We start from the raw sequence: 70,377 nt of genomic DNA, 5'->3' as shown, positions 1-70,377 counted from the left end.
GGTTACATTTGTTATACATTATCAGAATTAGGAATATATACATTAAATTGAAAGGATGGATTGATTGCATGTTTGAAAAATGTGACCAGGCTGATCATTCTCACCTGTCATTTGAGTCACAGTCTCTCACAGTCACATGAGGGTTCGGACTGAGAATTTGAGAATTTTGTGAACATTCAGGTAGAACATCACACTTTTTGATTGCCTGCGAGTTTGGCCTTTCTTCCTCCTGCTCCTGCAGAAACCATAGAAAGGAGAAAGAAAGGCCAAGCTTTCTCAAGAAGTGTGATCTTCTGAGGTGGGAATGTTCACAGCTTTCAAAATGAGTCTGAACAATTTCTGTGACTATGACATGCTTCCCTTCCTGGCTCCTGTAGCGGTTGTAGCCTTATAACAAACCACATAGACTGCTTGTGCCAGTGACCAGCTGTCCATGTCCCACTTCTCCGTCCTTCCTACAAGGTTCTGTAGCCTATATTCCGGGCTAATTAGATAGCATTTAGATTAGATTAGATTAGATTGGATTAGATTAGATTAGCATTTTTTCCCCATATCACAATATTATCCAAATTCTATAATTTCTGATATTGATTGATTGATTGAAAATTGTATTCACAGTTTGTAGAATGGGTACAGTTCAAAAGAAAGTGCAGGTCAATACAAAAACTGAGGATATAACCAGGAAAAGCACTGAGACTTGTTTACATCAGGGTCCTCCATTTTCGTCATCAAAACGTGTCTCATATCCCATTCTGTCTGGTGCATTGCCCGTATGACTTAAAACTGATCCAAAGCGTGGATTAAACATTGAAAACCTAACTTGGGCAACTCGCGAATCGCAGGGAAAGTGTTCTACAATTAAATAACTCGGGCAAGTTTAGAATTGCAGCCGCCCGTAAGTGCTCTTTGAGAGCGGTTTTGAAGGAGTCTAGGGATTCACATTTCTTAATGGCTGTTGGTAGGGCGTTCCACATTTTAGTTAACCTGACGCTGCCAGATCCAAGAAGCTTGCTACACAAATTTGTTTCACAGCTTATTGGGATCTGGGATCGCGGAAGCAAATTCGATGACGGGGCTGTTCCTTTTTTTCAAGATACTTGGTAGATGATTGGATTAGACCGTCTGTCTATCACCGTGTGGGCGTGCAAACACAACCAATCATATTGACGTGTCTATATAGCTTCACATCCGGTTTCGCACATATCCCGCCCTTAGCTCACGCTGATTGGTCCGGTACGGAACGGATTTTTGTCAGCTCAACTCCCTGAGAGATCCCAGATGAAGGCTGTGTTGGGGAACATGGTTACCCAATACCGCCCTCATCTGGCAGCGTCAGGTTACATTTTAGTGGCATAGGAGTGAAATTAATTTAACCCCTTGTTTGAGCCAAATCTGGGTTGCACGTGGTTTGTTGAACTGACTACCTCTGGTGTTGTGATTGTGGACTTGGTTGACATTGAGGAAGTATTTTGAGAGGTACATGGGTACCTTAGTAGTGCAGTGAATCTTGTAGACCAGGCCTATTGCAAGGTGCTTTACCCTAAGCCATTCCAGCCTATCAAAATGGGCAGGGGTGAGGTGTGTTCTGGGAGTAAGGCCAGTAGTAGCCTGTTTGTTTTGGGAAGTCTGGACTCTGGGGCTTTGTTTTAAGGGCCTTTGAGGTGCTGTGGTACCATGAGATGCAAGAATAGCCGAAGAAACCTTCTATGAGGGCGTCTGTTATGGTCTTCAAGGTGTTTTTGTTGACCAGTGAGGAGATCCTGTAGTGTACATGAATGAATCTTGTTCTGTGGTTGACTCTTTTGATTACATTGGTGGCCATTTTATCACAGGAAAGATTTGCCGTCGGCCTTGTGGAGATTACTATTTGATCCAAAGAGAATGGATTCAGTTGTTCCCAGGTGTAATGATAGTTTGTTATCAGTGAGCCAGGATACCGATATTAACATTATGCCTAATTTTACAGTGATGCCCCCCTGGATGCATTCATAAAAGCTTTTCATAAGGGAGTGGGCAAGACAATTTAATCAGAATTGTTATTGGAAGGCTGTCATAAAAAAGAAAAGCTTTTCCTAATACAAAAAAACTTCGCGCAAAATTTAAATAAATGAAATATCGGCCGATAATATCGGACATCCCTACTTAGACTATAATATATCTACAGTTAGTAGACTTCACATTGAGTACACACTATCCGACGATGAACCTCATGCCAAGTCTCACAATAGAATGCACATTGAATTGACACAATTTATCATGTCAAAATACATACATTTTGAAAACTAGACCATTAAGATATGTCTAGACATTCACATCACAAAGTGAAAGATTGTGTCACCAATCTGCTGCACTATTTTTATCCCAAATGTGTTGCACCATGCGCGCGCGCACACACACACACACACACACACACACACACACACACACACACACACACACACACACACACACACACACACACACACACACACACACTATAGACACACTTTCCTGTGGGGAAGGTGAAGGGCAGAGAAAGGGTTTGTGCATGCGGCAGCCAAGTGGCTTCAGTGTGCTATCGACTGATTCACCGTAGCAACCTGCAGAATTCCTCCGCCTCCCCACGAGCCTGGCAGACTGTCTATTCATCCCCCCTCCTCCCTTTCTCCCTCCATCTCTCTCTCTCATTTCTCTCTCTGCTAGTACCCTCCTTCCCATCCCCCAATCCCACAGCTCCGGGTAAGCAGTGACGTTCTCTGCTCACTGCTCCGAGAACAGAGAGAGAGAGAGAGAGAGAGAGAGAGAGACAGAGAAAAGAAAGAAGGAGGGAAGGAGGGAGGTATTGGGAGAGAAAGAGAGCAGTTGAAAGAAAGGCAGTGAGAGAAGAGAAGGTGTATAATGGAGAGGGAAAGAAATTGAGAGTGAGATCTGTGGAAAGTGATAAAGAGAGAGAGCATGAAACAGAATGAAAAATGCATATAAAGATCCTCCCTCTTTGGTCTGTCTGTCTGTCTGTCTGTCTGTCTGTCTGTCTGTCTGTCTGTCTGTCTGTCTGTCTGTCTGTCTGTCTGTCTGTCTGTCTGTCTGTCTGTCTGTCTGTCTGTCTGTCTGTCTGTCTGTCTGTCTGTCTGTCTGTCTGTCTGTCTGTCTGTCTGTCTGTCTGTCTGTCTGTCTGTCTGTCTGTCTGTCTGTCTGTCTGTCTGTCTGTCTGTCTGTCTGTCTGTCTGTCTGTCTGTCTGTCTGTCTGTCTGTCTGTCTGTCTGTCTGTCTGTCTGTCTGTCTGTCTGTCTGTCTGTCTGTCTGTCTGTCTGTCTGTCTGTCTGTCTGTCTGTCTGTCTGTCTGTCTGTCTGTCTGTCTGTCTGTCTGTCTGTCTGTCTGTCTGTCTGTCTGTCTGTCTGTCTGTCTGTCTCTCTGTCTGTCTCTCTGTCTCTCTGTGACAATGACAGTGGAAGAGCCATTTCAGAGCAATGAGCCAGAAAATGTAGCTCCAGCTCTGCCATTCATTCTGTTAAGTACGACACTCGGTCACCATCACTCCACTATCGCATTCATCTCCAGGCAAATAGGATTGACTTAATATGATGTAGTAGGGGAGAAGACTCACAAAAACAGCCTTGTTTGAGTGGTATTAGAAGCCACATTGTGGGAATGGCTCGAATAAACCTTGGAGCAGAGTGCATATTGTTCATCTGATGATACAAAGCTATGTGTATTAAAATTTAAATCTGTATACATATGAATCTTGTGTGTGTGTGTGTGTGTGTGTGTGTGTGTGTGTGTGTGTGTGTGTGTGTGTGTGTGTGTGTGTGTGTGTGTGTGTGTGTGTGTGTGTGTGTGTGTGTGTGTGTGTGTGTGTGTGTGTGTGTGTGTGTGTGTGTGTGTGTGTGTGTGTGTGTGTGTGTGTGTGCGTGCGTGCGTGCGTGCGTGCGTGCGTGTGCGTGTGCGCGCACGCATGCATATAATATTTATGGAGAGAGAGATGGATTTAAAAAGTTAATGAAATATACAGCAATATATTGCATATCTTCACAATTACAAAAGGCAACACTTCAAGTGGAATATTAGTGAAATTAACATATAAAGAAAGTAAAACCTAAAATGTGTGTCACATCTCCTTGCTGTGCAAGTAGGGCATGTTGTAATTGCTAGAATTAGACTTTAAATCTCAGCTAGTAAAGCCTACTATTTCTTCCCCTTGCTGCCCCTTCTTCAAGTGATCAAAAAATATCATTTAATTTCCCCAATCAGCCCCAGGTCATGCGCTGAGGCTGAAATGGAGTAGCTGCACGTCGTTAAGCTGCCAGCTAATCAGCGCTGCCTAATAATCCCACTTCCATCATTTCCTAGTACCCAAACAGGCCCCCTTTTCCTCTAACACTGCTGCAGCCAGAGAGCTAGCTGGATGGCACAGCCCTAGTATTAATCACCCCCTGCAGTGCACTGTCAGCAGAGCTGCAGGCCGCGCCACCACCACACACGCTCATGTACACAAACACAAAAAAATAAGTGTGAAAAAATAATCCTCCCGCCGCCATTCTCCCCCTCTCTCCCCTCTTCCCTTCCATACATCCTTAACCACCATCTCTCTCTTTCTCTCTCTCTCTCTCTCTCTCTCTCTGATCTGCGGTGCCTAAGGCCTCCCTACCCCTGCCAGGCTTGCTGTCACTTTAGATGGACTCAGCAGGCTGTGTCCCAGCCCAGGGGGGTGGGGGTGTTCTTCCTTCCACTCAGCCTTATCTGCAGAGCAGAGAGCCCATCACTACTGGCCTCCAGCTCTGTCCCACCACCAGGACGTTATAGGCTCATCTCATCTCATACAGTATGCCCAGCGTGACGCCGTGACGGTCCCCCAGCTCTCCAGCGAGCACAGAGGCGTACGCACAATAGTTGGTTTCTGTCCGTTTCAAATGTCTCCGAGAGCTTGGTTTGTCCACTGGTCATGCTCGGGTGGAGAGCAGAGTAAAACACCAGGATCATGATTCAATATTGGTACCTTTTGAATGGATTTGAAACATAAATGTCAGATATTATATCAATCAATCAATCAATCAATCAATCAATCAATCAATCAATCAATCAATCAACTTTATTTGTCTAGACTCAGGATCCATTCAAAACAAACAACATAGAACACTATACATATAAAAAGAACACCCCTATACCATAAAAACATCTGTATTTACAATAGACAATTATACCAGTGTTTCCAAAAAGCAGACCGATATCTTGTAGCACCAAGGCTGGGGTTGCAGCATAAATATAAATACATAGAAGCGCAGAAAGCCAGCATGTAATATGATAGATTGTCTATACACACAACAAATAAAATTGTGTTTTTATATATCTGTTGTGCAAACTAACCCTGTTGCTCTATTCTAAAGCTGTTGTTTATCTGATGTACCCGTGACTCTGCCTGATGTCTGTATCTCTGCCTGTGTAGTGTGTACTGTACGTACTGTACTGTACTGACCTGTTCACCTAACTCCCAAACGATGCCGTCTGTCTCCAGGCTGTTCCACTCGGCCGGGATGGTTGTTCAGCCGGTCTCTCTGGGCCTCCTCCAGCCCCCCGACCAACAACACACATGTCGTCTGCATCGTTCCCTGCCAGAGACATGATCAGGCTGGTTAACATTTGGGTCGTTGGCATCGGAGGTGCCACCATCATAGACAAAGGACCAGGCAGTCGACCACCACACACACACATGCACACACACACACACACACACACACACACACACACAGACACAGACACACACCACCACCACACACACGCATTGCTACATTTGTGTGATTTGGCAGATCATGCCGTTTTTTTCATGGTCCAGGTCCACAAAAACGAATTACTTAGACAACGTTCACCATAAAGCAGCTGAAAGTTATATTTTTGGTTGAAAACTTAAAGCTCATATATTCTGATAGTAATCATTGCGTGGGGAGACCGGGAGAACAATTTCATCCAATCAAGGGAGAGAACCCATTTATCTGCTTCAATTTTATATTTAACTCCAGTTCCAATTTTGTCTGCTTATTTTATTTTTTATTTGTTATCACTTCCAATTCCTCTTGTTTATCTTGTATCCTGTTCTCTGTCCTGATTTGATCAAATCACCAGTATCCCGACTTGAAAATGTATTTTCCTAAAGAGCTGGAGGGACAGGGAGAGCCCTGTTACTGCACACTCAATAGCATGATTACTATAGGGACGGGCACAGGGTGGAGACTCGCTCAGGATGAGCTACTTCCGGTCGCCATTTTCCAGCCTCACTGTTTAAAGCTGTTATAATCGGCAATGCATCGCTGCTAAAACCAGTTCAACTCTCTGTTGTATGATGCTCTCTCTCTCTCAATACAAATGAAATGATGGTCACTCGACCATGAACGCAGCACCGTCGACCCATAGCTAAATTAGAGCGACAGACAACTAAGTCAATGGAGAGATAGAAGAGAGACAGATAGTGTAGACACCAGCATCACCGACAAGCAAACTTAAGAACTACTGCGTGCGTGCGTGCAACATTTTCTGTGTAACATCCGCTGAGTCATACTGTAGTACATGGCCATTGGTCAGCCACTCGTCAGTGCTACAGTACCTGCCACTGACGTATGTATAATACACACACACAAACGTCACCAGTGATTACACGACAAGTGCCTGCATAGGAGGTTGAGTCACAGTGACGCAGTGGAACGTCTTTGTATCTCTCTCTCTGTCTCATTTCTCTATCTCTGTCTGTCTCTCTCTTTTCTGTCATGGCTGTTTCTCCATGAAATGAAATACACCAGAGTAGTGGTGTGATTGTGATTCTCCCTCTCTATTAGCCTGTCTGGCTTCCCCCTTTCCCTGCTTCTATCTCTTCCGCAGAAGGATGAGCCTTGAGGGGGCAAAACACTTGTCGTGATCAAGAAGCGCTTTTGGCGTACTAAGGAGGAGTCACCTCCCACTGATGCTTATATTGCCTATGACTCATATTTGTCTTATTAACATTTGTGTTTATATTGTAGACGGAAAAATATGAAAAATCGATACCATTGCGTCTGCAAAGGTTTACTTAACAGCGATTCTCAATGTGGTCCTTGAGGGTCCTTGAGGGTTTTCCAAAGGCTAAATGATTGATAGCTATAGGAACCAAAAGGAACCTTACTGGTCTGTAACTCTGATAGTATATTATGAATTGAACCAAATGGACTAACTGGTCCATTTATGATGATTTACAGTGTCGATTGTAGTGCCAGAGATAAAAAAGTAATAAAGAACATTTTAAACTCCTCAAATGGGGGTCTGTGAACAAATGTGTATCAAACTGGAGGGCCATTCAAACTAAAATGGAATTATTTATTTAGATTATTATTCTATACAATTGCGATTTCATTGTGCGGATTTCATTGTGTGCCTTATTCATCCTTGTAATAGATAGGTAATAGATATAATGTAGAGATAGAAGAAGTTTGACATTATAAATTCCTTATAAATACATTTTTTCAACCCATGCACCGCTCTGAGATTGTGTTTTTCTATAATAACGCCAGTGAAGTGAAAATCCTTGAGAGAGAGAGTGGGATATTAGAATCTCATTTTCATTTGGCGCTCCACTGGTGTCTCAATCATCTCTGCTCGTAACAATTTTTCACACATCTGGGAAGGCTAGATTGGCACAAAAAACAAACCATTTGTTGGATTTGTTAACTTGTATTGCTCTCTATTGTACACTTTACGACAGTTCTATATAGTATCCTTTACGGCAACTCACATGAGCTGATATACGCATGTGCAGTGGGTGCAGGTAATCAGACGTGAATTGTGGAGGAAACAGTTTTTACATGCCCAGCCGGTGTACAGTGAATAAAGTGATCTACAACTGAATAAACATCGTGTTTATTAAGACCTCACCCTGAAACCTGTTGATTATAATCAACAGGTTTCAGGGTGAGGAAAATGGCATATTACACTTAACCACTTAAAAGCAATGCTTGTGAGCTTTGGCTGCTATTTGTGAAAATCCGTGAAAATCAAGAAAATAATCTACCGTACTACTACTGCTCACTGTAGATCAGCTACGTGTATTTTCACCAAAGAGATTTGTTGTAGAGGGGAAAAGGAGGGGACCAAGTATAGACCAGGGATCTAGACCAGGGGTTCTTAACAGATGACAGTGAAGTGACAGTGAAGGATTTATGACCTTTTTAATACCTAAACAAAAAGAAGAAAAAATACCATTGCTAGATCAAAAGTAATTAACAAACTATACTATGGAAACTGGTCAATCAATGGCAAAAATGTCAAATGATATAAAAAATAGGCAACAATTGTGAAAATAGCTGATCTACAAGCTCACAATGCCTTGCAGAGCGAGGCGTTGTGAGCATGTAGATCAGCTATTTTCACAATTAAGTTGAAACTAAAGTGAATGCCTCAACTCCTTGTCAGGGTGGGGGTAGTTCAAATATGATTGTTTTGGGGGTCAGAACTTGAAAAGGTTGAGAACCTCTATGATCTAGACTAGGGACCCCGAGGTCACATGACTACCGTGTATCAAGTATCTCTGCCCTGGCCACTTGTTACCAAAAATAATCATATAAGTCATATAGGGACAGACTCACTGCCCAGAGCTTTGTGTTTAATTGGCATTAAAGGCTGACTTCAGTGGCGACTCATTGGTCAGATCTTTATAATAGCTGAAACAGGTGGCATGATTCCCAGTTGAATATGGAATGAGCAATACAATTGTGTGTAACTAATTATACTGTACTTTGGCTGCTCAGCGGCATGCATGTCTAAGATGTGTTCTATCTATTATGTTCTGTTACTCAGGGCACTTATATTACTATATGTCAGCTCATTTCCTTTCCATTGGCATTTATGTATACCAAAATCCTGTGTTGTATAGATTTTTTTTATTTGACTCACTCTCAGAGTTAAAGTAACTTTTATTACTATATGGCCAAAAGGGGGGTGGGTGTGTGTGTGTGTGTGTGTGTGTGTGTGTGTGTGTGTGTGTGTGTGTGTGTGTGTGTGTGTGTGTGTGTGTGTGCGTTCTTTCGAGACAGTCTGTTTTAATCTACATGTGCTTAATGTGAGCTGCCATTTACACATTTTCACCATCATAACTTAAAGTGTGCATTCCACATCCCTTGCGCTCTCGCTCTCTCTCTCTCTCTATCTCTCTCTACCTCTCTCTCTCTCCTCTCTTTCCATTGTCAAGTGTTTCATCTGTTGTAATTTGATCTGTGGTAGTTCACTCTGACGCAGGCAAAGCGTCATTTGTTCCTAGGCTGAAATGTCATCTTAATCAGATGTCCTTACCTGCATAAAGATTAACGTTGTCCGTGCACTCGTGCACATCCTTTTATCAGTTTGAGATTGCTCTCATGTCTTACTCTCACCTGCTCTCCCTATAGTCTCACATGTGTGAAGACTCACACATGCATGCAAAACCTTGGGTGTTTGTGTGTTAAGAGTGTAGACACAATGCATGTGTGTCCTTGGCCATGAGGCTGTAGTCTATACTGTACATGTACAGTAAGGATTCCCATTTCATTCCTAAATCAAGGCTGCACAGCATAACTATTTGTGTTAATTTAACTCTCAGATGTAAAAATGGACATCCGTGTGCATTTTTACTCACGCAAATCCAGATTGAATGATGTGTGTGCAACATTACATATAGGGATGCATATATAGGCTAATTGCTCAGAGACTGCAGCTCACTAATAATGAATGACTAAACATGAAGTCAATAGATTTTAATGTGACATTAATTGATTGATGTGGTAACCATTGTTGAAAAGAGGAAGTCAAAACTCCACCACCATCAATGTCAAGTTCAAAAGACAAAATGGCCATGTATACTCCCATATCCACATTGACAGGGGATTGTGCCCTCATTAATGAATTCGCAGAACCTTCATTTATTTTCTTCCTATATGCTTAATGATTAATTTATCGTTAGTTGTAATTCTCTTTTGTTATGTGAAGCAGTTTGAATTGCCTTGTTGAAATGTGATATAGGCTAAACGTGCCTCATTTTGTCTTGAACATTAGACCTTGCGACAAACCATCTAATCTGTATCATCTTCACAAAGGCTATGCCACATCAACTGCTGAGAAATGTTCTCTATAGCCTACATGTAGTACTGTAGGATATATCCATGTGTCATCATTCGATAAGCAATGATGGCGATAGGCCTAAATTGTATAATGTGCGCACTGCGCAGCAACATAACGTTTGATTAGCCCAATATATAAAATAAAGAATTCAACGCATGGTTCTTGAAAATGTGCATTAACAATATGAGTGCAGTTTCGGTTAAGGCTCTAGGCTATCTTTGTAGGATTTAGTCGCTCATTTTGATGACGTGTAATTAATATATATTATTTAATGGTTCCCTGCATAGTCCATCAAATTGTCATTTAATTGACAGCGCGGCTTGGGAAATAGTTGAAGAATGCAGCCTATAAGTTCTTCTAAAACACGAGTCGGTCGGATATCTTTTTGGACACTAGCCGGCTACATTCGACTGTCGGGTTATTTTCTTTCGCATACATTGTTGGGTTATGGGTAGACTCGGTTCAAATGGAAGTTTATATAGTAACATATTAATACGCGCGCACGTGTAGCATCACATTCCCTCAACCCGTGAAACACGTGCCGTGCTCACTGCTCAGGCAGGCTGGAGACAGACAGCTCAGCCCCAGACTGTCGGCTGAATGGTGCTCGTATATCTGCGAATGACCACACAATCCATTGTTTCACACTGAATCAATGGCTTATATCTTAGGTATAGGCTATAGGCTACAATATATAAAAACCCCATTGTGAAACCGTCTGAGGTTTCACTGGGCTGGGGTGAAATTCCCCCGTTGACAACATGATTGGCAGGTGCCGTTTGCGGAATACCACACAGATCAACGGCAAAAAACCAAAGCCAAACGAATTCTGATGAACTCTGCTAGTCAATCCATGTTCAAATCATGTTTAGTCACAATTAAATTAAGAATGACGCAGTTGTTGAGCTGTGGTTTCACATGCAGCAGCATTGCACAGACATACGAGAATAGCAGCAGTCGCAGCCGTTCCTTCATGCAGTTGGTGGTCTATATAGCCTAATCTTCTCGGTGGAAGGCTGCTGGTCTACTCTTAATGAAAATTAATGTGTGTTTTGACAGCCAGCACAAGTATGGAAGTGATTTCGAACGCAAATACACGCGTGTGAATCCACAGAAATGGTGACACCGGTTCATTTGATATTTCAGCACCGTTTTGTGCTCAATACCTTATAAGGACATGCAGGCGTGCCTGTCTGCCATAGGCTGAACACTGCCGCCACTCTTTAACCCGTCCACTGCCGTATTTTATTTAGTGGCTGATACGAACAAAAAAAGCCTATATATGCTACAACATGCGCATATAGGCTGCTTTCTTTCATATGAATAAAATAGTCTATATAGTCGTGCAGATATAGTATGGCATCTGTGAAAATAGTAGCCTATCTATTCGAATTTCGTAGGTAGAGACTATAGAGACTCTAGAGAGGAATATAAAACCAGATGAACGAACAGCATTACCCTGGTAAAGTGGGGGTATCTGTTGATATTGAGTCCACAGACAGACAGATAGAGAGGGCTCCCATGCATCCATGCATGCGCGCGGACCTGGTTTATAATTTGCCAGAGGAGGCAGTTGTAGGCTGCGCGCCTCTTTGCCAAGTGATAACGCAAGCGGCTGGTGCCTGTCAAGGTTCAGCGGTCAGAATTCAGAAAATAACCACACTAGACTGAAGGAAAAGCCAACGGGGTTGAAGACCCAACCGAGGATGTTGACCTACATAGGCTACAGCACGACCACGGGCCATTTTAGTGCTGGAAATCCAGCAGAAAATAAGCGTGCATGCTGACTTGCTGAGTCCCAACGATGTGCCATAAATATGTAGCCTAGTACTTGTATGACCTTGACTCGGAAGGGAAAGCCATTGGTAGTAAACACGTAGACTTGCACGCGACTTGTGTTTATAGGCCTGCATGAATTCGAAAAATTATCATCTGAAATAAAACTCACAGATATAGCCTATAGTTTATAGGCCATTTTGTGGCCCACTTTAATAGCAGGCTTACCGTAGCCTATATTAAAAATGATTCTTCCTCTTTTATTGTGGATAGGCCATTGACATATTTGAACAATTGGACACAATTCGTGGTGAATGTTTAGGAAATATGATATAATAATAATATAATATTTATTTGGAAATCTATTATAATCCTTTCTAACTATAGTGGATAGAAGATGAAAGGCTATTATGGAGGTCTAAAATAGCCTATGCTAGCACAAATTAGGGTGCCACCATTGATTTTGACGAATTGATTCCCTGGAATTGATGTACAGCAGAGGAAAAAAGACAGTCCAGTCTTTCATAGCACCCTCTTGCAGTTGAGTTAGTCTCGATCTACACATTATGCTTCTTTTCCGAAAATAACAGATCAACAAGCTCAGAGCGCGTCGGGCTCCCAATGCGTTCTGAGCTTGTAGGTCTGCTGTTTTCGCCGGGCGACACCGTCGTACGACGAATGCTGAGCGAGTCCCCGCCTCCAGGCCGACGTCACATCAATGGCTATTTGCATGAAGTGTTCTGTGTGTGGTGCTGCAGCCTCAACTCGGGACGGAGCTCTCAAAAGCCGTGGTCTCGGTGTCACTGACTGTCTCCTGCCAAACGATCCCGAAACGGGAGTGAGCGGACATATAGGGGCCGGGGGACTCTTCTAGCGGTTAGCTATCGATGATCACAATACTAGAAACGAGCTCGGGCACAGCCGGGGAGATATTAAGAAGATAAAAACGCCGCGTGAACGACTGCGAAAAACAAGGCATTATTATTACCCCACCACCAGCGACCGAAAAATGGAGCTGCCCGCCGCGGGAGAACATGTCTTTGCGGTGGAAAGCATCGAGAAGAAACGGAGCCGGAAGGTTTGTGTGCTTTCCCTTTTTTACAGTCTATGCTTTGAACGCCTCAAACTAAACACCGGGCCATTCGTTAGCTGTACACTCAGAAGAGGCTCGTCACAAAGACCGTGTCTCCTTTGCCATCATAAACATGAGTTTTCTCGATTGAATTTACTGCGTATCAAACTCAAAGTATGTTTATATTTTGCAGGGGAGGACTGAATACCTGGTCAAGTGGCGAGGATGGTCTCCTAAGTAAGTCGCCCTCGTGTGTGTGTGTGTGTGTGTGTGTGTGTGTGTGTGTGTGTGTGTGTGTGTGTGTGTGTTTTGCGCGCTTAGCTGCGCGACCACTACCTCGATCATGATCGATTTGGCTTTAGAATGTTTAGAATCCCAAACGTTTCAAGGGCGAACTGAATATTAACCGTCCGTTTGAGACATGTCCGTGTGTTGATAGAATGCAGTGTCGAAAGGGGGCAGTCACTTGTTCTACAGCCCCACTCCACCTTCTAAACTCTACATTTCGTAAAAGTTACTTGTGAATTTCCCTTACAGTATGAATGATCCTTTGCTTTTCGCTGTTGACAATAATTGTAATACTTGTGAGCTATTTGGTAATAATCGTTAATCTCTCTCGACCTGTCTTCTCTGACTCTGAGCAGATACAACACATGGGAGCCAGAGGACAACATTCTGGATCCAAGACTCCTTGATGCTTTCAAAGACAGGTGAGTTCAAAGGTTGACACATTATGATGATCCAGATGCAAGAAAGAAAGGTTGATCCCAAATTGCCATATTATGATCATCAATTAGTTAGTTGAATTGATAGCATATAACAGTTATTCTGTACACACATTGAAGTGAAGTTACCTACCTGAGATAAAATGAACAACAATAATCAAAGAACACACCTGTGTGAGCTTGCACTTGATTGTGAAGGCCATCACCAATGTTGTTGTTAAAAAAAGTATTGACACCACTTTAAAAAAAAAAAAGAATAGTGCATCTTATCTTTGTTATCTTTTCTTTAGGACATGGCTGAAATATTTTCTTCATGAACATGTACTTTGCTCCTTTCCTTGACCAGGAAACCAAACTGTAATTGCCGTTTCAAATCAGAAGTATATATGCTGTCTCAAAAGAACATGATACCATACCAAAATAACTTCCTCTGGAAATCTAATTGTAGCAGCAGAAGCACAAAGCCTTTTTAATGTGGGCTACCTTGGTTGTGTTAGCTGCAAGGCTGTTGCTAGATGTTTCATTGAGAGATAGGCCAGACACCTTTTTATACGAAGGACACGGTAAATGAAACCAGCACTGGTTATTCTCTCACCCTCCTTATGGGTCTCCTCACAACAACCTTCTAGTGGTAGGTCACACGTTAAAGCAAAACGTTGACCACACTCTGCATCTGTTTTTGCAATTACCTCTCTCTAAAGGGGAGATATTTTATTGAAACTAATTGCACGTCTCTCTGGGGAGCCAAATCGTCTGAATGCCAGGCTATGAAAATACACTGAGTCGTCATTGTAATTAGATGTGAGGGAGGAGGGAGGGGGAGGGGACTGACATCACTCCTGTCTGTGGTATTGAGTTACTGCCTGTGAGAAACACTTGCCATGAAGCCAAGGAAAGGCCTTGGCTTGTATCTTCTACCACGTATAGATACATACGCTAACATGAAATTAGTTAATCAAGTAAAACTGACATGAGTTGCAAGTGTACTTGGACTGCTTTTTTCCATCTCTACACCTCTCTTTGCCAAAAACAGTGCATCTTCAAGCTCCAAACGTGTCGTAAGCTTGTAGATCTGCTGTGATTGGCATGGCCAAGAATAGGCATGCAGATGTTCAACTAAGTATTAAGTAAACAGTATAATTAATGGTACATTTTGTAGCAGCAAATTTGACTTAAACCCTTTGCTTTTTGGGGAGCATATAGGTAATTCATGAACTTTCTCCAGTTGGTTCGGTGTTTGGTGACCTTCTCTGAGTAGTAGCAAAGGTGGAAAATAATTAGGTCTCAAGCTGGCATTTGACATATATTTGCCCAGTGTGAGATTAAAAATGAGTCATTTTAGTCCAGCCTGTGACATCTGATTTAGAAATAACTTTAACTTGAACTCAACCCATTACATTGTGTTTCCATGTAGCAGCAGGAGGATTTCAGTCATTAAATTGTTTGTTTTTGGTTCTGCAGGGAAAGACAAGAGCAGTTGGTCGGATATCGAAAAAGAGGTCCTAAACCCAAGCACCTACTGGTTCAGGTAAGGAAATCCTCTAGATATCACCATGTGACTATTCTTGAAAACCAAACTGTATGACACTAAATATATACTACAACGTGCTTGTTTCTTCAGCATTTCTATTTTTATGCATTCTCTCATATTCCCAGGGTGTAATAGGAAATGAATGTTTATATTTTAGTTTCTAAATGCCTATCTTTTGCTATCTAGTAATTGGGTCATCTCTTTGTGGGATGATGTTATTGTACATATTTAATGCAGTTGGCAAAAAGGTTGAATTTCAAACAAGCAGCATTGCTATTGCCCCAATCTGAGAACCCATTAGCACCCTCTTTTCCTTTTAATTTGGTGTCTACTACTACTCTTTTGATGTAAAGCACTTTGTGACTTTGTCTAGAAATGTGCTATATAAATAAATTAATTATCATTACTACTATTGGAGAGGCTTTGTTTCTTTAGTATGTTTGTTTTTTACTTGTAGGATGCTTACCATGTAAAATATGACAATATAGAAACTACCAAATCTAGTGATGCTAAACTGTATTTATTTCTAAAGGTAGAAATCCTCTGAGCTACCAGTTGTGGCTGAATGACCGTGAATAATAGTACATGTAGCGCATCAATCACAAATCCAAAAGGCCAGGGGAACCCCTCAGAGGACTGTTTGTTCCTCTCAGGAGGGTGTTGGTGGTAACACATGGGATAAAGTCGGTGATGGGACACAAAGCAGCCAGTGGCATTCCTCTGTGCTGAGGTCACAGCCACAGGGCCCACTTTGAAATGTCACACTTATGGCTGTGCCAGTGGCTGAAAGGGACACACTAACTGTAGCATGGATGAATTCCCCTGGAATACACTGCTGTAAAAGCCCCTTTCTATACCAACCAAAGTGTATTGAATATACTTTGCATGGGCCCCCACTGAGCTATACTTTCGTTCCAACATTGGCAGATCGATAAATAACTGAAGGCTTATTTTGGTTGCTAAATTATCTTGTATGACCATTTTACGCGCATATTAAATAGAGATAATCTGGGATTATGCCATTATGGGTCCTGCAATTGTTTAATTGTTCGAATCAATTAAATTATATTGTGTATATTCCAAATACAGCTTATGACCATTTATTAATGTCTAATCAATATTGGACATTTTGTGTCCAAAGGTCCCGTCCTTCGCGAGGCGATCCAGCATTCTGTCTGACCTTCACGGAGTGTCTATGGGAGAAGAAGACTGCCAGAAGGCCAGCCCAAACCAGACGGCAGATTCCCTGACTCAACAGTACCAGATGAACAGCAAGAAGCACCACCAGTACCAGCCTCTGTGCAAGGAGCGCGAGGCCGAGCAGCAGACCCATGGCAAGAAGAAGTTCTACTACCAGCTCAACAGCAAGAAACATCACCACTACCAGCCGGACCTAAAGATGTACGAGCCTCCGTTCCCCAAGCCCAGAGAGGTGGCTAACCAGGGCTGGAACCTTCCTCCAGCCCTGCAGCAAAAATGGGTCAGAGACAAAGATTCAGGTTGTCTGACCAAGGTCAAGGATATTACAATGGAGCTGAAGAAGCTACCAGCGGACCTCAATTGCCACATTGAACCTGAGCAATCAAAGGACGCTGCTAAACCGGAGGCTCTGCCACTGCCCAACGGTGTCGGTGGCAACAAGCTTAAAATAGTTAAGAACAAAAACAAGAACGGAAGGATTGTAATTGTCATGAGCAAGTACATGGAGAATGGAATGCAGGCGGCTAGGATTAAGAATGGAGATTCTGAAACTGCTGACAAGCCGCCGCTGGAAAACGACGGCGGTATGGACAATCACCTTGAAAAGATGAAGCTTGTCAAGAAACTGGGCCTTGTCAATGGGATGATTAAAAACCAGAGTGATGAACCAAATATTCCTCATTCTGGATATAATGGAAATTGTCCAGAGAAGGCACAATCTCCTAAATTGGATCCAACTGTGACAGAACAGGATAAACGTTCAGAGGTCGGGGGGCAAAAGCAGCTCCCAGTGAATCTGCATTTAGATCAAAAAACAAAGCCTAATCTGGTCTCTGTGACTTTGGATACAGACGTTTCTTCCCTGCTGGCGCCCAAAGGAACGCAGACGGTGCGTCCAGCACTCAAACGGCACCTCTCTGAAGCAGACAATGAGGACCATGCTGATGCTAAAAGGTTTCTGAGCTCCAGGAGCATCAGTGCACCTAACGCAGTGTCTTCACCCCCCCCAAGCATCAGCATGGATCTAAATGGACACCAGAGCCAGCATGGACCACAGGACTATATGTATGCTGACCAAGTGGAGCCCATGGACTTGAGTATCGTCAAGTCCAAACCTGAGACTGTAGCACCCACTGTGACACGGACTGAAACGCAAAGGCAAGATGAAACGCAAAAACGGCCTGAAACGCAAGCAAAAGCTAAGACACGAATGCAAGTGCAGAATGAAATGCATGCCATTGATCATAATGAAAAGGTAGGGGAAGTGGTGTCTTCTGACACAAAACAGGCAAAGGAGGAGACATTTCCTGTTTTCAAGCCTTTTCTTGGGAATATAATCATCACAGACATTACCACAAATTGCCTCACGGTTACATTTAAGGAATATGTAACGGTATAGTGAAGATGATCCCAACACAGTAACGTCTGTGTGAAGTTGAAGAAAATGTATACGAATTATATTGATATTTTCTGCTGCTTGAATGTACAAAGGAGCCCTTGTGGTTTTCCAGAATTAATTAATTTTGAAAACCTTATTCCGCGTAATGCTATTATTTCTTATAAGCTTTGGCTGTTATTATTCTTGAGATTTAATCGTATGCAGTATCTAATTTCAGCTATTTCAAATTGAGTTTAAAAAACAAATTAGAAAATGTTAATTGACCATAGTGTCAGGGCTCATCGAAGAAGCACTTAATGTTGTGTGTAAATAATCTCTCACATTTTCTATGGATTTAGATCTGTTTTGATTTATACTTAACTGTCAACACTTGTGTGTGTGTGTGTGTGTGTGTGTGTGTGTGTGTATTGAAGTTATGTAAGGAAGAGAAATATACTGAAAAATGGTAAATTACACTGTGTGTGTGTGTGTGTGTGTGTGTGTGGGGAGAGAGAGAACAGATGCCCAAATTTGATTGATCCAAGTTAGTATGTATTTGTATAATCTATAGGACAGGTCTCGTCATTAGGCTTGCTTACACAAGCAAATAAGTAAATGAAAAGCCTGATTATATTTTGTCGTACAACTGTCATATAGGAAAGATCTGAAATTCATTGTATGATGGAGTATAAATTAGGGGGTAAGCCGCTAGGCCTGTCATTTTGATTTTACAAATGAATGATTATCAGTGATGGATTCAAGACCTGATATGGAGCACAAGACAAATGCAACTGTTGCCTCTGTTTTGTTGTGGGCAACAGGATTGGTATTTCAGAGTATCAGAAATACTTTAGTATAAGCTTACTGTCCATCTCTTCCATCCTGAAAACGTATAATTGTAATTTAAATGTGTATGTATTAATTTCTGCTTATCTCTGTTTATTATTGAACAGTGAGTGTAAATGTATATTCTCTCAATTAGACCCTCCGAGATGGGGAGATTACATGCCATTCGATTACATGAGAAGTGTATGACTACATGTTTTGTTGTGTTTTTTTCATAAAGAATTATGCTAAGGTGTCAAATGGAACTGTAACATCCTTTGTGCTAACAATAACATGCAAGACAACTGTATTGGTATTGCAAGCACACATTGGGCCTACCAAAGCCCTTAATGTCACACAGCTTCTTCTTAATGTGCCGTTATTATGAAGACCTATCATGGTCTGGAGATGGATTTTATTTTCTCTTTAAGAAGGTGATCTATGAGGCAATTTGATTGTTTTGTGTTCAGACATTGAAAAGCTTCTGGAGATAAGTTTTACAATAAAAAATGTTTACAATAAGTGGTTTAATGCACAGCTATACCTTTGTTGTATTACAATACTTGATCATATACCTGTCTCATACAAAATTCGCAATTGTCATGGGATTTTAATGGGCTATAAAACGGCTTCTCATGCAGAAGAGGTTTCTACGGCATGCTGAAAGATGTGCTGGTTGCCAAAACCACATGCCCTATTATGGTACAGGAAAGCGAATTTGGAAGTAAAGCACAAATAAATTAGAAGACAATTTTGAAAATGGAACACTACAATTGGAAATGATAAGGTATAGGCCAGGCCTACTCCTGATAGGATGCAATTTGCAACGCGCACTGAAAATGTATACTTCGTTCACTGTTCACTGCTGAACTATGGGCAAATGGACCGATATATATCACGTCACGAGACCTGCTTGAAGCCGACCGTGCAGGGCAATATTCGTATTAAGTATAAGAGGAACAACATGAAGTCATGTGCACCTTAAATGCATTTCACAAACTCGGGTCAGTATGCTGTTAAACGCATTGTGAGAAGCATTCGAATCTGTCAGCTGTGGATGAATACTGAAATACAACATTACCGAAATGCCGACATATATAGCTTTATTCTGTAATGAGAAACATAACTGCATAGTAGGCTACATATAGTAGGCTGCATATAGTCTAGTTCTGTAGCTTTTGAATATATTTATCTTAGGCGAATGAAGTGACAGTGCCTGTTTAGCCTATACAGTATAGCAGGTTATGTGATGTCTACAAGGCGTTTGCAACCTGAGCATTGAAAAGATGGAGGAGTGTCATTCTTTAATTATTTGTTGTGACGATTGTCTGTGACTTATATGTACAGTTACTGATTTAATGATGATTTAATGATCCCATTTCCCAATGGGAACTTAAAGGCAACCAAGCCATTTCTAATAGGCTATTGACAATGCAAATTTTCTTAGCTATATTTATTATATTCCCCCTTGTCAATAACCACTAACATTCCAAGAGATCTTGACACTTTTTTCTGTAAAAAGACATGATCTATAGGTCGCATTATTTAACAAGTATAGCCTAGCCTAAAACTCCGTGCGCGTATGGTGCATTAGTCTGACAAAAAGCAAAAATATAGAATGCAAAGATTGCGCATGCATGCATTTAAAACTCTTATTATAGCGGCTTTAGCCTATATTTCCCTATAATGTTATATAGGCTATAGTAGCCAAATCGCTGCTGTGGCTCGAGCTCTCACCATTTTCTCTGCTGCATGCAGCGAATCAAAGTGCTTTCGGTATGCGTTAATGTGAGATCGACTGAGAAAATGGCTGTCCTCTCGATCCAGTTTCTTTTCAATCGCGCGATTCGCGCCTCTTTGAAACGCCTTCAAGCTGCATGCACTCAGTGCACGGACACATTACAGTGGCGCTAATGTTTCAGGAAATTACAATAACTTATGAGGCGAAATGATTACCAATTCGTTATTATTGTTATTTTATTTGCGCGTTGGGTCGCTCATCGGCAACAAACTTGACAGAAATGTCCATAGACTTAACTTTCGTTCTGAAAATATAGGTTTATCTCGCCATTATGATTTGAATTATTGATCATATACGAATAATATTTACTAAACGCTGTATAGGCCTATTACAGGTAGGCCTATACATGGGCAGAAAAGCAATTATTAAATAGCATTTTCATGCATTGAAACATGGCATAGGCCAAACTGTAAATTTAATAATGCTTGTTTCACTCTATTGGTTGAATTTGTTGCTTGTGGCTATAACACAGAAAATATGATTCTTAATAATAATAATAATAATAATGTGTTGTTGGTTTCATCAAGTATAAAGACCACAGCACCGACACCGCCACATGTCAGTATAACACACATTAAGACAAGTTGACGCTGGTGTTGGAATGTATGTGTATTAAGACTATAGCTATATGTAATCTCTAAACTGGACCCTCGTCTGGTTCTGACAGACTGGTAGTGTGTGCAGGCTGGGTGGTGTCATGTGATAATTCAGTTGAAATATTCCTTTGGTACGGCGACTGCCGCGGCGGGCCCAGGAGAACAATAACGCGACACGAGACAGTATCACGCTAAAGGTTCATAAAGTTTATTACACAAACAGGAACATATATGGTACTGGATCATAATGACGTGATAACAAGATATGATATGAGAGTATAATGAGACATATAGAAACGTGACATGATAATGACTAATACAGCTAGGCTGACCTTATACTATAGCGCTGAGATGTCTCTCGTAGCCTATATCTATTAAAGTATAGTATACACAATGTGTACATATCAAGTACACTATCTCAAGTTCAAGTACACAGACTTAGATGTAGGCTACTGTACATGGACAGCTTATAACAGCTATACCCACAAATTACTCTGACATATAATATATGTCATGATACTGCAGTCAGACTCCGGTTGTTTTCCAACAGGAATAGCCAGGTCAACTAAAGTGGCCTATAAATAACTATATACGTTTTGAAATAATGTAAACACATGATGGTCTTAACCAAATAGACCTATTATAGCATAACATCTCGGCTCGTTATAGGCCTAACATTTCGTCCTTCTCGTTATATGCTCGGTTTAAATAAATAAAATACATCAGCCTACTTCAGATGGATGCGTTATAAGTGCATTCATCGGACGATTGACGACATAAAACGTATACGTTTTATGTCGTCTATCCAATTAACGGTCATGTCAAAAGGCATGTATGTCAAATTGATTCCCCTGCCAAAATGGATATGGGAGGAGGACCAAGTTCTCAAAGTGGAGTCCGGAGACCCCCAGGGGTCCTTGGGGCAGTTGGGGGGGGGGGGGGGGGGGGGGTTCGGGGGTCTCCAAAATGTGTTATGATCTTGTAGATATCAAGAGCCTTTAGATCTTTTTAGACAATTCGTAACAATGTTGAATACTTTTGAAATGGGGGTTCCTTGGCACAAAATATTTTCAGATGGGGGTCCGTGCAGGTCAAATGCACATGATGTTTTATGTCCTTGCCATAAAAACTCCCCCTCCTAATGTTAAAAGGAGCCTTTCTTCCCTGATGTCCCTGCAGTTGGAATCACCGTTTGGTTTCCCCTGGCGGTTGCCCAGATACAAGTGAACCAATAATCTTGTATCAGGTCCACCGCGCTCCCACACACTGGAGCTGCGCTGCTGCACTGCAGGCGCGTCGAGACCAATCGCGTCCACGCTGACTGCGAAGCCCTCATCATCATCAGTGTGGTAGTGCATGGTGCAGACAGTACATTTTATTAACATTAGCCTATAGTCACTATATATAGGCTAGTGTTTGTTTATGGAAAAAATATATACTGTGGAGAAAAGACCGAAAATGCTACAGTTCTTTCTTCTGACATCATGGCAGCGCTGAAGCAACACCAACTGAGAAAACATCCGACCTGTATTCAATAAGACCTCTGCTTCTTTATCTGTCCAGCATTGATTGACTGATTGAACATTTTATTAGACATAGAAATGTAAACAGCACGAGGTGACTTAAGGGAAGTAGGGCTGCTGGGGGGGGGGGGGGGGGGGGGGGGGGCTGGAGTAGACTATACCCCCTGCTAAACGTTCAGCACCTCCTACTATAAACATCTTCCCGCGGCCACTGTGGTCCATGGTTCCGCTTGAAATTAATTACCATTACTTTTCAATGTATTGTTGTCTGTTGTAACGTATTATTAACTTAACTTAACACTTCTTAAATTGAAACAAAGGTTTTTGATGAATTGGATTAGCAAGAAGATGTATAGGCATGTTATGCCAGCCTGCATACATCGTGACTTTCGTGAGTAAATAAAACTGTTTTTCCCCCGTTCATTAGTTCCTCTCTTAAAAACTAGGCGATATTTGATTGTGACGCATTAATTAAATCTATTGTTGGTCCAATAGGCTATAGGCTATGTCTTAATAAACATATCAATTCAGAATAGCCTATAAGGGAGCGAGTCTGCTGGGAAACGTTTAAATTAATAGCTTTTAAAATATTTCTATTCTTTCAATGCAATCAATGTAAACGGATTTTTTTCCTCACAAAACCTGCGAGCGCACTATAGCCGATACGCCACTAAAATAAAGAAACTACCGTTATAGGTTAGCTATGAATCTGTTATAATAATAATTATAAATATTAAGTCAGAGGAATAATGACGGCTTCAATTAAAACAGATAGATCGGGAAATAAGTGATTGCCTGTTACATTAATTGTAAATATGTTGTTTACCCCCAAAACCACAAAGGCTAATTTGACCTTTGGGATACCCATGCAAATAAATCGGTGTGTCCAAAAACGTATAGCCTAGTTATTGCACTTTGGCTTTGTAGGCACGAATTGTCTTTTTAAAATGCTTGTAATTAATAATTCATCATTTACGGTGTGTTCCTGTATAGGCTGCAGGCCAGGCTGCTATATCACATGTTCTGTCTTCCCACGTGTCTGCCAAATGAACGGTGGAAATAGGTGGAAATAGGCCTATTCAATTTAAGAACTTTATCGTAGCTTGCATTACTTGTCTAATTATGCAGTGAGACGCTGCAGTTCGCCCCGCATTGTTCTAGTAATAGTATTAATATATAGGATTTTAAATTTGGCTATATACAATATTGACCCATATCATTTTAAGATCTTCCTCTTATTTTGTTCTAAATTGTATGCTTTTTCTGTGATTTGAATAATCTAATTATAATTGCTTTTATCACTGGTGATTAAGCCATGAGCATGAGCCTTTATGATTTGTAAACAAAAGTGATTCATGTCATGTTAGGTCGGGATTGATAAATGGTAACAGGTATACGGTCGCTCCACTTCCATCTCGCCCCCGCTTTTTAAAAATGTATTTTGTAGGCATGCACATTCCGAGCAGGGATGATTTATTTATTGGTTATTATATATATTCCTCGTTGGTACATTTTGCTATAGCCTAGGCGGACGTGCAAACTTCAAGGTTAAGCCGCTTTGGCTTTGCGACTATTTGGCCGAAAATGTTATTAATTTGATGATCTGTCAATGCTGATCGTCCTGATACAACAAGTTAATAGGCTACATGAATGAATGAATAGAATTATAGTCTTCCATAACATACTAATAATAATAATAATAACTGGGCTAACCGCTAAAGCAAAGAGACCACACATGCAGGCAGACTAACGCCCTTAATCTGCTCATGGCCCGTACCGTATCATATATAGGGGACAGCTAATGCATGCAGCATTAGGCTTGTACACTCCACCTTTGCATCCTGCCTGAACTGCGGGTTTTCCACAAACACATCTTGTAGTCTATATTAAAAAACTGTACGGATGAGCCTAGTGCCTAGGCCTAAAAACTCAAATATATGCCTATAACTTTCTCAAAGGTCATAAGCTATTTGTGCTATTTGTGCCGACTTTTATGAACGCACCACGGAACGCTATTTCAGTATAATTTATGTATCCCGCTAATAGACTATAGCTATTCTAATAATAGCCTTCAGTTTTGCCCTGCATGGCCCCTGACTGAACCTTGATGAGCCTAAACCATGCATTTAGCCAAATAGTTGCGCGGGCATTTGAAATAAATACATTGCGGCGGCGGGTGTTTAAAACCATCCCGTCTAGATTTAGGTTAGCCTAGAAGTCATTGACATTTGTGATTCAAATCTCGATGTCAAGGTTAATCTATTCTATACCACATGCACGCACTCGGTTATATATAGGCCTATACGGGGGTATAAGAGTGGTTTAAATGCGAGTCACTAACAAATGGCCTATACTGGTGCTTTGGGCCTTGTGTACGAATTGATTTATGTGAACTGAAATGTATGCTCGCTGTCGTTTTATGGGGGTTTCTGAAATATAGTGAGTGCATGTGACAATAAAACCCGACATCCACATGCATGATGCAGCCTAATGTGTAAACCTCTCTGCCAACCCTCTCGATTTAGCCGATTAAAAAAAAACAAAAAAAAAAACAGACAGGCCTCGTGTTTTCAAAAGTCACTCTTGACGGAAAATGTCACATGTGCTCTTTTTGACGATGACTTGTTTTGGAAAATCTCTGAATATTGCGCGAAAGAAGCCACCATTTTCCTCCAGTCCAGGCAGTGGCTCCTCCTCCTCACTTAGCAACTCCGAGCATGTAGCGACGCCTGAACCAATGAGCGCTCCGCAAATGGTTCCACCGACGGTGGTTCCCTAGCAACGCTGTAAAAAATGTGATGACGTCGTCTCAGTTCAAGAGTATTATGGTCTGCCGGGAATTCAGTCAGCGAGCGAGAGTAAGAAGAGGGCTGGAGAGAAAAATCTCTTTCCAGCAGCCAGCTAGCGTTCAGCAGGCTAACGGTAGACAGACAGACAGGACGGAGTAAACATGGAGCTGTCCGCCGTCGGGGAGCGGGTGTTCGCCGCAGAATCCATCATCAAACGGCGGATCAGGAGGGTGAGTGCGAGGCCGATCGCACCGTTTTGCTGTATTTAATGCACCACCAGCAACCACACTTTGCCTGCTAACCAAGTGTTGTTTCTATTTCCGATGGCATGCAGGGTCGATTGGAATATCTGGTGAAATGGAAGGGCTGGTCTCCCAAGTAAGTCCGCTTACATATTCTGTATCATTTACATAACCCGGACTTCGCATTTTATGCGTCTGGAGTGTCTGTCTCTTCAGCTGTGTATTTCGTTAGCTCGCTAAAGGCTAGCAAGGTTTCTGGATTAGTGGCAAAGTCATCGCAGCACGCTGGAAATGGTTAGCTTGCAAGCTAGCGCTATAGGGCCATTGAGGTAGTGTGTGGCCGAGTGTGCGCTCTTGTTTTTCCAGTGCATCGGCCAGTGAACCGTGAAACTCTTCACGTTTCTCTTCCACAGATACAGCACCTGGGAACCCGAGGAGAATATCCTGGACTCGCGTCTATTCGTCGCTTTCGAGGAGAGGTAAAGATGACTGGCCTTCAGTTCAGGCGGACGACACTTTTTTTTTTAAATGTGTGTCTCGTTTTGACACTGACTTAACCATGGGTGTGTTTTGATCATTTCGTAGGGAGCGCGAAAGGGAACTGTACGGGCCCAAAAAGAGGGGACCGAAACCGAAGACGTTCTTGCTCAAGGTACGTTTTAGGCGACATAAGGCACGACTTGCTGTAGAAATATAAATAAATCCAATTTTCACCCAATAATTTCAATCACTCATTCGGGTTACACATGCATTCGGGTTACTTATGGTTTTGTTCCCTTAATGCACCTGCAATGCTGCAAATTGACAACGCTTCATGCTCCATTAAATGTTCCATGCATGAACGTGCTTCATCATGCTAATCAGTCTTACCTATTCTATTCAACCTTTTGTATTTCGGTCTTTATCTGTCAAATCTGACCGATGGCTGTTGGCACTCAGCAAAAGCTTAGTAGGAATATCGTCTTATTCTTAAATAGCCTATATCATGTCTGTAGTCCTCCACGAAGAGATGCTCTGTTAATGTCCTGTTTGTTTTGTAGTCGGGTATTTTTTATTTATTGAATTATGCACTAAAATGATGCACTAAAATAGATCTGATTGTTGCAATACCAGACGTGAACTAAACGGAATAAATATTTAGATTCTTAATGGGTCCTTGAGAAGGAGTAGTGATGGTTGTTTATAAAACGTGGAATTTCATTATAAGCATCCAGGTTCTTGATATTTATCTTGAAACTGGTTATGACTTTCAGGATATGAAAGCAGTTAATTACCAATTATTAAGTGAACCAACAAAGTATTAAAATGACAAATGGTATTTGTATTGTCTAATATTTAATTTGTTTTCCCCAGGCACAGGCTAAAGCTAAAGCCAAGTCTTATGAGTTCAGGAGTGAGGCAGTCCGAGGGATGCGCAACGCATACTCAAGTCCAGAGCCAGTTGTCACCCCCAGGGCCAGAGAGGGCCTCAGGGCTGTTGTGCCGACCATTTTCCCACCCAGCACAGTCAACCGTGGCGAAAGTGTACGCGTTCGCCCTCCAGATCAACAAGCGAGCCCGGACGGATTCATTCACATGCCCAAAAAGAGAGGGCCAAAGCCTAAGCTCCGTTTCAAGGACACCGCCGCCAGACCTCCATCAGTCTCTGACACGCCCAAGAGGAGAGTGGAGGAGCTGGTGAGCTACAGCCCCCACAAAGTGACCAAGCTTCACGGGGACGAAGAGAGGGGCTCCGCAATGAGGCTGCTTAAACTAGGTCACAGGCACCAGGAGAACCGCGGTTACAGACATAAACCTCACCACCATGCCCACAGCAGGGCCATCTCCGTCGGAAGCTCACAGCACCAGCAGCATTATGCAGACCGCAGTCTGCAGCAACACAGAACAGGCTCAGAGACACGCAGGGCTAAAGACGGCTCCAATTACCTAGTGCCTGCACATTTCAAACACCTGTCCAAAATGAACCAAGGTCAGTCCAATGACTTTTGTCAAACAGAAAAGCCTTGCTTCTTGGACAGACCCTCCCCTACCCGACTCATCAGTGACATGGACGAAGTGACGTGGAGGCCATCCCGTAGCAACATGGAGAAGGTCCTGGTCACAGATGTGACGACCAATTTCTTGACCGTCACGATCAAGGAGAGCAGCACTTCTCAAGGGTTCTTCAAAGACAAAAGATGATTTATTTCATTTCAATGTGTCACTTTTCTTTTTTCTTTTTTATATAGCTTGTACCATAATCATTTTGATGTCTAAAGAATATAGTGTGATTAAACCTAACAGCTTTGTATCTAATGTATAAAGGAAAATTACAAAATGTGTATATATTATATTATAAATCTGGACATCTATTTAATGTATTGACCAAATTAAATGAAGTCAATTAACATTCATTGGTTGAAATGCAATGGTTGCAACTTGCATGTGTCATTTGCTGCAAATTGTTTTTGTACAGCGCTTGTGGATGCTACTGGTCGGTTTTCGAGTGTCAGAAAATACTATAAAATGTAATGTAGCTAATATACATTTTAAAGTTGAGACTTTAATTGGAGCAATTTCGATTTTGGAAATTCAAAAGACAAATTGGCAACAGAGTCAGACTATTGTGCCTTGATAATGAATGCGCTATTCCCAAACAAAGCGTTTATAGCCTACTAGTCTCTCATTTAATTTGACTTTTTTCAAGCACTTTTTCGTCTAACGATTTATCAGTCTGACTGAGTCTGCATTGTAGGACAGTCCGTTATGTGTTCTTTGTTCTATTTTTAACTCGAAAAGAATATTCAAGACCCGTTCCGCGTTTTTCTATAGCTGCACATTTCTAATGAATACAGTAGGCCTATTTTTTATATAGATAACGTTCTTTATGTATATAACAAGATAATCACAGTAGATGTTAATTTGCTTTCAAGACATTTTTTCATTAAACAAATTTTGAAATCTATAATTTTCATGTCATACTTCTTTTTTTTTTAACAAAGAAAAAAATATTTCAGGCCTCATGTCCTTCGTGGTAGCCTAAGATCACGTTTGAGTTCAGCCTAGCTTTGTATATAGGCTATAAACATTAGGCCTATTGAAGTATTCAATGCAAGTTTGATAGGCTATTTTATTTATAATTTGGGCTTGGTAATTTCTCAGTGAATTTAGTTTTTTAATAATAAAAGGCTGTATAGGATGACAGACCACTGAACTGCCGTGACTAACCGAGTCGGCTATACATCGGTGCTGCATGCAGGGAGCAACAATGAACAACCTGATAATGAACGCACCATTTATAACTACAGATTCACTTTATTTTTAGGTTTAATTCAGAGCATAGGCTGCAGGCTATATAGTAGGCTACACACGATTCAATGCTGAAAAGAAGAGTGAAAAATTACACTGAAGATCTAAATGTGCGGAAATCTCAAATAATAAAATGTGAGAGCGGCCATGGAATCAAATATAATGAACTAATAAATGTCACTATAGGATTTTTATGCTATTGATGAATTTAATACATATATAGGACCATAATGCAAATAAGACGTAGCCTATACTCGGTATTTAGTTTTAGGTTATACTTTTAGCACAAATGTATGACTATACCCCGTGCTGTTTGCATTTCTGTCTAATACAGTATTCAATAAATAAATCAATATAGCCTCGCCCTCTTATGGCTTACGTTATTGGTTCGGTCGGATAAAACGGACTCGCGTTAGCATATAGCTGCCATCTCACCCAACATTGGATTAGCTTTAATAGCCAAGTTATTTTATAATCCATAATGTAAAGGAATATTGCACTTGCACTATATGGACGGAACATCGGTTAAACTCACAAATTAGGCTTATTTTGATACGTATATTAGAAGTCCAAATAATGCTAAACCAACAGTCAATTAACTAATTTCACAGTTCAGTCGTGTTAAGCCCATTCGTGTGTATTTGGTTTCAGTTATAATAAATGCCGACGGATGTCTTATCTGGCTATAGGCCTATATTCAGTTGATCACCACAACAGTTGTTTTGGCTCAATAGACTAATGACTTGAATATACACACCGCAGGGAGGATATAGACTGAAAATTCGATCATTCATTTCAGCATCTTTTGGTTTAGTCCCTTTTGGTAATTTGTCTTGTGAAAAGGGGAAATAAAAGTATGATTGTATAGCGACCTAACATGTAATGTTGGTCATCATGTTTACCTTTTTTTTTAAATGCCATATATTTAGAAACAGACCTATATAGGCCTATGAACTGAATGAACAGCGAAATGCCTGGAGGTTGGATTGGGGTCACAATCACATCGTCAAACTTCACAATCGACCCGATTCGACCGTATTGAACCATCCATTACAACCATGAACAAACTGAATGCTCGTCTGGGCATTGCTTTTCTGAAATTCACTTCTAAAAAGATACAATCACAGCTCGGCACTCGTGCATACATTTATTCAGGGTTTACAATGTTGTATAATTTCCCATAGGCCAAATAGGCCTATAAATCTGTTATATGACACAGTGACAAGATTAAAAACAATTTAGTCTATTAATATTTCTGCAGTAAAATAAGGATAAGCATATAATGCTTTATGCATGCATGGCTATTAGCTTATATACTCAAGGCCTCCACCATTGTTTCTATTAATGGTCATGGTGCATAGCATATATATAGGCCTAATATATGCACCGGCAGCAACGTCATATGACGGTGTCGCTCGTAGAATCTAGCCCATGATTTACGTAATATTATAGAAGTATAAATCAGGCTTTAAGAAGGTCAAAAGGGAAAGTATTCTGACAAAAATATACACTGAAAAACAATTAACGTCGTCAACATTGAATGATTTTTGTCAAGATTTGAGGTCATCGCAGGCCAAGCCATTCTCCTGTGGAAAGAAAAGTATAGGGCTATATTAGTCTTTATACCTCCATCTATTTCACTTCTTCTAATTGTTTCAAAAACGTTATTCCAAAGAATAAAAATAGCCCAAATAAAGTTACATTACATACATTAAAATTGTGTGTGTGTGTGTGTGTGTGTGTGTGTGTGTGTGTGTGTGTGTGTGTGTGTGCACGTGCGTGTGTGCGTGCGTGGGTAATTTGACATTCTGTTAAATAATAGATTGTACTGAGTGGATATAGTGACCTATGTATTTTGTCACTAGTGTGGGTATCCATAGTTCCTGTCACAGCGTGGGTAGCAGTGTGGGTTCAACCAGTGTTCAAGATTGGTCTCCTGGGCCCTCTGATCCAGAACCTGCATGTGGAGCATATGTTCCTAGAGAGAGAGAGAGAGTGAGAGAGAGAGAGGGGGGGGGGGGGGGGGGGGGGGAGGAGAGAGAGAACACCTATAAGGGACAGAGCAGGGAAATCTAGTAAAATCAGATATGGAGGACATTCTGTGACACTGTGAGGAAATGTATTTCCTGGCCTGGTACAGCTTACCTGTTCTGATATTGTTCTGATCCTTCCCCACCCGTCCTTCCTATTTGATGTCTCCCTTATTACTCCCATAAGTTATTAAGTTGTTAGTGCAGCCGCGCCCGGCAGCCGGTTCGCTGTACACTCAAGACACTGCCCCGCTGCAACCCTTATAGATCTCCATTTTGGAGCTGACCTGTTCTAACTTCTGACATTCCATATGTTCAAGACACGCTCCATATATATGGCCAGACCACATCAAACCCTTTACACATTTCCCCCACTGCCACCCTTAGATTTCCATATATGGAGCTGACCTGTTCTGACATTCCATATGTCGATCTGACCTCATCAAACCCTGCACTCAAGACACGCTCCATATATGGCCAGTACAGAATTCATTCCATATGTTGTTCTGACCCCCCATGCCAAAGCGCCACCGCTCACCCAGCAGTCTGCTGTCACCCAGGCGCATGTGTGCATGTGACCTCGCCCTTTAGGGTGTCTTACTGGTAAACCACAGAGTAGTGGGGCTGGAAAACTTTGCCATTTGAAAAGGTTTGGTCTGGGAACATTTCTAAGGGTTAAACTCTGAATTTTGGACAAAGGGGAATCTGCTGTGGCCTCGTGACTTTCACTTGAAGGTTAATTTTTCCCTTTGTGAGCAACGCAGCCTTTTTATTTGATGATTTATGGATTATGGATTAGGCCTACTGTACTTGATTTTTGGAATTTTTTTTGGTTTCTCTCGAGACAGACTTTTGACTCACATCAACGAAAGGAAAAGAGGGCTCTGTATTTTTGTGTCTTTGTTTTGCAGATGTGTTCCCAGATTACTTTTGGAATTACTTTTTTGACTTGACTCATTGGAGACATGAAAGCAAGGGACTTTGCGTTGCAGGACTTTGCCTATACACAAAGAAAAAAATTGTAATTTGAACATTTTCATTTGAAATCGATAGATTGCATAGAATTATTATTTTTGTTGATTAAGTTTAAGTCAGATAAAAAAATATTGGAATTGAACTACAAAAGCAACAGTTTTGTGTTTTCCTTTTGGTCTGCAATACATTTTGGTTACAGCATAAATAAAGAATTACTACGCAGGTACAGGACCTTTATTTCTTTTAGTTCTTTAATATAAATGGCGTACAATTTTATGGTTCTGATTGTTATAATGAAAGGGCCCCGGGGTAAAGAAACAGGGGTGAAGGTGTGAGTGAATTTGAAAATTAAATTAAAACACCCGATACAATAAAGACATGTAAACTAGCAAGGAAGAAAAATTTGCTGTGTTGTAACATTTTAGGTGTTCTCCTTTTTACAGAAACAGAACACAGGACTTTACTATATACAGGTACTCTTCACTTCTGATAGTGTATCTGTGTTCTTTGTACTTTAAACCGTACCCTCATTGGCTCATCAGGGTGACCGGCTTTCCTTGGCCTCTCTTGCCTCTTGCTGCGGAGAAGTTGCTTGGCAAAGCTTTCCTTGATGATTGGGTTAGCATCTTGCAGAGATATGGAAAAAATATATATATCTTTACACAAATAATTTGCTGCTTAAATCTGTGGACTGAAAAAAATAAACATTTCCCCCACTCCTGTGTAGTACATGTACAGTATGTGAGGAATTTAAGCAGCCTTCTTGATCCAGGCCTGATGTGCTTTCTATTCATGAGCTGGCTTGTTTGTTCATAACATTTGTTAAGTTCACATATATAATGTGTCTGTGTTAAGACCATGTCTATCAATTAGTGTTATGAATTCTAGAAAGCATTTTTACACTCAGTGTTAAAATTAATTTATCTGTTATCTGTTAGCAACTCTAAGAGGCCTATACAAATGTTTGGTTACATGTGTGTACACTCTCAGAGTTAAATCCGCCCTGAGTATTTTACTGTGTAAACATAATTCCATGCACACCTCTGGGATGCATAGGCTTTAGGGGTGGACGGGGTGACCGGCTGTGGCCTTGCCGCCTTGGTGATTTGTTTAGTCGTATGTCTGTTTAGTCCCAGGGGACTTGCACTCATGTGCCCTTACGCACAGTGCACGTATGCACATGCATGTACACACACAGGTACGTGTGCATGCGCACACACACACACACACACACACACACACACACACACACACACACACACACACACACACACACACACACACACACACACACACACACACACACACACACACACACACACACACACACACACACACACACACACATGATATATGCACAGAGGTCTCAGCCGAGCGAGGAGTCGGACTCTCTGTCTCTCTCTTTTACACAGTATTGCATTAGGAGGCAGGGTTTTGAGGGGATTCAGGGAAGGCAACAAAGTGCCCATTCATCCTCCCCTCTCCCCAGGGAATATGGCCCATGAAGCACGTGACCCCAGGCAGACCAGGCTCACTCTTCCTCTCTGCCAGAGGGAGCTTCTGTGAAAATGAACCAGGCTCTGTCAACACAAGGCCAGTGGTACAGCTGCCTCTCGCTCACAGCGACGTGGCAAAACACGAACACATTCAACATAAGCTAGCCAGAAATTATTGTTTTATTCCTTTTTGTCTTTGCATTTTCTTTTTGTTTAAATGTGCACATTTTCTAAGGCAGTTTTTACTTATTGCATATTGATTTCATGGGGGAATGTTTGGACTGAAATAAAAGGAATGGAATGCATAAGCAAGTGTTATGCCATAAATACAAATGTTTGATTAATTTCATTCAATGATAGTTAAGTTTGTTTTTCTAAATATATATGGTCACTGTTTAATCAAATGAAAGATACTTTCAGAAACATTTACCATTTTGTTAGTCAAAATTCAAAATGTTTCAAGCATGTTTCTATTTCTTTGCAAAGCAAGTCAAAAGAATGTTTAACAGGCATGTTTTCACTTATTTGCAAAGAAAATCACACCATATTAAGCTATAAACTAGATTCAGTTTAAGCTGAGAGTATATAGGCCTATAGTAATTCAATTTCAAAATGCACAATCCAAAATAAAGATCTTTCCGTTTCTGCCTTAAATAATTGTCTTACCTGTCACTGTGATGGTCAACAGGACCACACAAAGGAAAAACACGGCGAACTTCTTCATGTTCACTTCTCCTGTAGGCTGTCCTTGCTCTTCTGCTCTGAGGTTCTGCTCACAAGTGGAAAGGGGTTAAGATGGGAATCTACGAATCCTACGTCACCCAAAAAGTAATAGTCTACTAGTCTACACCTATTTACATTATATTGAATGGCAAAAATTAAATAATTAATCTCATTATAAATACACAGGCTACCAGATGTTTTACTTTAAAGATGCAATCCGGAATTTATTTAAATAATAAAACGTAATTTTAACCAATAGGCCTATATTTAACATATATTTATATAACTGCACATCTGCAGTGGGTGGTCTCCATACCCTGGTGTCGCATAGAACGGGTAGAACTGGAACACCTACTGGTAGCCTCAAGCTCATATTAGTGCAATATCTGTCCGACTAGTCTGGAATTCCGTCTCGGTAGAATGTTAGAAACTTGGACCTCCCGCGCGAGGGACCCTTGAGCCTTGAATGGGACATAACCATAGATAGAGTTATAACATTTAATGATTGCAGCAATCAACTTGGACAAATCACGGCAACTACAATGTTGATCACTAGATGGCGACCAAAACCGTACATTATGTTTTGGGGTTCCTTTTCTGAACTGCCACAACTAGATCATGATGTATGCTACATTTTGAGATATTAGTATAGACTTACATTTTGACGTTATCCTTTGATATAATCTTGATGCCACATTCATGTTTTGATGTTACCACTAAACATCTAGTTCACTTTATTTTAAAAGGGGCCGGCTATTATCCACGACCAGTATCCACGATTTTAAAGTGGGTGATGTTTTTTGTTTTATCAATTCAACAAAAATATCACCCTTTTTAAAATCTGTTAAAATTGGTCAATATCGTTTTAGACTGCGTCATTGTTTCCGTTTCCGTGTCCCTTGCCAAAAAGTACGGATCTACAATCTTACAGTGCATCGCGATTCGACGCATTGTTAGCTTGTAGATCTATACTTTTTGGCAAGCGACACTCTCGCGATAGTTTGAGTATAAATGACTCAGAATGAAGCGGTAGATTATTTCTGAGCACTGAGCAAGTGAAGTGAGCAGAGGCAGCCAACATCTGCGCTGGTCTACTCTGGAGCTGGTGTGATGCTAAGGTTAGCCGGGGCGAGTTAGCTCGGTTAGCACGGTGGAGGATTTTTATTTTATTTTTGCATTGAAGTTGTCATTTCGGAGGTCAGTAATCGTCACCGTCACGATAATAACACAACAACGACAATGGGACACAATAATGCCCGCGCCCCACACACAGTCGGCTGTGTTGTTTACATCAGGGCTCGCTCAGATTGATCTCTGCTCGACTGGACGTGCGTCGTTCCGGTTCGTTCCTAAAACCGCGAACAACACCCACCCATCCTCAGCCATCCCACCACCCCCGTCTGAACTGAACGATGTGCGGGGAGGCTGGGAGCAGCGAGGTGAACGACGACCAGCACCACCAACACCAGAGAGGCTCCAAAGAGGAATGGACGCTGTTGTTCTGGACGTCCGTGGCCGTGATTGTGCCGGTGATCATCACGCTGTGGTGCAGCGCCCAGCGCTCCAAGAGGAAAACTCACATGAAGGACTTCTTTCGTAAGAGCAAGCACGGCTGGCACGTCACGGACCTGTTCAACAAGCCCACGTACTGCTGTGTGTGCTCGCAGCACATCATGCAGGGCGCCTTCTGCGACTGCTGCGGGCTGTGCGCCGACGAGCAGTGTCTGCGGCGGGCCGACCGCAGCCTGCCCTGCAAGGAGATCATGATGGCCCCGACCGAGCATGGCACCATGGAGCACCGCTGGGCCCGGGGAAACGTGCCCCTCGCCAGCTACTGTGCGGTGTGCAAGCAACAGTGCGGGACCCAGCCCAAGTTGTGCGACTTAAGGTAATGCACAGTAAAGTCTTAAATGGTAAATAATGCTGCCTGCAATGTGTTCTTTTATGTCTTAACCGGGATTCGAACCCAGGTTTCCCTCGAGAAACAATCAGGCAGAATCCCTACTTTAGAGCTACATAGTAGGATGTCGATCCTACCATGACCAGGATCTAAAGGTCTCTCAATGTGAGAGTAGGGAATCTGGCTCCAGCCAGACTGCAGATGTGTTAGTTATAGTGTAATAACATATTGTACATAAGGATGATGAAAATGAATTGAGCTCTTGGTTAAATGGATGAGCTGTTGCTAACTGCTTACTACCTTGGTGGCTTGTTTGAAAGTACTGTAGTTTGTTTCATTTAGGTCTACACGCTTCCCAAAAACCAGGACATTTAGGTGACACAGTGACAGTACACTTCAGACATTGATCAATGTGTAAGACATTTTGTGTCCCCCCTCTCTCCCCCAACAACAGGTGTGTATGGTGTCAGACCACAGTGCATGATGACTGCATGGACAGCCTGGCGTCTGAGGCCTGTGACCTGGGCGAATTCCGGAGCCTCATCATCCCCCCATTCTACCTGCACCATGTCAACAAGCTCCGTCGTAGACATCCTGATGAATACAGCAAGGTCTGACGTTATAAATGGCCCCTTCAAAGGCTGTGTAGCACTTGCTCACATACATATTAGAGAAGTTTCACGCAATGCTGGTATTAAGTGTGTGTGTGTGTGTATGTGTGTGTGTGTGTGTGTGTGTGTGTGTGCGCGTGCGTGTAGCTGGCCTCTGCCTGTGGTAGTGGCTGGACTCCAGTGCTAGTCCTGGCTAACACTCGGAGTGGTAACAACATGGGGGAGGTGTTGCTGGGAGAGTTCCGCACAGTCCTTAACCCTGTTCAGGTCAGTATCCCTGCCTATAGTAGCCTATGTCAAAGCAATGTGCCCTGGGTCACAAAGAAATGTTCCATTTAAAAAATATATATATACAGTACCTATTGTTCTCCAAAAATCTATGCAAAATAAAAATGAATACATGGTTACCAAATATCAACCGAAGCTGTAATTGTAAAATGATCAAAAGAAGCCAAAAACAATAGAGCCACCTCTCTTGACAGAATGCCCCGAAGTACAGTTCTTGTATGAAGTGATTAAAAAAAAATTGCGAATGAGAAGATTTCTTCATAAACCATCAGACTCCGGTACTCTGTACTGTACATGTAATAAGTGAGGTCTATCATCATACTTTCATTTCCTCACAATATACAGTTTTTACAAGGAAAACCACTGTGTGATGGTGATGATGATGCTTGATTTTCCTGACCTCTCTTAAAGGACCACTTCACCACTTTTCAACCGATCTTCATATAATAGGTCCTCAGTAATAACCATGATAAAATGGCACGATGTCTTTCTACTCAGTCTGTGTCTCATAGGAGGGCTGTGGGCAGTTCAGAAACCGTCTTCCAGTGACATCATCATTAGGCAGATTCTTTTTTAAACAAGAATTTTTGACAAAAATGTTTAGATTTTCATTATCGCGAGAATGATGGCTTCCATTTTCGCATTGCAACTTTTCAGGACTAGAAAGCCTGCCATTTTTATTAGCTTGTATTCCCCATCGATGATGTCACTGGAAGACGGTTTCTGAACTGCCCACAGCCCTCCTATGAGACACAGACCGAGTAGAAAGAAAATTGCGCCATTTTATCATGATTATTAGTGAGGACCTATTATATGAAGATAGGTTGAAATGTGGTGAAGTGGTCCTTTAATATTGATGCATTTTGATTCCCTCATACTGCACAAACCATGCCCCTTTTGTTGTAGGCTACTGCATTTCTTAATCACGTCTATTTTACGTAGTTTTTTTCCTCTCCCCTCCAGGTGTTCGATCTGGCCGAGCTGGCTCCAACCAAAGCCCTCCAGCTGTGCACCTTGCTTCCTCCTGGCAGTGTTCGGGTGCTCGTATGTGGAGGGGATGGCACTGTTGGCTGGGTGCTGGATGCCATTGACACCATGAAGCTTAAGGTGAGATATGTTGCTTACAGAGTGAGTGCAAATGCTGACCGTTTTTACTTTTCTTTTAAATGACAAAGGCCAGAAAATATAAATTCAATTGGACATCTGACCCAGAAAATAAGACCACTGTAATTTACTGTATCATTATTAATACTGAAAATCAGACATATTTTAGTCACCTTTATTCACCTCTCTTCACTGCTGCTCTTATATTTTCTATTTCCTATTATGTTAGGGCCATGACCAGTTTATCCCTAGGGTGACGATTTTGCCCCTCGGGACAGGAAATGATCTGTCTAATACGTTGGGCTGGGGGTCTGGATACGCTGGGGAGATCCCTGTTGAGCAGGTGCTCCGTAACGTTCTGGATGCCGAGGTGGTTAAAATGGACAGGTGAGGCAATGATACCAAGAACAACTTTCACTCCAGACTAATGGTCAGCTTTGTTTAACTTGGCAGTTCTGGGCATGTTGTTATAGTTGTCTACTACCTGTTATAGCTGTTGTTATTATTGACTGTGTTGATGTTTTCAGGTGGAAAGTACAGGTAGCTTCAAAAGGCCTCTACTTTCGTAAACCAAAGGTGAGTCCAGTATTAATTTACTTTTTGGATTAAATTAATTTATAAACAATTTATTCAACTATTGAATCATCTTGGGCTTCATTATACAGTAGCAATCGGCTACTAAGTGGTAGTAGATAAGAGACTCTTTACCTACAATTACAGAATGACACTGACTGATTTGACTATACAAAGATATAGATGGCATATGCTCTCTCCAGGTTCTGTCTATGAATAACTACTTCTCAGTGGGGCCAGATGCTCTGATGGCACTGAACTTTCACACGCACAGACAAAAGACACCCTCCTTCTTCTCTAGTCGCATCATCAATAAGGTGAGAAAGGGAGACAATATTTGAATATTAAATGTTTTATGTAAATTCAAGGACACAGACCATGGTAGTGTTTTGTAAATGGTGATAAGACAAACAGATTGTAAACAAAGCTGCATTGACTGGAAACATTGAAAACTAAAAGAGTATACACCTTATTATTAATCTATTTCCACTGTGTTCCCAGGCTGTGTATTTCCTTTACGGCACCAAAGATTGTTTAGTGCAGGAATGCAAGGATCTGGATAAGAGGATTGAGGTAGGCCTATAGTAACTAAGTTACTAAATTACTATGATCGATATCCCTTTGTTTATGTGCATTGACCTCTGTGACTTGCAAGCAGCAGACATTTCTCTCCATTTGTTGTATTCTGCACTGAGAATCGTTTTGAGATCCTGCTTGATATTGACCTCACAAGGGAAAGCAATGTTCTAACAGGCCTTGAAAGTAATTACACCAACACCATCACTGCACATGCATGTGGTTGTCTACTCCCTCCCCGGGCCAACAGAGAGGGGTTGGCAGCGACAGAGACCAAGTTTTGAAAAGCAACAATGAATCCAAGACTTATTTGAATGAATAAATACATGCATTCTGTATGGTAGAGTGTGTTAATACTAATGTTGCAACGATTAATCGTAATCAAATCGATTATTAAAATAGTTGCCAACTAATTTGGTAATCTTAAATCGAATCAACAACTATTCTATACTATACTAGCAACTATACTAACCATGTTTTTTTCCAGTGTTAAATGTAATTAGGATAAAGAGGAGTGAGCCATCTCTCTTCCCCTTACAATCTGCTGATAGTTGCACATGCACAGTAGCGATTGCAAAGCAAAATATCACACAGCTTTATTTTAATAGCGGCCCAATCAGCAGCTGAGGAAAATATAATAATCTGTTTGTCTAAAATGGTGATAGCTTAATGAGTGCCATAATACGATTAATTGTTTCAATAATCGTCCGATTAATCGATTATGTAGTGGTTTCCCTAGAACAGTTCCATTGAGAAATGCTGACCTTGGTGTCGGGTAGAACATCTACTGGTCGACGATGTCACTAAAGTTGTTTGAAGCAGAAGCTGGATATTAGATATTCTGCAATCTTTAGACATTGTTGCAACATATGACTTCTTTCCGTCAGAAGAGGGAGACAACCGACACTTTGTAGCTTTAAAAATAGGTAATTCAATTAAATTGTGAAACAACTCAATAATTTTCCTCATGATGTGTATGCAATGGTGCTTTGAGTTGTGCTTCTTTCTCATCTGTATAATTTCAATCATGCATTTAATTTGTAATTTCGTATGTGATTTCTCACAGTTGGAGATGGACGGGGAGAGGGTGGCACTGCCCAGTCTGGAGGGCATCATTGTCTGTAACATAGGTTACTGGGGAGGGGGCTGCAGACTGTGGGAAGGAATGGGAGATGAGCCTTGCCCCCCAACACGGTAATACCTGCACTTTCCTACAAGGGAATTACATGCACCTTGTATGAGCCATGTCTGGACAATAAAGCCAATAGTTAATCATAGTTGTTATAGCATACAAATCTGTTGAACCACTTTAACCCTGTATACACATAGGGTTTTCTTTTATAATTATTATTTTACCTTTTCAGATCGGGAGTCTGCGGCCAAATACATATTAATTTGGGTGTCCTTTGAGAACCACTGCTGTGTAGGTGTTTTTTATGTATCTCACCATCTTTCCTGGTTCCTCACACTTTTCCACTTCTGTAAATCCCTTCCTCCCCAGGCTGGATGATGGTCTACTGGAGGTGGTGGGCGTGTTTGGTTCCTTCCACTGTGCTCAGATCCAGGTCAAGCTTGCCAACCCTGTACGGCTGGGTCAGGCTCACACTGTCAGGGTGAGGCGACAACACATGCAAGCACACACGCACATTGATTGATTGAAATATTTATTAACAGTTTGCAGAATTACAGTACATTTCAAGCACAAACTCAATACAAAGACTGTTAACTGTGAGTGGACGACCCAATTAAGCATTACACTTGTTTACAACAGGGTCCACCATGTTCAATTCATCAAAACATTTAGAGATGTACATACTCGCCAACACCACACAACACAACACATCCTGTTTGCATTTTATGCCACAGTACACTTGGAGTACTAGTATGATCGTGTATGTATTGCTAATTCCGTCGTTTTCCTCAGCATACCATACATTTGGAATTCGTTTTCACGGAATGTTTCCCTCTGGCTGTTTTCCTCCTGCAGTTGGTTCTGAAGAGTTCCAGGATGCCCATGCAGGTGGACGGTGAGCCGTGGGCCCAGGGCCCCTGCACCATCACCATCACTCACAAGACCCAGATCCTCATGCTGTACCACAGCGCCGAGCAGACGGATGACGACGACGAATCCAGCGCCTCAGATGGTGACAGTGCCACCCCCCATGAATCACCCAGCCCACAAGGGGCCCCCGTTTACGCCCGTGCATAACCCACACCCAACATCAGGTGATAGGAAGCTTACACTATATTGCTTTATTTTGCCTTAGTTTAGTCAACTTTCCAACTCAACCCCTATGTTTTATGTTCTTTGTTTGTCCCTTGGATTATTAATTTAAAGGATCTCAAGTTTCCACCAGAGTTATTGTAGTTAACTAAAACTAACAAAAGAATGAAAACTAGAATTGGAAAAACATTTTAGTTGCCAAACAAAAACCCTTTTTTGTGTTTACAAAACAAACTAAAATCATAGAGAAAATCTCCATATAATTTTATTATTTTTCAAAAATCTACAAGCGCACGTATCGTATCTGCTATTTTTGCAAACTTTATGACATTGTTGAATCTTGCCCCTGACTAATGCATGTTTCAATAACTAACTTTAAAACTAAGCCTTTTCAAAAAATGTTAACAAAACTAAACCAGCAAATCCGTTCGGTATTGGGCCTGAGTGTATAACTATATTCAATGTATACCGTATACCTTTACTCGCACATAACCCAGAGCTTGCAACAGCTCTGGGGTTACATTCCCTTGTCACAGGTGGTAATGTCAGGAGAAGAATGTTTTGGGCAAAGTTTCTTGAGAATTTGCAGAGATACCTTCTGCCATAGTCAAAGTAAATGCATATACAGTAGATGCAAAAGAAAAACAGACATATTCTAAGTACTAAAATGGGTAAAATTAGGCTCTGAATAGGTGTTAAGGCAATTCAAGTTTAGTTAATGGTGATATTGTCTTGTTTTGCTTCAGGTAGGGATGTGAATTATCGATTGATGCATTAATAGTTAATTGATACGTTTTTATAAGCTTTTCGATTGATTAACCGGTTAGTTGATAAGCAGCGTTTTTGTTAAAAATCTGAGAATCTTAATTTCCCTCTAACATACAAATCTACATTTTGCTGATATACAGAAATAATACAAAAGGCATATTATATTCCTTAATCAAATGGGCTAGGGCTCTGACACTTTAACTGACAATGAAAAATTATATATTTTTATGTCGTCTTATCACTGGAGATTTTACAGGCTCACGATGCACTGTCACAAGATGCACGCCAAATTAATATGCTGTGTCAGCACTGGTTACATATAGTACATACAGTATATTCCAGAAGAACCCTTTGTAAACCAGAGTGGAGAATATTATATTTTGCTGCTAATGAGCTACACTGCGTGAAATCTTATCCACTCCATTTAATTTCTCTCCCAGTTTACGTTTGTGTTGCACTGTTGTGGCGCTTGCACTGCATAGAAAACGGTTTATAATCGTGCAAAGACTAGACCACCTAAAACAACTTTAACTGCTATAAGTTAGTGTTTGTGAAATTATGTTACTACCGTGTTCTTATTTAATGTTTGTGTCAATTATGTTGTATTTTAAGTCGTCCTTGTTCATGCAGTTGGCAACATTAACCACAGGTTGGTTGTTCTAGAGTTAGTATTTTATATGACAGTTCCTGAAAAGTCATTTCTTACACTCAACTTACACACAGTACTGACTACATTTTTCTCTCATGGTTACATTTTGACTTGTTACTGGTGGTTAGATCTGTTATGTGTACACTTCAAATTATTGAATTTTATCACAGTTTTGAATTTGAGTAGCCTGTTGAATGTAAATAATTTCAGAAATGACAGGTTGATGCTGATGGATGTTTTCCTCTTTCTACCAAAATGGTTGCCTGGTGCTTACAGCCATAAGAAAATAATACAGAATGTTTATTGCTTTACTATGTAATCAAAGCCTACCGGCATAGAAATATTTTATTATACGGAATTAAATCAAACTTTAAGAATATGGCTGCACATAAGGCTGAACAGGGATCAATTGTTGTTGCCCAAATAATGCCTACGCTTGTGGAATTTGCAATTCTGCAGGTAGTTGTACTTGTAGCCATGACAATGAACTTCTGTGATGATTAACTTGTGTTTGTTATGTCTCGTTGCCAATCTGAACGTTGACCTGTCTGTTTACAACACCGTCATAGATACAGAGCAGTGCATAGTACTGTACGTGACTCATGCTAAATGTATTGCTCATTCTATTTATCTTATGGGAGTTTCTTTCCGTGTGTTGGAAAACCACTGGGAGTGGTTGTTTGGGTCCCCCCCTCCTACACGGATAGGAGCTTATGGTCTCTATTTAAGTCCATGCTAAACCCCTTATCCCTAAACTACCATTTTGAAATAGTTCAAATAGCCAAATAGTTAAAATAGCCAATCTACAAGCTGTCGATGTAGATCGGCTAGTTGAACTATTCAAAACTTATTTTCAAAATCGAAAAAAAAGGAAAAGCAGTTTAGGGATAAAGGGTTTAGCATGGACGAAAATAGAGCCCCATGTGTGTACAATCTTAGATTTAGAAAGACGGCCACTGTGTAAAACTAAAATTTATCTAATGCCAATCTAATGTTTGACAGAGCTAAGTTGTTATAATAGCTACTGTAAGAGAAACTAACAGATGAGTGTCTTAAGCAACCATTGTCTTTGAAGTCATTCAAAAATGAACTGGGACTGAGTAAACAAGCTTTTATTGAAAACAATCATTAAGTAATTGAAAAAAAAACTGATTTGGTAAATCTGCTAAAACAACTGAATGTATTATGAGCATTTGGATCCGACGATGTGCCCATAAATATTTTTTACATTACCAGTGTTTTTCTTTGCCTCTGAATTGAGAAATATCCCATAACAATATACAGTAAAGCACAAGGCAGTACTAACAATTCTCATGTATATAGTAGTTTATCCAAACAAGCAAACATGCATAATATGGAACACTGGGGATTTCACACTCAGATTGCAATCAGCAGTGGTATACAATAAAGTGATGTACCGCATGTTACCTATATTAGTACATATTGAATATACAAGTGGTTACAGAGACCGTTGATTTCCATAGCAAAACATTGGAAAAACTACTTTTTTCTCTGTTGTAAGTCAGTCATTTACAATGAAATACATGGGATAAGTGTAATGTAAACCTCTTTGCTTTTTGAAATCTTAAATCTGAGGAGCACCCTTGTTTAGTCTGTACCAATATATAATGGAACTATGCTGTATGCAATGCGCACTGGGAAACTTCTTAAATGACCCAGTTTGTAGTACAGCAGTTGAAGTACTATAGTCAGATGTAGTTGGTTGTTATTTCAACCAATCTTTGACCATACTGCATTAATCCCAAGGTAACCTCAGGTAAGCAGTAAAGTCTTAGCAAAAGAAAACATCTTTTAATAGAACTCTGCATTGATCAGCAACGGCTTTCACTTTGTGTATACCTATACACCAAAATCAACATGCTTGTTCTTTAGGATGGGCGGCTTGACACCCAACGGAACAGCTTAGTTGGTGCGGAATCTAGAGAAGATATAGAATCCTGACTTTGTAATTTGAAATTATATTAACTAAGCTAAGTCCAGACAGAAGACACCGAGACGTGAATGAGCCATGGTATCTTATATCCACTCATAACACACAGCAAAATACAACTAAGGGCTGCAGCATACTTCTTGTGGAAACAAAGTTCATAACGAAATGTTTGCGGAGAAAAAAAGGCATTGTTTTTTTCCCCCTGATTTTCTTACTAGCTGATCACTACCACAGATAACACCACAATATCAGCCCAGTATTCCAGGGGCAGGGTCTAAAGTTCAACACTTAGAGCGAAGTTGCATCAGATATAAAAACAATTTCTTCCACAAAGAACTTTCAAAAAAGTCAAAAAACCAAATCCCACTTACTTTGAAGTATGCTGCCAGTCTTTGTGTTGCATATCGATGCTGTATATCCATATTTTCAAATGTTCTCAGTCAGGCCAAATAGGACAAGACCATAAACATTGAAAGGAGAAGTATAAAGGCTATCTTCACATGTTAACTCCGAATACCTCATTCAAATTGCACATGGCAAACAAGTTATCTATCTAGCTTCCTTCATCATGACATACTGTATTTTGAGGCATCAGGTATCATTGGAATAGTCAAGTCGGTAAACACAAACAAATACTGCACATTGCATGTTCTGCAAGTGTTTAGTATTGTTTCAGAGACAAGCATCACCATCTGCTGCCATGGAGTACATGCATTTAGCCTCTGAACAACATGGCAACTGCAGAATTACTACCACTTGATGAACTACCTCTACCCAGCAAGACAAATGACGTCATGATGACGTTATGACAACGACGTCCGGTGACTGGTGACGTTCAGGACTAGGCCAGATCACAGCCCATATGGGGACGATCTTACATCATTTCCATAACGTCTTCACCAGTTGAAATAATATAACTTATTCTGGGCCAGATCGGACTAGTTATGATATGACTTAAGTTGATCTGGCCTTGATGGGACTCTCTGGTTGAAATCAGGTGATATTCTGGGTCAAATCTGACTAGTCTTGGTTTGACTTGATCTAGCCCCAATCGAGACGCCACTAATTCGTCCAGGTCCTGACCGTGCTTGCTGGGATATCCTTCAAAAAAGAGAGCATGTCGTATTAACAAACGGTCATGAGATATGTGAATCATAGAGAGTGACTTACACTTCCTCTATTTACTGGTCACCAACACATTCTTATTTTACATATACTGGTGACTATCAAATTCTTATTTTAGAACAGCTAGTTGCTATCAGTGTGGCATGCTGTTCATTGCTGTATGATCACACTAACTTTTATGTCGTTTTCAGTGAACAGCTTTGGTTGAAGTCATCTTGACTCAAGACCAATAAGCAAATACAATGATTCCTAGATTATGGCAAAACTGAGATCAGCAATTGCAACATACTTTTTTTTAAGACTGGTTTAACTTTATAGCATGCTGTATATCAGTCTGTTAGAACTGAAGAGCAAAGTTCAGAGCACGTAGTTTTAATATTATCCTCTATCTCTACAAAATAAGTTGAAATACACTAATGTTATACTAAATTATTTTGAGTATTGTGTGCGTTTCTGTAATCTATATGTACACATCTAGATTGATTTAAGTTATTTTAGCTTTTTTAATTTTTAATTTCTTTTAATTTTTTGTAGTATTTAGATGTATGAGGATGTTCAGGTCTCATGCTTGCAGCTTGCAAAGACTAACGGATGCACCACTGGAAAAGATCCAGAAGGCTGGGTACACCGTCTCAGTGAATGGGAACACGAATGTATGGAAGGGATACGCCCTGTCAGCTACATTATAGAATGTGAGTGCCCCGTCCTCACAATCCAACAACACACCCACACGCTTGGGACCGTTATTTGCCAGCACTGTCTCACTGCCATCATGCCAGGCAGACAGCTTGACGTTAAACCACTCGACACACCACGACTGACTGTTGCGACCCATTCTGCTGGAGGGCCCTTTGCGGTCCATGCTGTTGTACGCTATCCCTATGCCAATGAAGTTGTTGATACTCATTTTGACCTCCCAGTAGTGACGCCCTCTAGCGAAACCCTTGGAAGAGAGCACCTGGGTGCAGACAGTGAAACGCTTTGGGCTGTCTGGGTAGGTCGCTGGCTCGTCAGACACAGTGGCCTTGGTCAATTCCTCACTGAGGACAATGCGCTTGTGGGCCGTCTTTGGGTCGAAGGTGAGCACTGTGCCATCTATTTTGGGGAGACAAACGGGAGTCAACATTGAGCTACTGCAGCTACTTTGTCCACACTGGCACAGGATGATACTGATCTAAACATGCCCACATTCTTACATTCTAGAAGCTCGGTTCTTTTGACAGCAGATGTAATGCTAGGAGGGATTCCCGAGTGTTCTAGATAAGAGGATAAAACAATTAGAGAGGGAAAAGGAATATAGTAAAAACATTGATTATTGTGCCACTGCATCTGGGAAAATGTTAATGTTAGTAATGGGAGCACTGGAATTTGCACTGAGAAACTTTATTCCATTTCCCTATTTTAAATGTGGACAGGTTATTCTACCTGGCTTCTCTTTAGGTTCCTTCGCCTGGGGGCGGCCTCTGGGTGTCTCTTTCAATGTACAATCCATCTCTTTCAATGTCATATCCAATAGGTTCTCCATGGAATGGGCTGCTTTCATATTCTTTGAAGGCTTCTTGCCTTGTTCTACAAAAATAATTGGAATACATTTTTAAATCAAAATCCAGGTTAAAGTAGTCCAATTGTATCATTAATAGATTTGATTAATATTAAAAGAAATAGAATCATGTAGACCGCTACTAGTGTAGTTGACAAGGTGTATGCTCAAAGACGCTGGTCTTTGAGCATGAGCCTGTAGTTTGGTGCTTAAACATTAAAACACTGGACGTGTTCATTGAATTCTCTGCATTCACACCATCCTCACATGTATAACTTATATATAAACTTGAGAAAGTTCACATGCTAAAACCCACTTAAGGGATGAGAGCCGGTGCCTCTCAGACAGATACCACAGCAGCATCAAAAATGGAAAAAGCTAAAGCACACTAAGGTGACATGTTGTAATAAAGCATTACTGTTGTGTTGCTTCTTGAAAGACACTGGTGGCAGTATTATCTTTGGACACTTGGTGGCGAGCTCTAGATTTCACAGCACTGGGTGTGGTTTCTTGGGATGCGATGGTAATTCTGACGGAGCATTAGTTCGACATGCGGGAACAATGGTCGGACTAGGGTTTGAGATAGGTTGTCGGTCTAATGAGTGTCGAACCAATAATAGTGTCGGAACTAAATGGTAATTCCGACGGAGCATTAGCCTGCGGGAACAACGGTCGGACTAGCCCTCGAACATGCGCTGCTCCTGTGCTTGCGGTTATGGTTAGGTTAGGGTTTGAGGTAGGTTGTCAGTCTAATGACTGTCGGACCAATAATAGTGTCGGAACTAAAGCCTGGTGGCAATATTATCTTTGGACACTTAAAATGGCAATATCGACTGGACATCCATCTGTTTGTTTCGATGTCTACTCTGCATCACTCCCTTACCCGGCCGTGAAGTAACGTGGAAGAGACTAGGAAACATTGGAAGATGGAAATTGCTGTTACAGGAGGCATATCAAGGAAACATAAGCATGGTAACAATGAAGATTTTACATACGGTCAGTTTTCTGGCTCTTCTCAGTTTGGTCCTTTTTTTGTCCTAAAAAATGGAAAAGCAACAGTACACAACAGCATCAGTAAAGAACTTACTGTACTTTTAATTGGTTTTAAGAATGCATCAATGGGATGCCTTCTTAAAACCAATTCAAAGGGTAATCTCAAACAAAATCACAAGTAACACACTGTGGGCTGTATTTTGCGTGTCTTAAGTACCAGGTCTTATTACCTAACTTGAGTAAACTAAAGACCTGGAGGCGTGATCAATGCTCTTTGGCTATTCTGAGTGGCCAAAGAGCATTGATCACGCCTCCAGGTCTTTAGTTTACTCAAGTTATGTAATAAGACCTGGTACTTAAGACACGCCAAATACAGCCCATGTATCGCATAGCGAGCTTGTAGATATGCCATTTTTGTAATTTAATTTAATTTCTGAAAGTATATACAGTATATATCTAAAGTATATACACACACACATACACATGATGGGATACCCGACGGAAACCTGTCACGACCCGATGTGCCGAATAAATGCACCAAGTCTCTGTCTGTATGTACAGTTCTAGTTCTGTATGTACAGTTCTAGTATACTAAAAAGACCCTTAGATCTCCATATATGGTCGTCAGTCCATCATGCCTATGGTCATTCTATAATGACCCAATGTTATTCTTTAAATTACTTCCGCAATCTGGTGGATGAGCAAGTGATGTCAGGACTTCGGTACGCTATTAGGAATATAATAAGAGTTGCATTCCATTCTCTTCTATGGACAGCAGCTTAATGACATTATTCTCATCGACAGAATAATTCGATCAAAGTTTAGTCATCAACAGTATTTTCCTACTTGGTGGTTTCTTGGCCTGGCCAGCCCTGAGCGGGGCTCCTGGACTTGGGGACCGGAGGTGCCTTGGATGTCCTGGTACTGGTAGCAATGGCATTTGACCTGAAACCCAGTAGCAAATATTTAAACATTCTTTCAAAGTAAACTTTTAATAGTATGGACCATATTGACACAGCAGCCATTTTGCTCTAATGTCATACTCTGGAGGAAGGGGGACAGAGTCTGTAATTGGTCATTTATATAGCGCCTTTACCTAAAGCACATTTACCGCCGGCAGAGTAAACCATGCAAGGCACCAACCTGTTCATTGGGAGAAGTTAGGTTTCAGTGTCTTACTCAAGGACACTTCTACACTAACCCAGGGGCACCCGAGGATCGAACCGGGACCTTGTTCTACCACCTGAGCCACTGCCGACCCTGGGGTTAATCACCCCAAGCCGCCATGTGAATATAGTTGAAGACAAAGCAAACTGTACTCCCCAAAACTGTAAGACAGAAATGATCATACCAAATAGTGGCTGTGGAACTGTTCTTGCAGGTGAGAAGACACTAAACCCAAGATGAGATTGAGAAGCATTCATTTGAGTGGTTTCACCTGTTGAGTCAATTTTGTGCAGATAAAAAAGACATTAAAGTATCTACCACTGTCAGTATTCCTTCATTATGGATTTTTCCATTTTCTCAGTGCTTCATTATGGATTTAAAAGCATTTAAGCTAAATCAAGTTTCAAGGCTTTCTGCAATGGATTTCATGCCTCGGGTACGGAATACACAAAAGCCCTTTTTTCCAAATTCCATACAGGCATTTACCATTTAGGAGAGAAATAAATAAAAATGTCCTGAGAACGCAAAGACAAAATTAATTGTCCAGCACGGAGTGGACAATATGGCCGTCATTGTACTCGCCAAAACTGTGAGACAGAAATTGAAATGATAATACCAAATAGTGGCTGTGGAACGGTTCTTGCAGGTGAGAAGGCACTAAATCCAAGATGAGAAGCCCCTTTTTCACCTGTTGAGATACCAAACCTCTCATTACAAGAGCCTTTCTTTATGCATGGAATTTATAATACCGTAGTGATCCAACAACCAATTTAGCACCAATTTAGACAAGCATGGCACCATGATTTGATTCAGATTGCCATTCATCATCATCAAAGCATCTGCATCCGATTATTTCATTGTGGATTTAAAAGCAATCAAGCTAAATCAATTCACCGAGTCTTTTCTGCCGTTATGGTTTTCGAACCCAGGTTCGAACCCTCCACCTCCAACTTCTGGTGTTCCTGGGAACAACCAAGGTTAATTAAATAAGGTTAGGAAGCAAAGACCGTACAGTGGACTCCATGTTGCTCTCTGGAAGGAAAGAAACATGAGTAATTGAGACCAAGGAAGCTGAACATTGGCTGCATATAGCCCATTGCGCATGTTTCTTTCCTTCCAGGGAGCAATATGGAGTCCACCGTACGGTCTTAGCTTCATATCCTCATTTAATTAACCTTGGGAACAACCCACCTCTGTTTTCCTTCCCCTCTGACGAGCTGCTTGGTCGTGGCAATGCACACCTGTTCCCATTCTAAAATCAACACCAGAGTCTTCAAAAACCCTGCCTTCCCCCAACTCCATGACAGATCGTCCCATAGAAACGCCTGGCAAGTATAGTTGCCCTCTACTCAGTTGCTGTTCGTACTCTGTAGAGCATTTCTTGTGTTTTAGCTGCAGTGTTAGCAGTGTTGCTAATTCTTTTCTTTCATCCTCCAGACCTAGCTATCTGCAGTGCCACTCCTTGCCTTCGTCACCCCTTTGTTGTTCTGGACTGTTTGTTTGGCTGCCGTCTTCGACTACTTGTCTTCGACTACTCTCTAGGATTTCCTGTCTCTTGAGTTGCATTTGATGTATTCCACACGCCACACCTAGGTTACAGACTACACAAAAGCCCCTTTTCCAAGTTTCAGGTGAGAGCAGAGCACTTGTTTCACCAAACCTCTCACAAAGAGTCTTTCTTTATTCATGGATTTTAAAATACTGTAGCTATCCAACACCAACCAAATAATCAATTAGAGGAGACCTGAACTGTACAAGGATTCATTGTTAGATTTGATGCCATCCATCAGACATCATGGCTCAATTAACACCAACTCACCAGTTACACACATGGCAATGTTGAGTTCTGTAATGAAACAAGACAGCACTTTTAAGTCAGTTATCAAGGGTTAAATGGAGCATTCAATGCACAGTGGCTTTTTGTGGGTGGTTAGTATAGTTATAGTTCATAGAAAGTGTTAATCATAATTATTTTATCACCTCCAATCTGCCAAAGGTTTTTGTGAAACTGTGGAATTGTGCAAAATTAGCTGTCCTGTTTCTCTTACATTTGTACATAAACATGGCTATTGTTTGAACCCTTTTCTCCCCCTTTCTCTCATGGAGTTAGATGTTTTTGCCTTTTGGACACTTTGATGATTCTTTTCCTCACCTGTACTAACTAATTCTTCCATAAATGTCCAGCTTCCACACTTACCATAGAGGGGCATAACAAATTAGCGCTGGAAACTGACACCGACTTGCTAATAGTTCACCAACCTATGAGCCTGCCTCCCCTCTCATCCTCCCCTCCCCAGTAGAACGCAGCGGAGAACACGGACATCACTAAAGTTGGAGCGACTTTATTCTTTTAGCGAAATACAAAGTTCACTCCCACTCCTATGCCACTTTTCCTGCTTGGCCAGGCTTTCCCCCCCCCCTTTGAAAACAAAACGAGGCTAACGCTTACCTGGTTTTAGCATCTGCAGCCTGGCCTCAGTGGGTTGTTGGAATATGTGCATCAGATGTTCCTTCAGCACGGCAGCGAAGGCGTACGACCCCATCACTGCCTTGGAGTCCAGGGTGATTCGAGGGGTGTATGGGTCAAAGCTTACTGCAGAGGGCAGGTCAACTGAGGCCTGTGGCACAAAAATAATATGAATTGCCACACCTTTCTTTTAACCACATTAACCCCGGTGTCCCCGTTTTGGGCAGGTCATTATAAACAAATAATCTCAAAAACAGCCTAGGCCTATGCGTTTGATTTACGCCGGTGTTGCGTGGTGAAACAACCTTCAGTCTAAAGAAGGAAACGTTACTCGGCTTCAATTAAAGATTACATACAGTACAGTTTGCATCTCTACTTTGTTGCCTTTGATCTGATGTCACGTTGGGACCAGCACCTGTCAAGTGGTCGGCTGTGCATTTTGCACTACTACCCCGTCCCCTATCCTCCTGAGCAACTTTCAACACTTTTATATTATTATAACTAATCTACTCTACCTGTAATTTCATTGTCACTATGTCATCTCACCTGAAGGAAGGCCACAGTTTGGGACTGACCCAACAAACTGTTGATGCACTCTTTGGCAGCAGACATTTGTGTTACGTTCTGACCAAACCTCTTGGAGAGGCGTTGGAGTGACGTCTGAGCATTCTCCTGCTCGTGATCCACGGTGGCCATCGCTGTGTGCAACTCGCTGTCCAACAGCTCTCGCATCTGCTGATACTCAGCCTCCAGAGCGCTCTTCCTGCTGGATGCCGAGTCCTAGTGACAGTCGGAGAAGACCGTGAAACAGATATGCGTTATGCTCCTTTTATACATAGTTTGTTCAAGAATGAACTAGAAATGCAAATGAGTAGGAATCGTGTTTAAAAGTGTATTACTGAGCCTGTTTGTAGCCTACAAAGGAAGTTCCTGGAGTGTTATTATTAACGCGTTCGTTGTACTGCTGCTCTGCGGCATACTATGTCAACTGATGAAAAGAATAATTAAAAGTGCCTAAAACGAGAGTTCCGTGAGTGCTGGTTTTCTCTTTGAGAAATGTTCTTGTTATTATTTTAACCCTACAACGGTCCATTTAAACTAACACTTTTATTACGTCAATGAAATTGTGATTCTGGAAATATCAGGGGCGTTACCTTTATCTTGGTCTGCATGTCGTTCATTTGAGAGATCACATTCTGGTTCTTCTTGATCTTGCTATTCAGCAAAGACAACTTGCCTCTCAAGTCAGACTACAATAACAAATGCAAAAGGTGGCATTTCATCATGGGTGTTTGTGTTCAACATCACACACACACACACACACACACACACACACACACACACACACACACACACACACACACACACACACACACACACACACACACACACACACACACACACACACACACACACACACACACACACACACACACACACACACACACACCCACCTCCTACCTGTTTCAGCCCTTTCTGTTCATCAGGGGTGGAGAAGGTGCAACCTTTGTGAACTTGCTGTAGGCAGAAGCTGCAGATGCATCGGCTATGACTGACGCAGAAGAAGTCCATCATCTTGTGGTGTTCGGGGCAGATGCGCTCAGACAGGTCACCCAGTGGTTCCGTGAGCTGGTGCGTGCGGAAGATGAGGTTCTCATGGTGCGGCCTCAAGTGGACAGCACAGTAGGACACCATGCAGGTAAGGCAGGTCTTGGATGCCACAGCCTCCATACAGGTGTCACACAATATGGTGGCGGCCGGCACAGCCTCGGTTTTGACCGGCTCCGCTTGTATAAGTTCTTTGGGCAGGTCCTCCTCCAGTCCTCCTTCGGTCCAACCAGACTCGCTCTGGTTAGACTTCATCTTGAAGTGTTCGACCACCGTGCTGAGCACCGTGTTCTTCATCAACGGGGGTTTCGTGGCAAAGTGGGTCCTGCACTGGGGGCAGGTGTAGCTCTCCCTCCAGGTGCTCAAGAGGCAGTCTTGACAGAAGTTGTGCCCGCAGGGGATCGTGACCGGACAGTCAAATGGACAGAGGCAGATGCTGCAGGTCAGCTCTTCCCCCAGATTCATCAGACAGAGCTTATCATCCACGTCCATGTCAGCCATCACGCCAGCTCCTGCACAGTAGACTGTAGCTGGAAACCGGAGACAGCCTGGTAGTCAGCCTACGTCACTCACAGCACACGCTGCAAAAGGGAAACGAAACTTACAGATTACAACAGAACAGAAACTAGCAGCCAGCCTTGCAGCCAGCCAGGCTCAGTGACTAATTTCTCAGTCTGGGAACCCAGCAGGGGAAAATTGGTCAGAAAATGTAATGTAAATATAATTGACGGTAACTTGGATTAGCCTGTTGGTGTTAAAAACGAAATAAAAGTAAGTCAAGGCATTTTTTTAATAAGATCCTTGTGTTTCAGAATGTAGCCACGTACGTCTTGTCACATACTACATGCTGAAGTCTACCCTACCGCATGATTGTATCTATACCTGGTTACGTGGCTTTGTCAACAACTGAAACGTTTTTGTTCAATCGATTACTGTCTGACATTTGTAATATCTGTGAAAGGGACAGGGTCGATTAAAGAAAATCTCCGACAGTTTAGCCCCGTGCCAATCAAAAATCAAGCTCAATCAAAAATAAACAAATGAACAATTAAGTGCTCCCTGCAGTTTACATGTTTATTATTCATATAATTTGCCTACCTTCTTTCCAATCGCAATGCCAAGTTGCCAGACAGGCGTTAAGAGAGTGGTGGACCGTGTGGACGTCGCAACAGCGCTCTCTCCGCCGCCTGTTGTTCCTGCCTGTCGACTACAAAACAATACTACAACATGAAACCCCGCAGGCACAGCCGTTTTATCTTTTCGCAGATAAGTAAGCCTGGGACCGAGGCTAACTAGTAGTAGGACGGGGCTACTACTAGTAGGGGCGTGGTAAAACGAGCGCTCCTTTCCTGAGCTATGAGCTATCCTAGGAATAAAAACCTGCCTCCTGCACACACGTGACCTGTCACCTGAGGCTGACATCATGACCTTAATGTGTCATTATACATCTTAAACAGATGAACTTCGTTCCCAGGCCATTACAAATATTAAAGTAAACTCTTTCCATAGAATTGGGATTCAATCCTCCTACTATCTCTTAAAGGTATATTCAGTGATTTCACTTAATTCAAATATCACTTATTTTTTTGTTTTGTTGTGATAATCCTCTCTACTATAGAGTGTGCTGGCCATATAAGGAGTTCCTCCCTGTCCCCAGTTAACCCCTGGGGGTCAAAAAACCTTAGGTTTCGTTTTTGGCTCTCTATCCTGATTGGATGAAAGGCTTAGGTCCCAGCCAAAAACGAAACCTAAGGTTTTTTTGAGTGAAATCACTGAATATACCTTTAAGCAATTGATTGATTGATCAATTGCTGATCTGAACATGTGTTGCATGTTAAGTCTAGACTTTATACAAGTGTTGCGTACATTGTCACACCTTAACCTTGCACATAAATCATGTGTGTTGACTTAAAAGTCCCTGCAGTCACACCATATCTAACCTAACCACCAGTAAGACGGGTGAGGTCGTGCTGAAACAAAAGGGCTTCTTAATACGGCACAGATAAGAAGCAGGAGTTAAACGGTTAATCTGGTGTCCGTGAGGTCAGATGTAGAGTTGCTGGCCGGCTCTATGCAGATCTACAGTAGGTGATGATCCAGTCTTCTGTACAAACATGGTTTGATGAGGTCAGATCAACATATGGCGCATCGGAACAGGACAGCTCCATATGTGGAGATCTAAGGGTTTGATGAGGTCAGATCAACATATGGAATGAATATACTGTACTAGCCATATATGGAGTGTGTCCTGAGGGTATACAGGGTTTGATGAGGTCAGATCAACATGGAATGAATTCTGTATTGGCCATATATGGAGCATGTCATGAGGCGTGACTGACGCGAGATGCAGGTTTTCATAGTAAACTGCGACCTACAGTCACAATAATAACTGCAATAAGGGCTTGTCTTCTCTTGCGGAGGGAGAGGTTCCATATGGGGCTAGTCTTCTCTGTCTCCTAATCATTGCATTATAAGAGCCCGGTTTACCTTTTCACCAGTACCAAAATCCTAACATCAAAACCACACCCCCTGGATCAAGTGTTTTTCCCATTCATATTTAGTCTTAACTTTGTTAGTTCACATGTAAAGACCAATGGTAAGGCAAGTGTGTACTCTTTAAGAGAATTTATTTAATATCTGTGTCGCCCAGAGCATAATGGTTGAATAATCATGCAAACAGCATATTTATTTATTTATTTTTATTTTACAAAAACATAAAAGCAATGTAAATGAAAATGTAACACAATTACATTTAAAATTGTAATTCAGTTAATTCCATGTGCTGTTTGGGTTCAGTTGCTGTTGATCTGCAGTTTGGTCGGGTGCAGCGTGTTGTTGTCTTCACTGAGCTGCCGCATATCCTTCAGTAGGCCTGCAAACTGCTCCTCCTGTGTACAGAGATAACAGTAGTGGTTATTAAAGTATGATTAAGATAATCTCAATATACAATATGTTGCATCACAATGTCTTGTGAGCTATTTCCGGCACGCGACTGTCGTACAACCAAGTATAACATTTGCATAATAGTGATGTATATTGAATAATATTTGCTTGACTGTTGTTCTCTCTTACTCTTACCAGTACATTCATTCGCTCAGCAGCTGCAATGGCAACACTCAGTTTTCTCTCATCCTCTTCTCTCTCCTCTTCAATCACCCCCAACCTATGAGAGACACAGAGTGATGGAGATGAGCATACCATGTCCCACCACAAACAACTGCATGCCATTTAACCACTTAACCCTGTATATTTTATTGTAAAACAAATAGTGAAAATAGCAGATCTATACACAAGGTGATGCGATGTGTTGTGGGCTTGTACAGTAGATCTGCTATTATCGCTAGTATTTAAAAATTTATGTTTGAAAAACTTTGAAAGTGGTTAATGCTGCTAATAATGTACCAGATCTTGATCATTTTAGAAGTTACCACCATCAAGTAAATGGGGAATATAATTGTGATGTGTGTTTTTCATCAGCTCAAACTTAACAGCCTCACCTGAAGGTGGCACTGGCCAGTTGGTCCTCTCGTACGGCCAGTAGATTCCGCAGCTCGCTGACCTCCGTTTGCAGCATTGCATTCTGGTCTTGGCTCTGGGCGATGAAATCCTCCAACCGCTTGGCCATCTCCAGTTCACGGTCAGTTACCTGCTCCACTCCTAGGCGAAGCTCAGATAGCTCCTGAGCGTGCTGGTAGGTGAATTTAAATGTATTATTCTTTTCGCTGTTGATCCACCATTTACTGTATATTGTAGTCAATAATACAGGCCTTCTGTCAGTATAGCATGTAAAATATGTTTCTTACTGTCTCTAGTAGGTTTATCTCTTGACTTTCAGCCTTCATCTGACTTGGTTCCTTGTTGTGGATGTCTTTGATCCAAGGAACTGGTGCAGGAGGAGGCTTAGTACCAATGTTCTGAAACAAAATTAGATTTTTGTAGACAATTCCAGCTAACAGTGGGTGATTACTGCAAGCTTCTTCAATGCAGAACAAAGTGAATATTTCTTAAGACAAAGAGAACAATATATTACAATGGCACTAAGAAGAACACTTACTCCTCTTCGTCCCCTATACATCAATGAAGACCAGAACACGATGGCTAATAAACGTATCAACATGCTAGATACAGTACATTTCAGACAGTAAATCAGACCGTAACACAACAATGTTTTTTAGCGATTAAATCACTTTAATCGCACTCTCGCAATCGCATCTCACTTCACACTTGTGTGAAGTGAGGGGCGCTCTTATCATCATTCATACATACATCATCATACATCACATTCCGTGCTCAGCCAATCAAATCATCACAAAAGTCATTCTGGCCAATCACTTTTGGCGTCTTTTTGGCACTTTCTGCCCTCACTTTTATCTTCAATATGGAGACTACTTTGCTCAGCAAATCACAAACCAATGTTTGTGTTCACACAAACCCGGAAAGCAGGGCATAGGAGGGGCTAGCGCCCCTCAAACGCCTGAAGTAAAATTATGAGGTTTTGCAGTTTTTTTTGGTCAACTATTTACTCACAGGCTGCGGCAGGGAGATAAGTGGCTCTTGAGACTCATCAAGGGTGTCCGTGGAAAGATTCTCAGTGCTGATCTGCCTCTTCATTATGTGTTTGGTGGCGTGGCTTGGTCGTCTGTGAGGAGCACTATGCGTTCTATGGACTGGCTTCCTTCGTCCTATAGTCCTATAGTATACCATATCGAAAAAACAAATTGATACCCAATTACCCACATGGCTGTCTGTCAATGAGTCTTAAACATTTTGGGACATTATTACTTGCGCAAGCAGAGCGCGCAAGTAATGTTTTCGCCCGGTCTCTTCCGCCGTGACAGCTGTCCCGACATTCAATGTTTATGCAGAAAAACATCAAATCTGTGCCTGTTTTGCTGGGACCAAATGACCACAAATGACCATATTTCTTACGTCATCATTTAGAGCTAGTCATACGTATACTATATACATAATCAGTAAAAATAAAATAGCAAATTGTGCCTGATCTGCTGGGACCAGAGTACGTGGTGTGTATATGTATGACTAGCTCTTAATGATGACGTAAGAAATATGGTCATTTGTGGTCATTTGGTCCCAGCAAACCAGGCACAGATTTGCTGTTTTCTTGCATAAACATCAAATGGCGGGACAGCTGTCACGGTTTTTGGCGCAAAGTAACCACAGTATACCGCTAATCAACTTACAACTACACACTTTATACAGTATAGAGTATAGAGTATATATGTATACGTATATAGTATATGCCTATATACTATATATATACTATATATATTTCTTACGTCATCATTTAGAGCTAGTCATACGTATACTATATACATAATCAGTAAAAATAAAATAGCAAATTGTGCCTGATCTGCTGGGACCAGAGTACGTGGTGTGTATATGTATGACTAGCTCTTAATGATGACGTATAAGAAATATGGTCATTTGTGGTCGTTTGGTCCCAGCAAACCAGGCACAGATTTGCTGTTTTCTTGCATAAACATCAAATGGCGGGACAGCTGTCACAGTTTTTGGCGCAAAGTAACCACAGTATACCGCTAATCAACTTACAACTACACACTCTATATAGTATATATGTATACGTATATAGTATATGCCTATATACTATATGTATATGCCTATATAGTATATGCCTGCTTTGCTGGGACCAAACTACCACAAATGACCATATCTCTTACGTCATCATTTAGAGCTAGTCATACGTATACTATATACATAATCAGTAAAAATAAAATGGCAAGTTGTGCCTGATCTGCTGGGACCAGAGTACGTGGTGTGTATATGTATGACTAGCTCTTCACCCAAACTTATATAGATAGAAACTTGAATCATACTTAATAATACTAGGTGTTTATGTGCATAAAGTAGGTATGTAGCAAATAGTTACATCTAAAAATTATACATTTCAAACGTTCCTTCACAGAGATACTGAGATTTGACAGTTTACAGCGGTCGAAAGGACTTGCGCGCTCTGCTTGCGCACTAGTTGGCCATTTATGGCCTACTAGTGTGCAACAAGCAAGTATGCACTCGACAGAGTGCAGTTCTAGTTTTTATTTACTTTACTTTACTGTGTGAAACGGTGTACTAACTATACTTTATACTATATTCATTAAACATTATAATTAGTAAATACAGAACAATCAGAAATCATACCCGTCACTTAGGCCTTTGGAATCCATGGGAAGCTTCTGGAGCGAACATTGGAGGGGACTGTACTTGTTCAGGTCTCGAGGAGGGACGTATATCGGTTTGCTTTGTCCTATGTTGCTGCATTAAAATAAAGGATGATTTTCAATATAGAGGAAAAACAATAAGACACATCACACTGCACTGAATGACAAGCCTCCAGACTCAGAGCTCACCTGTTAACGTTGATCCGTGTAGCAATAGGCCCCAGCGACTCTGTTATCTGGTTGAGAATGGAAGGCAGTGGATGCAGCATGTCTACTGTGTCCTGAGAAAGGGACAAGCTGCATGTTAGATCAGTTATGAGGATGTCCAAAACTTTTCCCGAGCAAGGACCCCCAAATAGCCATTTCCTCAGGATGTGCCCCCCCCATTGCAAAATTGTTTAAAAAAATGAAAATAACAAAAATAGATGAGTGTAGATCTACTACTGTATAGCTGTATTCTAATTTTTTAATTAAAGTGGCATAATAAATATAAATATATTGTGCGTGCGAGCACACACACACACACACACACACACACACACACACACACACACACACACACACACACACACACACACACACACACACACACACACACACACACACACACACACACACACACACACACACACACACACACTGTTGTTTACAATTTACAATAGGCCACCTTGGCGCCCCCTGGCGGCCTTAACTATGAAAATGTGAGTCAGGTCACTGACCACAAACCAAACTTCAGCTCAGGTCAGGTTGTCTCCTACCTGCTCCCTCTGGGATATGATGTCTACCAGCAGGCTGTGAAGCACGGCCAAGCGCCGAGGCAGGTCAACGTAGCCGTCAAACGAGCTCATGGGGACCTCATTGTCTGGGTTTGACACGCTCTGTAGAAAGGCCCTCATCCCCTCCCAGTGCTGTTGCAAGAAGTCATTCATAAAGAGCATATACTCTTCCTTTTCTCCAAACCTGTGTTAACGGAAGGAATTTCCTCAAGTTTATTTAATTTGTTGAATAGAAGAAGTAGGTCGGGAGACTCGGGACTGGCTTATTGTCAGTATCAGCCAGTAACACATGGGGGTCTGTCCCCGTAACAATGCGCTAGACCCCTGGGAGATGGATTGCTGAGGTGGAGCGCCACACCTACCATCAGCTCCCAGTACTTCCCGCACGACTTGCATATCAAAACATATCAACATATAAAAAATAGCTGTCACTGACTCACTGTGAGCTCACTAGATTGCATTTCATGTAAACAGATGCCATGTCATTATACAGTGTGTATAGTTTCAATGTACTTACTGTAAAACGCTCTAAATTAAGAGTGTCTGCTAATGTCTACAATGTAAATTGTCTATTTCAGGACTGGAACTTTTTTTCCAGCATTCTAGTGTAGCAGAGGTTTAACTCATCTTATCTTATCTTATCTCATCTCATATCATATCTCATTCTCAAATTACAAAAGTTAATATACTAGAAATAAAGATTCACTCACAGGGTGAAGTTGGCCAGGTTTTGAATGACCTTAGCAGTCAGAGTGAGGGTACGGAGTGTGGCCGGCTCAGGGTAGGGCTGTATCAAACCAAACAGGGATGGACTAAGGACTGCAGGACATAAGAAGCGAAGGAACAGTGAGGAAGAAATAAGACGATGGCCAATCTCTGGTCTGTCCTGGTCCTCACACAGCTCTACCCAGCTGGAGAAGATCCGGTTCAGCTCTTCTGGAAATGATCTGAAGAAGAAGTGAGTTCAGAAGAGTTGTTTCCAGAAAATAGAGATTTTAGCATCATTTTGTAGCAACTCATATTTTCTAACTTGTGAGCTCCCTTTTCTCACCCTTGCATCTCAGTAATCTTTTGCACCACTTCCTGACAGCTTTCTGTCAAATGCTTTTGGTTGTTTGACAAGTCGGAGGCCGGACATTTACGAGGGTCAACCTCGCAGCTCTCTACTGATGCATACAGACGGGTGATGAAGTCACCTGCAGTGACAGAAAGGATGTTTGATCAGAACCCAAGCTCATTAGCCAAACAATATACAAACTGGAACAATAACAACTCAATACTGTGATTCAAGAATATCATATGGTGCACAATGACTAGGAAAAGTATTTTTGAAATATATGCTGTTGCACAAGCTAGTGTGCAACTTAACTGAGTGGATCGAGTTACACTTTAACTTTATTCTTTTATCTCTTTTTTATGCTTTTTTGTGTTATGGCTTTTGATTTGCATTTATGTCTGGAAAGTTCTTTAAAAAAAAGAGTATGTGACACTAGGTTTACATACCAAGTGTGCCAATGAGATACTTCTGCCCAACCAACTTCATATATTCGTCTATGGCTTTGGTTGCAAGTGTGTTCTCTCTGAAAATCAGGGCCTCTTTCTCTCCAAGCCGATGCACCTCTGCACGACCCAAAGCAATGAGGAACTCCTGAAGCACACAGAGCAATAATACAACTTCCCATTTCCCATTGTGGGCTCAGTAAAATGATAATACTACAAGTACTTAATACCACATTTTTTACTCTACTAATAATGATCATTAATAAATTGTGTGAGTGGTTCTTAATGAGTGACCAGCAAAAACAATATGTATATGCTATACAGTACACTGTATGGCAGTTAATATTTGTGGCTCCTGTTTATCTACTCACCTTGGCTTTACCAATGCTTTGCAGCACATGGACCAGTGCCCCTGCCAGCTCTTCTTTCACTTTAACGTTGAGCAGTGGCTCCAGGTTCTTGCACATTTCCTCATAGTCTACAGTCACATATTCTGCAAACTCTTTGTACTTCTCGATGGGCAGAACCTGCAGATTCTGAAAACGAGCCTTGATGCGGAGCGAAGCCTGTGGCCCCAGCGATTCCTTGGTCCCCCCACTGCCAGACGCCTTGTATGGGATGATGGGATGCCATTTCTCCTGATAGGCTCTCCCACGGATGTCAGCTAACGGTATGGTCACACTGCCCAGCGGGTGCAGGCTGGTTTCATCCCGGGAATGGCGCTTCTTCTTAGGGTCTTCATCGCGGAAAAGGTGCAGGGTTATTTGGGACACTGAGGGAAGGTTGTCTAGTTCAAATAATTCCCCCCAGAATAACTGGCAGCCTCCAACCACTCCACCGCTGCCTCCCTGGCCTCCTATGGCCCCGGTAGAGCCTTCCCTTGCCAAGCTAGGATGGTTTGGAGATTTGCCGATTGCTCGACTGCTCGTTCGGGCGAACAGGGTCCCGTCCAGATGGAGCTCGCAGTAGTAACGCCGCTTGGGGAGCAGATCCTTGGCTTCATTCACCCACAGACTGAGGGAGTTTTCTGTGCGCTCAATGTTGTCCTAAGAATGAGGAGACAGAGTGATTCCATTGCACTGAGATTTTAAGTAAAAAACTCATCAGTACTATTAACCAGTAAGACGCCCTGAGGGCGAGAAGCACGGTCGCACTGAAACAACAGGTCTCGGAGTGCCCAAGGCAGCGGTGGCCGAACGGTTTGCGGAGTGGTCTTGATATCGGAAGGTCGCTAGTTCGTATCCCCGGACCGGCACGTTAAAATTACCACCGCTGAAGTGCCCTTGGACAAGGCATTGAACCCCTACCATGAAATGTTCTATGAGCAGGGCCTGGCTGTAAACAAGTTCTTGAGCTTAGTCCAGTTACCCTGGGTAAACATAGTACCTTTCCTTTCTTTCCCATATATGGAACTTTTTTCTTTTTTTAATGTTTTTGGCTGTGTAGGGTGTAAAATGTGTGCTAATTAGTAAGGCCAGTTAGGGCCCAGGTAGGGCCTATTGTGTTTTCACCAGCTGCCGGGCGCTAATAACTTTGGGGCGGGCCTGTCTAGGGTATGAATGGACCTACGGTCGCAATAAGTGTCTTTATAATGCGTGAAAAGGTGCTGTATACTCGTGTGTTTATTAATCAGCATTTTGCGTTGTGTGTAGTATAGTCTTTCTTTGTGGAACTTTAACTCACTTTATTGGGCTGGGCAGCCCGCCTCAAGTCCTCAATCCACCGGTCACGCTCAGCAGCTGAGGTACAGCCAAAGCAATGGCTGTTTTCAGAGTTTATCACCTAGGAAAGTTGAATGGAAGCCAAGAACATTAGTTTAAAGTTAGTAAGATTCCAAATTTGTTTCTGATACTATGAAGGCATGCAAATATTGAAGATCAGGTCTACCTCAAAGCAGTATTTCTCCCCTAGAATGGAACTGTGGACCGGCCTGATGACAGTGCTGGTGTCTGCACTTAGATCTAAATTCCCGGCTGCGTTCACTGGAATGGACACTGACTCCCGGGAACCATAGATTCTAAGGTAGAAATATGAATAAAATAAATGTATATTAAATTCATAAATAGGTGCCATTAATAATGCTTGTGCAGTGTGCACTGCTCATAAAGTAGTACACACACTGCCTTACCTGCTGCCTTTGCTCAGTCCAATGGTGTTTAATTGGGTGGTGCTGTTCCGCTTTGTTCGACCTTCGAGGCGTCTCTTGATCAAAGCCTTTTGGTATAGAATAGATACAGGTAGAAAATAAGTTTGATAAAAAATAGTGGAAGCCGAAATCAGTTTGTTTATTGTTGATAGATTGTCGCGGCATGATAGCATCCAAAGCCTAATTGCATAAAATCTTTACAAAACCTTTAAAAGATAACTAACAGGATATAAATGAAGTTATTTGAATTAAAGCATGGAGTCTAATATCAAAACTCTGAATCACACCTACAGGAAGCAGCATGTAAGGGTTTCATATTTCAGCTGTGTACAGTAAATACTCACTCTCACTCCTCCATCTTGATTTTTTAATCGAGGCGCACCTGCCTGTCCCATGTGGTCTGGGCTACATTCTGAAAGTCGGAGGAGAAACGCACACTTTAGAGACAAAGAAGCATGCAAGTCCAAGTTCTACATTTGGAGCTAGACCAGAAATTAGTTCGTTATCAATGTCATCTACTCCAGCCAGCCAAGGGTTTATGCTGCTTTTCCCTTGATGAAAGACAGTTGCTTCACAAGTGAGCATGGCTGTAATATTACTGATACCTAGTAGTCCATTCTCTCTGGCAGGGATGGACACAGTATTTCTGATGCTTGTATTTGATATACAATTGTTTTTTATTTGATGATGTAGGAAAAATACTTAAATTAAGAGACTTTTTTCTGTGTCATATTTGACAAACATTTGTGTTTCAGACCTCGTTCAAATACAAATAAAGAGAGCAGACTGGAAGTCTGGATTGAAAAAGAAAAAAGTTATTATTCTAACATTGCCTGCTTAGTGCATCTGTGGTCCTCAAATGTGTCAATAGATATACTGCCTGAATATTCTCTCAATATCCAAATCAAATCACAGGATGTGGGTTTTAGCTGGTAATATTTAGCAAACGATTCTTCTTTGTACAGCAACGTTTCTTGTATGCCATATTTAAAACACTTCTGAGCAGAGCAGATCTGCACCAAAATGTATTTTGTAAATAATTACTACTGCAATTTAATTTCGCTGGGTGGATTGTATTGCACCAATGTCAATAAGTAGTTAGAGTTACCTACAGAAAGGTATGCTGAAATGACTTTAAAATACATTATAGTGTCTTTGGAACAAATTGATCTTATTTGCTCTTCCCAAGAAAGACAAAACAATTGGCATGAATTATTAGCAAAAGTAGGATGACCCCCAGATGTTGACCTTGAAATATTAACAATATGCTACATTTGTTCTTATTGGATTCTTTGTCGTTAGGCTACATATGGAAGATAACATGATAGTTGGACACTAAGTAACACATAGGCCTAATAACAATAATTTTCCATAATTTATACATTTATAAATTTTCCTCAAGTCTTACCCAGAGTGCCACCACATACAATCCAGCGCCTAAAGCCCATCATTTAGTGTAGAAGTCTGTGGAAACCGTCATTCAAATCAAACCTTTTAGCATGGCCGTCTCCTGGTGATAGACTGGAGCCCCCCCCACCAACCAAAACCAATGTAGAACCAACTTCAACTTCAGCGCTTTTCCTACCAGTGCTCTAGCTACTATGAATGTGGTGTACACACGTCAGTCTTAATAGTACAACCCGGCACGATGTTATCGTCCACAGGATTGAGAGGAAGCAATTTAACAGCCACCAGCACGCATAAACAGTCTGGGGATGACGACAATCATAATTAAAAGTATTACTTGAGACTGTTAGTAGTTATAACACTGCTTATTCATCCTCAATATTTTGATCTCATTAAGGTGTGTGTGTGTGTGTGTGTGTGTGTGTGTGTGTGTACACGTGTGTGTGTGTGTGTGTGTGTGTGTGTGTGTGTGTTTGTGTACTGACCTTCATGCAGGTTCTGCATGCTAAGGCTTGACAAGCAGCTGCTGACTCTGTTGCGTGTCCACATCACAGGCTGAAAGAGACATGTTCTGTAATTTTGTTCTTCTATCAAATCCGGTATGTGTATTGTTTTCCGTTTTTGTGCTCAATTAATTGATAGGGAGTATTGGATTTGTACAGTTCTTTTTAAGGTGGTCAAAAGTTATATTTTTAGTTCTTGTTCTTGTTCTTTTGTTGCATTACTTGGATAGTCTTTCACCATCAAAATATCAATGACTTTGAAGAGGTAGTTTATATCTGTACTTACCTCCTCCTCTGGGGAGATCATGATCTGTCCATCTTCCAGAATACAGTTACTGATGTCCCACAGGGGAACTTCTTGGGGCGGGGCCCATTGCAGCCTGGGTAGTTCAGTATTTTCACCCACATCTGACACAGAGGACACCCGTTATGTATATATAAATGGGAGAGAGAGAGAGAATGTCATACACAAACAGGTATGGACTCATTGGACTATAGTATACTATAGTATTAGTAATCTTTCAGAATAAAGGCGCTATAGTGCCCAGCAGATGGGCAGATATTACTCTGAAAAGCCCCGCCTTCCATTACCCCCCAAACCCGGGAGGTATAATGTTCCATTACTACCTCACGCTACCTCATCTGAACACACGGAAGTTAAGGTCCCTGCACACTGGACACGTTTTCGGATTTTTAGCTGCGTTTTCCGTCGGTTTTCCGAAAAACGCTTCCAGTGTTCCAAATGAGATGCTTGATTAAGTCCGAAATGAGGACAGAACATTGCCGTTCTGATCAAAACCATGGTTCAGAGATAATAGACAGTTTTGTCGGGCCGTAAACAAGGAAGTGAGCGGCTGCGCGCGCGCATGCACACACCATGTCAGAGAGCGCTGCACAAGGCGTTGCCTATAGCAACAGCCCTGTCAAAAAATATATTTTAGTGATATGGTTTTATATCATTAATAAAAGACATCCCCAGACGTCATGGGCCTCCTACGGGTGTAATTATGAAGACGTCTGGAGACGTCTGGCACAAAACCTGTTAAGCAATCATTCAATCAAAATGCTGTTGAATTGCCACCTTGCATCATGATACATCAATGTGCTCTATACGCCCCTCCAATGTCTGGCTTTTGAAATTACATTATGGCGGCCAAGTCTATGGACTGTTAATTTTTGTTTACAGCAGTAAACCTCACGTGTCACGTGAGTCTATATAAATACATATTGCGCCCCTCACTTCACACAAGTGTGATTTTTCCACCCCTATTCCATATCCATAACTATTCAGGGAATCAGACTCTTTTACCTAACTTAACCTTAACATAACCAGTCTAACCAGAACTTATACACAAATTCACAATGCAATGGCATAACTTCCTCTTATCTCTATGCAGTTTCCCAAAGTACTGTATGTTGCTCACACCATGACAAAGGATGTTAGAAGTTTTTACTCCTGCAAAACACACAGCAAATAGGGTTTCTTTTTTTTAAGAAGCTTGGATATAAATGGTGGGTTTACACTACAGGAAGTCAATTACAGTACGTGCGCATGCTGACCCATGTTTGTTTTTCATTTCTTGTAATGATGGTACTTATCTCGCACAGTTTGGCCACTCCCATTTTGAATCTTTTCTGATGTTTATCTTCTCCCCTCATAACACACCAGAATGAACTGCACACGCTGCATATCGTTTTATAAAGATGCTGTTGACCTAGACCCCTAGAGTGCCAGTGCCCTAGAGCTCATCAGGGCAAAATGTACATTTTCACACAAAATATCTTATAATCGTAAGAAAAAAGTCAGACTGCTGGATGAAACCGATGATAGATGATATTTTCCTCTAACACCAGTCAATATTAAGTGTTTAAACTATAATAGTGTATTTTGTGTCTTGGTAGGCTAGCTCAGTTGGTAGAGCACTCACGTTTTGACCTCAAGGTCATGGGTTCGATCCCGGGCACTGGTCACAAGTTATGCCCATTTGAAATGTTAGACACTGCTCCATATGTGTGCAATTTAGATTTTGGCCAGGGTCCCCAGGGGCCCTATTCTGATGGCAGACTGAGTCCTGGCCAGTGTTTGTACCAAGTTAGGTACAGATCGGATTAACTGTGCACCTTGCAAGTCTGCATGTAATGTTTGTAACGTCCACCTTCGGTCCGTCCACCCACCCTATAGGCAATTTTAATCTAGGATTGTTTTTGAGGGGTGCTAGACCCTCCATGCATGGCTTTTGAAGATTACGTCATATGGCAGCCAAGTCTATAGGATTCTTAATGTTTGTTTAGAGCACTTATGACTAATCCATTTGCCAGCCAAGTCTATGGACTTTAATATTTTTTTAAGGCACTAAATTACGATGTAAGACGTCATGTAGCCGATACCGTGGGCACTTCACACAATTTATCAGCATTATGTTGCATCTCACATTTTTAAACACACTGCATGTTTTATATTTTTGGTCTTTAAATGTCAGACACAATTTGGACTTTTACTCTTAGGTTTTTTCTTATACGGGATCTGCCCACTACACACTGCAATAATCGTAGCTCACAAAAACCCATTTTACACCACATGAGGACACCATTTAACTGACTGAAAGCATGTGGTAATGTGTACGTGCATTTCATAAATGGCAGTGCATTTCAGTCTTCTTCATCAGTAAGTATGCTAAATGGGGAATCAAGCCACATTAGAAACATTAGGTTTACTAATGTGTATGAGATTAAATGTGTATGGTATGAGATTAAATTTCACTTTCAGAGTAGAATGAAATGAATGATGTTTTACAGTGTTTTTACACTTTCTGCTATAGATGAGAATTCATAGTAAACATAGTGAACCCCTTTTGGTGTTTTAACCCTTCTGGACGGGAACCCCTTTTGGGGTTCTTGTTGCTATGTACAGTATATCGCAGCAGCATTTTTAATTTTTCTGAAAACTTCAGGATTTAGAATGCGTTTTTAGAATCAACCTCAGTCCTAAATGGATTTTGTTGGTAAAGTTGAAGGATATCAAATGTAGTCTGATAAACTTGGCAGACAACGTGACTGAATGCATGCTAGCACCTCACCTGACAGCAGCATGGAGCTACTGTTTTGACTCTGCAGCTTGGGCCTCTTGAACTTCTGGGACACGGTCTTCAGATACTTCCTCCAGAGCGCCCCACCACCAGCTCTATTCGGAACATTGGTAGGCGAGATTCCCAAAGCATCCGCTGAGGATGGAGCCGAGTTGACAGAGTGGTAACGGGTGGAAAAAAGTGATCCAACAGGCTCAGAATGGGTTCTTCTGAAGGGTTTTTTTCGTGTTGCTTGCTTTGGTGCATCTCCACCTTTTCCAATGGCTGAAGACCTGTCTCCAGGATCCTCACTTAGGGCCTTGCGCCAGCTTTGCATCTTGCCCCATTTCACGGTGGAACTCTTCTCAGCCTTCTCCATTGTTGATGTTGTTATAACTTCCTCTGCATCATCAGTGGTTCCCTTGGATCCAGTGTGCCACTTGTATGTGTTCAGGGGATCAGTGTCCTCAGATGCTGGGCCCACTTCAGCTGGTGGTTCATTTTCCTTTTCCGATGGCTCCATTTCCTTCGCTGGTTGTTGAGGTGTGTGTTCCGAATCTTTCTCTTCAGTGCCCATTAATAATTTCACTCCGCTTGCCAAATATATTAGGTATCAAACTATTTTTTATTAATTGTGCATACACTACCTTCATAGAAGAACTCAGTTAGTATTCATCGCCTGTTTTTGTCTGTCAATAAATCCCTCTGTGAGGCAATTGGGTGAAAAGAACGTGGGTTATATCTCGATTCTTCTCTCTTGTTTCCTGTCTTGCAAAATGCGGTGAAAGCATAAGGCTGACTGCTCTGTATTTGGTTTGCTGCGTTGTAACACTCATGCAGTACTATCATCTTTCATTGTATGAATGCTTCCTCAAACGGCAACCATATACGTTGCACTTCATCATCCCTTTTCTCTCTCTGTTTTAACCTACAACTTCTTCTCACTTCTGTTTCTTCCCACATTTTATCACATTTCATTCCTCTCACTGTTTCTCACTGTTCTGTGTCCTTGCTCTTAGTGCTATATTAAAGTATTATCCAGTAAACCGTGTTTCTTTGGTAGGCTATGGTGTTGCATACCTCTATTAAGAGGTATCAGTCACATGGAGTTCTTCTCTCAGCTGCATTTCAACAGTCTTAACCACTTGAACCTTAGCATTCCTATTCTGGTGAAAACATTCT

General features: G+C 41.5%; 6 protein-coding genes and 1 long non-coding RNA gene across 14 annotated transcripts; 4 read left to right on the top strand and 3 right to left on the bottom strand.

Moving 5' to 3' along the window:
• Positions 1–12,613: 12,613 nt before the first annotated feature.
• LOC310859267 (E3 SUMO-protein ligase CBX4-like) lies at positions 12,614–17,790 on the top strand (the record flags this gene model as incomplete). Of its 2 annotated transcripts, XM_083765682.1 has the most annotated exons (5): positions 12,614–12,941; positions 13,129–13,172; positions 13,580–13,645; positions 15,122–15,188; positions 16,333–17,790. In XM_083765682.1, the coding sequence occupies exons 1-5, from the start codon at positions 12,873–12,875 to the stop codon at positions 17,788–17,790; spliced, it is 1,704 nt and encodes a 567-aa protein (XP_083621808.1). In that variant the 5' UTR covers positions 12,614–12,872. The 2 variants fall into 2 exon arrangements, with proteins under 2 accessions (XP_083621808.1, XP_083621809.1); XM_083765683.1 differs by lacking the exon at positions 13,129–13,172.
• A 7,576-nt stretch (positions 17,791–25,366) lies between these two features.
• Positions 25,367–28,474, top strand: cbx8b (chromobox homolog 8b). The gene is made up of 5 exons (XM_083765114.1): positions 25,367–25,533; positions 25,638–25,681; positions 25,959–26,024; positions 26,131–26,197; positions 26,899–28,474. Exons 1-5 carry the CDS (start codon positions 25,465–25,467, stop codon positions 27,724–27,726), a joined length of 1,074 nt encoding a protein of 357 aa, XP_083621240.1. The 5' UTR covers positions 25,367–25,464; the 3' UTR covers positions 27,727–28,474.
• A 1,492-nt stretch (positions 28,475–29,966) lies between these two features.
• Positions 29,967–34,103, bottom strand: cUnh17orf67 (chromosome Un C17orf67 homolog). The gene is made up of 4 exons (XM_083765016.1): positions 34,001–34,103; positions 32,364–32,464; positions 30,680–30,811; positions 29,967–30,419 (listed from the first exon to the last, which is right to left on the bottom strand). Exons 1-3 carry the CDS (start codon positions 34,056–34,058, stop codon positions 30,695–30,697), a joined length of 276 nt encoding a protein of 91 aa, XP_083621142.1. The 5' UTR covers positions 34,059–34,103; the 3' UTR covers positions 29,967–30,419; positions 30,680–30,694.
• Positions 34,104–35,126: 1,023 nt separating this feature from the next.
• On the top strand, positions 35,127–43,982 carry dgke (diacylglycerol kinase, epsilon). The gene is made up of 11 exons (XM_083766088.1): positions 35,127–35,945; positions 36,412–36,568; positions 36,716–36,835; positions 37,820–37,963; positions 38,190–38,347; positions 38,488–38,536; positions 38,737–38,850; positions 39,035–39,106; positions 40,176–40,303; positions 40,611–40,722; positions 41,097–43,982. The coding sequence occupies exons 1-11, from the start codon at positions 35,470–35,472 to the stop codon at positions 41,316–41,318; spliced, it is 1,752 nt and encodes a 583-aa protein (XP_083622214.1). The 5' UTR covers positions 35,127–35,469; the 3' UTR covers positions 41,319–43,982.
• trim25 (tripartite motif containing 25) lies at positions 43,847–54,858 on the bottom strand. 6 transcript variants are annotated; one of them, XM_083766080.1, is made up of 13 exons: positions 54,700–54,858; positions 53,455–54,182; positions 53,148–53,243; positions 52,540–52,773; positions 51,976–52,144; positions 51,346–51,372; positions 50,143–50,214; positions 49,711–49,797; positions 49,206–49,304; positions 48,362–48,403; positions 47,252–47,395; positions 47,023–47,082; positions 43,847–46,921 (listed from the first exon to the last, which is right to left on the bottom strand). In XM_083766080.1, exons 2-13 carry the CDS (start codon positions 54,100–54,102, stop codon positions 46,389–46,391), a joined length of 2,211 nt encoding a protein of 736 aa, XP_083622206.1. In that variant the 5' UTR covers positions 54,103–54,182; positions 54,700–54,858; the 3' UTR covers positions 43,847–46,388. The 6 variants fall into 6 exon arrangements, with proteins under 6 accessions (XP_083622206.1, XP_083622208.1, XP_083622207.1 ...); XM_083766082.1 differs by lacking the exon at positions 50,143–50,214; XM_083766081.1 differs by lacking the exon at positions 51,346–51,372.
• Positions 54,859–56,209: 1,351 nt separating this feature from the next.
• On the bottom strand, positions 56,210–69,951 carry rasal3 (RAS protein activator like 3). 2 transcript variants are annotated; one of them, XM_083764253.1, is made up of 19 exons: positions 69,208–69,951; positions 66,417–66,538; positions 66,113–66,182; positions 64,565–64,632; positions 64,203–64,288; positions 63,962–64,091; positions 63,758–63,856; positions 62,446–63,120; positions 62,078–62,222; positions 61,626–61,770; positions 61,285–61,521; positions 60,557–60,758; positions 59,988–60,079; positions 59,779–59,892; positions 58,129–58,291; positions 57,405–57,515; positions 57,099–57,289; positions 56,680–56,764; positions 56,210–56,489 (listed from the first exon to the last, which is right to left on the bottom strand). In XM_083764253.1, exons 1-19 carry the CDS (start codon positions 69,770–69,772, stop codon positions 56,394–56,396), a joined length of 3,396 nt encoding a protein of 1,131 aa, XP_083620379.1. In that variant the 5' UTR covers positions 69,773–69,951; the 3' UTR covers positions 56,210–56,393. The 2 variants fall into 2 exon arrangements, with proteins under 2 accessions (XP_083620379.1, XP_083620380.1); XM_083764254.1 differs by lacking the exons at positions 66,113–66,182; positions 66,417–66,538; positions 69,208–69,951 and adding an exon at positions 65,629–65,806.
• Positions 57,170–66,228, top strand: LOC310858162. The gene is made up of 3 exons (XR_014569199.1): positions 57,170–57,292; positions 64,745–64,797; positions 66,123–66,228. It is a non-coding gene; the product is annotated as an uncharacterized lncRNA (long non-coding RNA).
• Positions 69,952–70,377: the final 426 nt, after the last annotated feature.

The sequence above is a fragment of the Protomyctophum parallelum genome (assembly GCF_964188405.1).
Source record: "Protomyctophum parallelum genome assembly, chromosome: 5".
Classification (NCBI taxonomy): Eukaryota; Metazoa; Chordata; class Actinopteri; order Myctophiformes; family Myctophidae; genus Protomyctophum; species Protomyctophum parallelum.
The sequence above is the reverse complement of the archived record's forward strand: the minus strand, read 5'-3'. Positions and strand labels throughout refer to the sequence as shown.

What these genes read in the sequence shown, in the direction of transcription:
- trim25 (XM_083766080.1), bottom strand. Translation starts at nt 54,102, where the DNA reads ATGGCTGACATGGACGTGGATGATAAGCTCTGTCTGATGAATCTGGGG. An exon ending in ACATGCAGACCAAGATAAAG is followed by an intron (nt 52,774 to 53,147) that starts GTAACGCCCCTG and finishes GACTGTCACTAG; the next exon opens with GACTCGGCATCCAGCAGGAA. An exon ending in GAAGAGCCAGAAAACTGACC is followed by an intron (nt 47,396 to 48,361) that starts GTATGTAAAATC and finishes TTATTTTTGTAG; the next exon opens with AACAAGGCAAGAAGCCTTCA.
- dgke (XM_083766088.1), top strand. Translation starts at nt 35,470, where the DNA reads ATGTGCGGGGAGGCTGGGAGCAGCGAGGTGAACGACGACCAGCACCAC. An exon ending in TTGACACCATGAAGCTTAAG is followed by an intron (nt 37,964 to 38,189) that starts GTGAGATATGTT and finishes CTATTATGTTAG; the next exon opens with GGCCATGACCAGTTTATCCC. An exon ending in ATCTGGATAAGAGGATTGAG is followed by an intron (nt 39,107 to 40,175) that starts GTAGGCCTATAG and finishes GATTTCTCACAG; the next exon opens with TTGGAGATGGACGGGGAGAG.
- rasal3 (XM_083764253.1), bottom strand. Translation starts at nt 69,772, where the DNA reads ATGGGCACTGAAGAGAAAGATTCGGAACACACACCTCAACAACCAGCG. An exon ending in GTATCTCATTGGCACACTTG is followed by an intron (nt 61,771 to 62,077) that starts GTATGTAAACCT and finishes CTGTCACTGCAG; the next exon opens with GTGACTTCATCACCCGTCTG. An exon ending in AACCTGGCCAACTTCACCCT is followed by an intron (nt 60,759 to 61,284) that starts GTGAGTGAATCT and finishes CCGTTAACACAG; the next exon opens with GTTTGGAGAAAAGGAAGAGT.
- cUnh17orf67 (XM_083765016.1), bottom strand. Translation starts at nt 34,058, where the DNA reads ATGAAGAAGTTCGCCGTGTTTTTCCTTTGTGTGGTCCTGTTGACCATC. An exon ending in GTTGACCATCACAGTGACAG is followed by an intron (nt 32,465 to 34,000) that starts GTAAGACAATTA and finishes TATCTCTGCAAG; the next exon opens with ATGCTAACCCAATCATCAAG. An exon ending in ACCCTGATGAGCCAATGAGG is followed by an intron (nt 30,812 to 32,363) that starts GTACGGTTTAAA and finishes CTCTCTCTCTAG; the next exon opens with GAACATATGCTCCACATGCA.
- cbx8b (XM_083765114.1), top strand. Translation starts at nt 25,465, where the DNA reads ATGGAGCTGTCCGCCGTCGGGGAGCGGGTGTTCGCCGCAGAATCCATC. An exon ending in TCAAACGGCGGATCAGGAGG is followed by an intron (nt 25,534 to 25,637) that starts GTGAGTGCGAGG and finishes GATGGCATGCAG; the next exon opens with GGTCGATTGGAATATCTGGT. An exon ending in TTCGTCGCTTTCGAGGAGAG is followed by an intron (nt 26,025 to 26,130) that starts GTAAAGATGACT and finishes ATCATTTCGTAG; the next exon opens with GGAGCGCGAAAGGGAACTGT.